We start from the raw sequence: 71,507 nt of genomic DNA, 5'->3' as shown, positions 1-71,507 counted from the left end.
CCACTCTCCATTCCAGATGCCAGCTGTTCCTTATTTCTAAACCTGTTTCCTTTCTACTAATTAATCAGCTCCAAATGTCTCTCTGCATGGCCTGACTGAACACAAGGCCAGAAACATGATGTTGGGACACACTCACCCAGACCCGCTTGTGCTGCAGGTGAGGGGCCAGGAGTGCTGCCAGCAGAGCTGGGATGACCCTGGGTGGCCACCCCTGAGACCACCATGCTGCTTCACATAGCCAGATCCTGCATTGCTCAGGGTCCAGGGCACAGGCAAAGCTGCTTGTTCGGCAGGGGATGGTGGATGGAGCGTACTGATGCTGCTCAGCCCATTGTGCCAACTCCAGACTCCAGCATCCCGCAAAGCGAGGCAAGGATTGGCCCCGTTGTCCCATGCAACTGCAGCTCACCTGCAGGTGGAGTTGGGGGCTGAAGTCCCGGGGGAAAAAAATGGGTTCCCAAGAAAAAAGAAAAGCAAAGAGTGGATGAAGCACTCTGCAGAGCAGGCCACCCCAAGGTCAGCTTGACTTACGCACAGCTGACATATCCTGAGCAGAGCTGCCTGCACACAGAGCCAGCCAACGGCAAACATGAACAGGGACTCATGTCCAGGGTACCAGCGCTGGTGGATGTCCCAGCCCCGAATGGAGGAGTTAGGATGGAGGTGCTGCCAACACGCCTGGGCTCTGCTGCTTCAGCTCGTGGTCAGACGTCCTTCGCCTTGGAAACACTGGAAGGAATCAAATTTTTTCCTTTATTATCTTGGACCTGACTTGCACAGAGAAGGTGCTCCAAGGCCGTCTGTGCCAGGACATTCACAAAGTTTCCCAGCAGAAGAATGAAGCAAAACAAGGGGAAGCTCTTTGATCTTTATTGGCCTGATGCTTTGAGCCAAGGAAGCGGTGAACATGAAGCTGCACTTCCCATCCAGGTTTGCAATCATTGCTCCTGGCCATGGCTTCAGACAGCAGCGCTGAGCCTCTTCCCACCACTGGAGAGGTCCCATTGCAGCAGGGCTGACCACAGAGGGGTGCTGGGGACCAGAGCTCTTACCTCAACTCTGCCTCTTGCCTTGGGCAAGGAGACAAGTCTCAGTGCTTTGTTTTCATGAGACAGAAGGGACATCTCCTGGTAAGCCTCTTCCAGGTCTCAGCATGGAAAGCATATCTAAGTGTGAGGTTCCCCACATGTACAGTGCAGCCGTTACAGACAGCACAGGTTTCTTCACCACTGCAAAGCTCTGCAGATGGGGGATGCCATCTAAACAACAGGCTTTTTGCCATTGAAGTAGAAGGGTCACTTGGGAAATTCAAACTGAAATATTGATTTTGAAGACTTCATACTACCAAGGAGGATTTTGGTGCTGCATCCTTCCAACTCTGTTTCAAAGTCCCCTCTCCCCAACAGTCAGCAGTGGCTAACCTCCAGAAAGGAAACGGTTGCAATATCCTGATTACATGTTCCTGAGGTGGTGAGTCTCCTTGGTACAGGGCTGTAAAATGTCACATGCCCTGGGTTTCTGCAAGTGAAAGGACTGTGGGGAGGTAGGACCATGGTAGCAATTCAGGTCCTTCTGTAGGGTGTCAGATTCCCTGTTGCAGCTGTCTCAAGTCTGCAGCACTGGCCTGGAAGCCAGGAGCTAAATAGACCTGAGTGCGACTTCCAGCAGACCTCAGCTCCAGGTATGACGGGATATGGAGGGGTCTTCCTGGAAAGGGAGAGGCAGCAGCAAGCCAGGGTCAAAATAATAACCAAAGCAACACAAGCAGGTCTGAGTTGGTCAGGCTGGCCAAGTGACGACAGCCAGGTCTCGGTTTTGTTGGGACAGTGGTGATTCCCATCCTGCCTCATGACTGAAGCCATAGGGTTGCACTCCCCTAAGCAAAATGAACCTTGTTATTCGTCTCCCAGAGGTTACGTGGTGCAAGGACAGTTTTCCTTGCACTGCTGAAGGAAGAAGAAACATGGAGTATTCAGAAACCACCATGAAGATCCTGTTAATCACTTGTGCCACCGCATGGGTTAGATGACCCAAAGCAAGCAAGGGCTCCAGTCCAGCAAGCCAGCAGCTCTTTATGCAGTAGACATGTCCAAAGAGCCTGAACCTTGGCAGAGCATAGGACACAAGGACTGCAAGAGCCAGAGCCTCTCTAGAAACTATTCCATGTGCAGAGCAGGGCTCTGCTGAATGAAGAGGACTCAGCAGCTACAGCACCAGGGCAAACAGCTCATCCAACAGAACCTCTGGCTTCTCCTGCCCATGGTATAGCCCTGCTGAAATCCACCTGATCGGCGGCAGGCTGCACTCTCCAGCATCAGACCCTCCAGCCTGGAGCCACCCTGCACTGCGGCCCCACTGCCAGCACTGCTCCAGCACTGGCTGTATGTCAGGTTCCAGGACCTCCTCCTGCAGACAGATGTGTTTGTGCCAGCCAAGTTGCTCAACAGGATATTAGCTGCCTGGGTGGCAGACACCCATCACACAAACCTCCACCGAAGGACTGACAACCTGCTGGCAGCACATAGCTGCCAGTCCCACTCCCCTGGGACTGTGCAAACCCTCCACCAGCCCCACAACCCTTCTTGGTGCATGAAGAGCCCTCATCTTCCCCAAGACATGAAAGGACCAATTCAAAGTTCTACCAAACATGTTTCCACACTGCTACCCAGCAAAAGGTCCAAAAGGCCTGTGCAGCTGAGACCCTCAAACTCATTGTACCAGTGGCAGCTGCAGAGCAGCTTGTGAGGTGGATGGAGGGGGCAGGCAGAGTGTGGCCAGCAGCAGAGCTCCAAAATCCTGCATCTTTTCAGCCCTTACCAGCATACTGAAGGGAATGTGGGAGCCCCGGCCGGAGGTGAAGGGCGGCTGATGAACGAGGTGATAACACCTTGGCAGATGGCTCCAAAGCCTGCACCGCACTTGGGGGTGTAGACAAAACACAGAGGTGAAGCCCAGATGTTTAACTTCAGCATCTGGATGTGATTCCTAAACAGAGACGCTCACATCTGACCATTCTGCCTGAAAATAAATGGTTTGTTTGACCTTCCCTGTAGCCCACCCCGATATTTTCTGGGTCTCTCCTAAACACATGGCAGCTGCTCCCTCCTTGCCAGGACCAGCCGTACATCAGATGAGCGCCACAGGCATCGCTGCGGGCACAGTGGCAGCTGTGGGTGCCTGGGACATCAGGGAATGCAAGGCGGGGTGCAGCTAAGAGCAGTGCCACGAGGCTGGAGGAAGGTCCAGCAGGGAGGAAAACACCTTTTTGCATTGCATCCACCCTGTTTTGTACTCCTGCTCAGCACATTTTGGAGCAGGACACAAACCCTGCGTGCCCATCCTGTCCTGGCTCATGGCCTCTACCTGTCTGCTCCTGCCCAAAAATCCTGTGGGAACGTGGGGTGATGGGACTATGAAGAGGGACCGGTCTGCAACCATGTCCTAACTTCAACTCGTGCAATCCCTCCCTGAGACCCACCAGAGCAACCTGGGTGCCTGAGCACCCCATAGGCTCACCCAGGCACCCTGGGACCCCGCACAACCTGGGTCTCATTTCAGCGCAGCAGCATCCTGTCACCAGCAGCAGGGACAGGCAGCAGGTGGCTTCTAAACCAAGAAGGGACAAACCTGCTCGACACCTTGGGAGCACTGGAAGACCCTGCTTGGGGAGCCAGGTCCCCAGGACATGTTGAAGCCAGACAATCCCTTTCAGAGATGATATCTGATCTTGGATCAGAGACACCATGTGCTGGAGAATCCACCACACTCCTAATAAGTGGAAACTGTAGGCGTTGGGTGGTGTTGAAGCTGACAATGAAGATACAGATTAGTGATGACGGGCAGTACCAATTAAGGCTAATCTGCCTAATGGCCAAGTCTGAGGGTAGTGTGTGTGACTGATGGTGACAAGTGATGGCAGCCGGAGGAGGCCACATTGACCACAGAGATGTAAAACAATGCTGGTGGCAGACAGAGCAAACAAGTGGTGACACAGCAATCTGTTACTCAGGATATTTGTAATCCTGCAGACGCATCTGGCACGGACCGCACTGTGGTCCCGCGCTTCTCCTGAAAGATCTAACGGGCAGCACTGGAGGCAAGACCTGTCTCCACGGCTTCCTGCAGGCAACACAGAGTGGTGGCACAGTCTGGTGTGACATATCAACAGCCAATATCTCAGTCTGCTCCAGCCTGGCTCTGCCAGTGCCCTCCAACCTGGCAAGAGAAGGACAGAGCTGGCAGGGTAGTGCAGGAGGTGTCGGAGGCCCGCAACACAGCAGGACAAGGAGCCCAAGACCCCACTGAGCTCTGGCAAACAGCTGCCCATCACCAGCCACCCGCCCTGCCACAGCCCTCACGCCGGCAGGTCCCTTGCCAGGGGAGCAGCCCCGTGCCAGCAGTACAGAGCCCGATGAGCCGCTAGCTGGGGCAGCTGGCCAACAGCAATAAGCGGGTAAAGCCAGGGTGCTGGGGCAGACAGGCCACAGGGCTACGTGTACACTGGGTTCTCTGTGGCCATTTGTAGCCTAGCTTGGTCCTGGGCATGCTGCTGGCATCCCTGTACCCTCCCATGCTGCCATTAAGCCTCATGCAGCAGAAACACTGGCACGTCCCAGCACTGGGGCAGGCAGTGTGTGAAAGCCAGGCTGGCCCTTGGGGACTGGGGCGGTACTTCACACAAGTGAAAAGAAAAGGGCAAAACTTGTCAGCTTGCTGCGATAAGAGCAGTCACACAAAGCAGGCGCCGTTCACAGAGCAATATGTTAACTGTCATCGAGCCTGGCAGCATGACAAGGGCCAGCACCTCACGCCCATCAGATTTATTCTCTGCCTGAGGTTAAAGCAGGGCTCTAGTCCAAATGACGCTGGTGCAGATCAGCTGCAAGCTGCCTGAGTATGACCACAGGGTTACTAGCACTGGTAGGGTGCAAGCAAGCTCCATGACTGCTGCTAAAGGCTGAAGATCTGCAACCAAGCTCACCAAGCCTGCCAGGGGCATCTCTCTGGGGTGGGTCCTCTCTGACCAGGAGCAGAACCGGAGCTCTGCTCGCACCAGGTCATGCTCTGCAGCACCCAGGGCCTTTACTTGGAGGCCTTCCCAGCCATGGTGGTGATCAAGTTCTGCCCAAATTCCTCCCTAGCAGGGCTGCCCTGCCCACACTGCAGCAGCCCAGTATGTCCCTGCATCCACCAGACACTGTCCTCAGCACTTGCTTGTCCAAGATGATCCAAGCAATGTGGCTGATGGAGCTGGTGGCACCCTGGTGCTCCCATGAGGATGTAGTGGCAGCCCAGATTGTGCTGGCAGACAGGGACTTGGAAAGGAGAGTGGTGGCGGTACAAGCCCAGAGCTGTCCTGGCAGCCCACGCCACAGTCCTGGCAGGAGGCACCAGTAAAGGACACAGGACGCTCTCCACCAGCAATGTTGGGGACAAGCAGTGTGGCACAGCAGCACAGTGCTGCTCCTAACCAGAGCAGGAGTTTTTGGAGGGACGTGTCCCAGCACTAGGGCATGGAAGGGTGCTATACATTCTCACCCCGCCACATGCTGATCTTATCACCAGCCTCAAGACTCAGACTCATTTTTGTCTCGATATTGAATTTGCTCTGGTTTTGATTTGGGGGGATGATGCCGTATCTAGCGCACAGCCCTTGATTAGCACACGCACCGGCACACACGCACACACAACATTGCCAGACTCAATCACACATGTTTGCTCAAGACCTCTTGGAAATCTTTGGATTCAGACCAACTTTTCTTTTCTTACATGCGTGTGTTGTAGTCCGATATTTATAGTTTACTTAAAATAAATGGCTCCTTATGTTTCCTGCTTCCTGCTCCTGAGGCGAGGGTCTCATGGGGTTGCTGTCTGTCTTATTCTCTCTTTCCTCAACCTTTTGCTATTTTTTTCCTCTTCCATAAGCATTTTTTTTACAGATCTTACATTTGCTGGATGCTGCTGAGCCTTGTCCCAGGTTCTTTCAGTGGGAGCCAAGCACAGATCCAGGCCACAATGCAGACTCACAGCACTGGAACGTGAGGATGCAGCACCCAGACTCATGGCTACAGCACAGAAGGGAAGGGGACAAGAGTCTCCCTGCACACTCTTGCTTGCCCCACTTGGGTTGCAAGCATGGGGCTCTCCCCTGCAACCCCCACTCCTGGAGGGATCTTCTCCCCAGACCAGGGTGCAGTGCTGCCCAGTGAAGCCTCATGAAGGTCTCTGCTCCTACCTGGGCCAGCTCTGAGCAGGCTGCTCCAGTCAAGGCCTGAGTATCTCCGAGGCCAGCGATTCCCATCTCCAGGTCCCTATTCCAGTATTTGAGCACCGTCACAGTGGCCTCATGATTTGTCCTTGCATGTACAGGAAATTTCCCTTGTTCCAGCTCCTGCTGCTGTCTCTCACCATCTGTCTGCACACTATTGAAAAGCTCTGGCTGCATCTTCCCTGTGCCCTTCCATTTGGTTCTTGGACAACCAAATGCCCCGTACCCTACAGCAAAGGGAGCACAAGTCCTCGATGGAGGGTGGAAACCTCCTGAGGAACTCAGACGCTCACCAAGGGCAGGTCTGGGGGAGCCAGAGAGAGTGACCCAGGAGACCCCATGGGTGAGGAGCAATCCCCAGGCGGCTGCCTGTGCCTTGCAGTGTCTTGCAGCACAAGATGTGGGGATGTTGCCAGAGCACCTCTGCAGACAGCAGGAGGACAGAGGGATTAAACCAATGTTTGCGTGGCCTTTCCCACCCAGCAGCCTCTTGGCAGCTCTCTCCATTGCTGGGGCCGACAAGCCCCATTTGTTTTGGAAGAGCCGTTTGTTTTCTAACCCTCTGCTGTGAAAGGGAACATTTGCACTGCAAAAACTATCCTCCCTTCTTGTTTCAGACCCTGGGGCTGGCTCCATTTGGCCCTGTCTTCCCATGGGCAGCCCACCTGTACACATGCACGTGCAAGCTCACACCCAGCCCATCTTGTAGTATGCAAGTGGGATCCCATACTCCCTGTTTACACACTGGCCTGCACACTGCACATCCAGATACATATGTGCAGGCTCAAACACTGCCACCCACAAGCAGGCATGTAGGCTCACAAGAGTGCAAGCTCACACACTGCACCTTTGCAGGCAGTTACCATCACTCTGGGACGGCAGCCTGGGGGGGCCCTTGTCCTCACCCTCGAAGCACCACCGTGGTGCACGGATAAGCCCAGGCAAGCTGGAGGAGAGCTGGTTGCACATCAGTCACCCTCTCAGCCTGCTGGGTGGCCCAAGCACGATGCCAGGCAGGACTGACTCTGCAGTGGCTTTGTGGGCAAAGTGGTGCCCAGCACCACTCCAGCCGCAGGCAGCGCTATGCAGGCAGCAGGGCTGAGCATCCCAGGAGAGGCTGAAGCCTGTCTCCAACCCAGGCACAGACAAGACAGCACCCACAGCCCTCCCTCGAGCAGCAGTACCCCACCACCTCCCCAGCTCCCGGGAAACACCTTGCAGAAAAAAAGAGAATCACAGAATTGTAGATTCATAGACTGCTTTGGGTTGGAAAAGACATTTAAAGCTCATCTAGTCCAGCTCCCTGCCATGAGCAGGGACATCTTCACCCAGATCAGGTTGGTCAGAGACCTGTCCAGCCTGGCCTGGGATGTCTCCAGGGATGGGGCATCCACCACCTCTTGGGGCAACCAGGGCCAGGGTCTCACCATCTTCAGTGTAAAGAATTTCTTCCTTGTATCTACTTTGAATTTATCCTCTTTTAGTTTAAAACCATCACCCTTTGTCCTATTGCAACAGGCCCTGCTAAAGAGTCTGTCCCCATCTTTCTTGTAAGTACTGAAAGGCCACAATAAGGTCTCCCAAGAGCCTTTGCTTCTCCAGGCTGAACAACCCCAACTCTCTGCCTTTCCACAGAACAGAGCTGTTCCACTCTCTGATCATTTTTTATCCCAAAGGCTTCATCCAGGAGGAAACCTGGATGTAAAGGCAGGAGTAAAGCCTGGCTTTCTCCTCCAGACAGCCCGGCAGGCACACGGTCCGATCAGGAAACACTTCCAGCTGATGGCACCACACAGGCCAGGGCTGTTTCCCTATGGTATTTTGACCTCATTTACTTTTTTCCTTTTCTTTTGTCTTTCTTTTCTCTCTTGTCATTCCTTATTTTAACTTCTTCTTTGTCCTTTTCTTTTTTAATTAATTATATCTTACCTTTCCTTTTTTTTTCTAATTTTTCCTTTATTTTCTTTTTCCTTTTCATTTTCCATTTCATTTTTTCCTCTCCTTTTCTTTCCTTCCTCTCTCTTCTCTCTGTTCCATCTGCATGCAATCCACGCAAAGAGCATTTCACTTTCACACACCCGTTAATCATTTGCCAGCTTGGCTCATGAGCAGTGCTGTGGCACACGAGCACAGGAGCACCATAGGGCTGGGCTGTGAGTTAGGGTTGGGGCAGCAGGGGGACAGCAGCAAAAGCCTGTGCCCCCAGCACTGGAGGTGATAGCATGGGGGGACTCATGGTGGGGAAATGCTGGTGGATGCCCTCACTGTAATGAGCAAAAACCCCCCACAAAACTGCTCCTGCAGATAGCATGACAATGGGCTGAAATAAACGGCCTCCTCAAAATGCTCCCGCTGGGATCGGGGCCACCAGCAGCCGCTGCCTTGGCAGTGCTGCCTCACCAGCACCCAGCAGGCAGCTCTGTCCATCCTGCTGGGGCCAGCTCCCCACCCCAGCATGGCCACGGCTCGCTGCTGAAAATCTCCAAATTTCTGTGGATAAAATGTCCTCGGAGAAAAGGGGATTAACCTAGGTGAGGGGTGGCCTCAACTCCAGGCTAGAAGATAAATTGGGCTGCTGGGTGCAAAGTGACACAAGAGTGGGGATCCTCCCTGCCCAGCTGATCCTACAGCTGGCCTGGGCCCTGGAGGTGGATGGCCATCTGAGTGTACAAGAGGAGCAATTTCTGACAGCAAACTCTGACGAAGGGAGGAGTACACCAAGGGTCTAGCAATATTTTCTGGTGTGTTTCTGGGCAGTTTCTGGGTTCATGATGGAGGAGGGCAGCCTGGCACTCGGATGACTGCGGAGGACAAATCTCAAGCCTCACAGCAAACCAGCTCCAGGATTTACATCCAGGAGCTCAAACAAACCTTTTTCCAGGTCTTCATCAAGCACTTGGTGTTTGCTCAGCCCCAACCTTGCTGCCATTAGCACAGCCCTCCTCAGCGGGGGACCCTGGGGTGGTATGATGCCATCATCCCACAGAGAGAAACAGGACCCAGAAAGCCAAAATGCCCAGAGCCCCCTGGCTGCTCACAGCAGGCTGAAGACCACATCTACCAGTGAGCACAAATTCCTTGGCCATCCTCCATGTCCTGCACAGCCTGGAGGCACTAAGGGACTTTGCACCCACCAGGGAAACCAAGGTCCAGCCCGGGACAGGATTTGGGAGGCCCATGGGAGCGAAGAGCAGGGCTTTGGGAGCCACCTCACAAATTAACTCCCCAGACCCTCAAAGCACTGTGCAGTGGGAGGTCCCGTGAGAGCACCAGGGCTGGCCATGCTCTCCCCCAGCACACTGACAACTCTCCAGCTGCTGGGACAGAGTTGACGTCAACTGGAGCAAAGCACCACCCCACAGAGCCACGGGGTCAATGTAACCTCTGGCTGTCCTGGGCAGCCTCGCAGAGACACCACTGAGAGTGGCCACAGTCACCTTTGCACCCTGGGAAGTGTCCCCCACCCACAGAGCATGGGACGCCCAGTGTGGCCCCAGCAATGGGCATGATGCTGCCCACTCCCACAGGGCCCAAACCTTCACTGACATCAACAGCTCCCAGCTCTTTTTCTCTTGGTACAAGGAATCCTCAGAAAGGGTCCAGGGCATCCAGCTTGGATGGGAGCTACAGTCAAGCGCCTCAGGCAAGCCACGAGGATGCTGAAGCATTTCAGAGCACAGGGGCAGGCCAGCGGGACCTGGCAGGCGATGAGACGGGAGGACAATACAACGGCCCATTTGTGCTCCCGGCTCCTGGCCCCCCTGTCCTGCCCCATGCCATAGTAAGGCTGGTATTCAGGAATTAATTGATGTAATTAAAGTGTGGCATGACTTTGCCACAGCCTCTGAAGGCGGTGGCAGTGGGCCAGGGTCTCTGGGTGGAGGAGGAGCCCCTCGCGTGCTATTCTCCCTATAGAAAAAGGGCAGATCTTGGGCAGATCCAAGGCATGAAATCAGTATAAAGAGATTGTCAGGGAAGCGTAACGGTGCCGGTCTTGCCGCCATCAGCACCTGCAGGGTGATAATTCACCCCAGCAAGCTGCTGCACCCCATACTACCGCAGCAGCACCTCTGGTAGGAGAAGCCAAACCCAACACTGAGCGGTGCCTGGGGACGTGCCAAGCCGGCTGGGCTCTGTGGTTGCTCCACTCCGGTTCTGCACTGTGGCTCCTGAGAGCAGATAAGACTCAGACGCAGGGCTGGGGCTGTAATGGCAGTTTGGAGTCCCCTCACCTCACCTCACCCCAGAACATGCACTGCAGGACAGGAATGTCCCCAGCCTTCCCCCTTCCCCTGCCCGAGCTCTCAGAGGCGGCATGATTCAAGCAGTGACAGTAACAATATCCTGACACCAAGAGCACACAGGGAGAGTGAACAGAGCCTGTCCCTGATTTCTGACTGCTTGCCCGGGTGGGAATAATTTTCCCGCTGGGGTTCCTGTGTCAGAGAGTTGCCGAGCCTGGGGCTAACCGCAGCACGCCAACTGGAGCCCTCCCAGCTCACTGCTGGCCTGGCAAGGTTGTAAGCAAACTCCCTGGTGCTTTCAGCAGCCGGGGGAGAATGGAGCAGCACAGACCATGGGGAGTGGGATCCCACACAGGGCTCTGTGGCGAGCTGGTGACAGGGGATGCCTTATTGTTAATGAGGTGCAGAAGAGGATGCAGACATCCACTCCCTCGCCTCCCCAAGGGCAGTGGCTCTGCAGCCACCCCAGCAGCTTTCTCCGGGCACTGGAGCAGTGGCAGGCTGACCCTGACGCTCCTCCACATCTCCCCATCTGAGCACCAAGCATGCCTGTGCCCGTTGGAGGGATGCAGGGGGCAGGTCAGGGTGCTGGGCCACAGGCGACCAGTCTGAGCCCGCTAGCACCAGGATCTGGTTACTGCAGGATGGAGGAGTCCATCACCATCCCTACAGCACAGGGACAGCATAAGGACCAACCTCTGTCCCCTCCTAGGACCTCCACAGCCCTTTGCACCACTCCACCACCCATCATCCTGGGCACAGTCCAGGTAACAGTCTGACCTCCCACCAAGGAGGAAGGACAAACCAGGAAGCTGGAGATGAACGGCTCTGGTGTAAGCATCTCTCCAGGGTCTCCATCCCAGCACCACTGCATCACCTGCGGCCTCGGGCAATGGGCTGCACCTTGGTTTCCTTTGGGAAAGGGAGAAACAAGCCATGTGTTGGCTTATTTCAGATGGCCATTTGAGGTGATGGTTGTCCCTGTGCCAGAGTGGTATCTACAGCCAGGCAATCCATCCTGACGGGCCCTGGGATGGCAGAGCAGGATCACAGAGCAGGTAGGGCATCCACATGGCTGCAGCCACTGGGCTCACTGCTCGAGGGATGAGCTGGGAGGGCAGCACCTCCAGGGACCATCCCAGCCCCTCATCCAGCGCAGCAGGAACCACTGGGTTCCCAACACGGCTCCACCAGTGTAGAGTGGGAATGAGAGCAGACATGAGATCAATGTCCACGGCAGCCACTGGAAAACCAAACAGAGCAATCTCGCTGTGCTGCAGATAGTTGGGGCTCTTTCTGTCCATACTTTCCCAACCTGGGGGCCACTTCTACAAGCCACCATCAAAGCTGCGCACCGGCTCCTCTGCCTGCAGAAACCACAGCTCCCATGCCTTGCGCACTCCATCCTCCCACAGTCGCTCGCCAGACACTGCGGCTTGGCCTGTGCGCCACGGACTCGGCACGAGCACGCTTGTGGCTCAGGGTAAACAAACAGCCTTTCCTCTGGGACAGTTGCCTCTTGCCACCGCAGCCACCTTCGGCTGGCCTGTCTGTGCCGGCAGCACGGCTGAGAGGTCCAGCAAGGTCCACCCCTGTGGTCGCTGTGGGCTCAGCTGCCGGTGCTGCCTGCCACCAGGGCTGGCAGAGAGCAGGACTGAAACAACAAACAAACAAGAAACATGCATGGCTTGGCTACGCCTGCACATTGAAAACAGAGATAAGCTGCTCCGAAAGCCGAATCCCAGCAAGGCAGCAGAGCAGGGAGGAGAGGGCGGCAGAGCTGCCATGCACTGGCCAGGGAGCTGACAGTCCCCACAGGTGCCAGCTCCCACCTTTGGGTGCTCAGAGGGGAAGCCTCCCAAGCTGCAAGCAGGAGTGCCCAGCCATGCTGCGGCTGCTGGCTCTGCTGTACAGCACCCAGCTCCAGCCATGGGACACAGGGAGGTTGGGCCAGATTGGAGAGCACAGCTCCATCCCCTCGCACTGCAGCCAGCCTAGCCAGAGGCCATGTGAACAAGCACACACCATGACAGCAGCAAAACGAAGGGCAGTAAATAATTAAGCTGCTGTGGCTGGAAGTCCCTGGGCACTTCAATTTGCCTGCAACCGAACGAGGGCTGGAGTCAGGATCTCTGCACCCAGCTCACCACCCTCTCCACTGTGCAAAGACCCTCATGCTCTATCCTGGCAGGAACCGCAGTCTCCTCCTTGAGGTCATTTTTCAAAATAACCAATCTCACAACTGCAGCTTGGAGCAGAGCATCTGCTGTGGAACTGGGACTGAGTTATTTCTGCAGCCCTGATTCTTTGGAAGCTGCTGAAGCAGGCGAGAGAATAGTTCACAATCCCCTCAAACGCACCCGACCTCCCTGGAGGAGCTGGCTGAGTTAGTGGTTTGAGCAGGAGAAGACTTGTGCTTTATTCCCAGCTCTGCCATTGACTCACTGGGTGGCTTTGAGTGAATCACTTCCCTCCGTGTGTTTTCAGCTGGGAAATGACAGCTGGGGCAGCTGGTGCTCCCCAGGCACCAGGCAGATGTACCTGGCTGTCTGCAGGACAAGCAGCAAAGGCACAACATGGTGAAGAAGGTCAGACGAGGTCATGCCCATTAGCAGGCACAAGGTAAAGCAGGCTGACAGCCCGAGCTGCACCCAGCCTGCCTGAAGTACAGCCCGCTGCAGGCAGAGTGAGGACAACACTGTATGTGCCACTGAGGTGGTTTCCTTCCTCTCTCCTCTGTGCTGCCTTCCTCCATCCCCCCATCCTTGGAGTCTGTCTCTTCTTCAGAGAGCCTAACGTGCTCCACCAGTTCAGGGCAGATGGGGTTCCCACACTCCCTTCCCAGTGCCATGTGCCTAGTTGGAAAGATCCAGGTCAGACCTAGCAGTGGTGTCCCTCAGATCTCGGATGCTTTGGGAAAAAGAGGCTTGTTGCTAGAAATAAAACTTTAAATGCTCTGGACCATCATGATGACGCAGTGCTGTTAATGCTGCGCAAGCTCTACAGTTTCTGGGCTTGCACTAGCACAGATGCACACCAGTTGGGGGCTGTACCCACCAGCTTGTGAGGCGTTGCTCCTGTGCACGTCATGGCACTGGGCTGGGCAATTGCAGCCATCAGGCACTTGGGGTAGGGATTGCCGGGTTCCTGGGAGAGCTTCCAGAAGAAGCCTATGGGACGTTATGAGGGGATGAAGTGAAGGTAAGAAATGCAGAAACTGGTAGGGAATGTGGATGGCTGCTTCAGGTCAGACATCAGGGTGAGATCAGGAGGTGCAATAGGCAGGCAGCATTGTGGTTGTTTGGAGGGTCAGTCCATGAACACAAATACCTGGGATGATATTGGCTCATGGTTTCCTTCCACATGGCATTACCCAGGGACATGATGTTGTCTGCACTTTTCCAAGGAGAAAGTTGTGGCAGCACAAGGCAAGTCAGCAACAAAGGTCAGCAAGAGCGCCTTTCCCAGCGGCTTCACCACACACAGCCTTCCCACAAGGGCACTGCTCCCCTCTGCAGGGCACACGGGTGCCCTGGCTGTGCAGCCAGGCACCAGCCCCTCCACGGTGCAGGATGAACAGCCACAGAAACAGAGAGAGGAAAAACACATGCATTGGAAGAGAGGTATCTTCCACAGATAATGCGGCTACTGGTATCCCAGGGGAGAAACAGAGAGGACAGGGAGGGACCTGCCAAACAAAACACGCAGCAGTCGCCAGCAGCCAGCTTTGTCCCCAGGGCTGGGGAAGTTTGAGATCAGCTCTCCTCTGCCACAGACCATGGTGTGGCCTGGGCACATCAGTCCCAGTCCCCACAGGAGCCCTCCCCAGCGATGCTCCCGCAGACTGTGGCAGCTCTGACCACAGCCAGGTCACAGCAGAGCCAGGTGAAGGCACAGGAGTTCCTCCTAGGGCTCCATGGGCCTCCTCTGCCACCTCCAGCAGATCCACTCCTGAAGCTGGAACTGTTTGCTCCCCTTCACTTCCCAGCTGGCTCCAGCCAAGGTAAAGAGAACTGGCTGTGTTTTGGGCAGGCAGCACTGCCTGCCTGCCTGCGGGCAGGGGAAGAGCACCCCCTGCCGCTGCTCCAGCCAGCGCTGATGCAAATCCAACACCCAGCTCACAGCCTGGAAAATGAGAGAAACTCCAAGGCCCCGGCTTGTCACCAGTTTAATAGGCACAGTAAAAGGAAGTTTATAAATCCGGTTCGCTTCTCTAAATGGATTTGCATTTGGCATCTCTTTCAACAAGGGCAACGAAAACAGACTTAGATATCATATGCTATCATTTTACTAATAAAAACAGACCACAGTTGCCAAATACATCTGAGCATCTTAAAAGTGCTCTTTGAATTAAAGAGACATTGCCAAATTGTATGTGCTTGTTCTTAGTTTAGAAACTAGACTGCATCAATTAGACATGAGTATACCAGCAGAGGCGAAGATGCAGACTGAGTAGCCGCCTACACGCATCTATACATGCACACAGCTGCTTGCACATATACGTGTCTGGCCTCCTCTTTGCTTCTGCAGCAGTAGCATCCCCAGGCGCAGAGTGGATGTCCTGGGCCCGCTCCCTTGCGCACACCTGCCTGGGAGAGCCGAGCTCCCACAGGAACCAACAGAGCAGGGCTGTGGAAAGCCGCAGCACCGGACAGTCTCCCGGCAGCCAGCGTGGGCTGCAGCTGGCCCTGCCTGGAGCAGCGCACCTTGCTGAGAGCCTGTGCCTGGCTGCTGCTCTCCCACCGCTGTGTGGCCTTCCAGACTGCTCCCACCTGCAGAAAAACCTAGTGGGTGAGATCACCTCAGGGACTGGCAGCCTGCTGAGTTGAGTTCACAGCACAGAGCTGAGAGACCTCAGGTTTGAATCAGAGGGGACCTGCCGTCGGGTGGGAGCCAGCAGCTCCCCAGCCCTGTAGCTTCTCCTCCAGCACAGCTGCCTGCAGGAAGACACAGGTGAATGAGAACGGCTGCTCCAGCCTTCACCAGCTGCCTGGCCCAGGGTTCAGAATGCCCATGGGGTTATTGATCAGAGTATAGGGGCCCTGCTTTGGGGAGAGAACGGGGAACTAGCAGGTGTGATGGTTACAAAGCCTGCCCTGCACTTTCCTGTCTCTGAGTCACTGGGTGATGCTGGCCAATAATACAGGGAGTTATCAAAAAAACAGTTCTTGGAAGGGGTATGTCTGATTGTTCTCGTCCCTGTCTGCCTAAACCTGTCTGCATACCTTCATGCCATATTGACACAGTCCCCAAAGTTTGGAAAGTCTCCCAATTCCCAGAAGTCAGCCTTTGAGAGAACAGCTTTGAGGAGTCCCAGCCTCCACTCGGCATACAGGAGGATGCAGGGGAACCAGCCTCACTCCTGCTGGCCATGTCCCCTGGGGAGACAGGACCTCTCTGCTGGCTCCCCTCTGGACATGCCCAACTCTCTTCATCTTAGGGCTCTCAATCTCAGCTCCTCACAAAGCAGCCTAAAATTGGGAGAGGTGAATCACCCCCTTCCTCGTCCCTAGGGCTAAGCTGGTAAAGAATTTTCTGTCACTGTAATTTTCCTCAGGGAAAATCCACTTGTGCCCCGCCACACTTCTCAGCTCAGTGACCTTTAAGACTGACTGCCTGCTGGGAAAGCAGGAAACAAACAGATTTGTTTGGTTCAGTTTGATCCGACTCAAAATATTTTTGGTTGTGGTCCTGATCCAAAGTGTTTCATCTCAGATCAGTTCCACATTAATCTGTAATTCCCTGGCAGCCTGTGCTGCCAGCAGCACTGTGGCTGGGATGCTGCTCCCTCCTGGGCCCCCGTTCCTATGCCAAAGTGGGTCTCTGTGGCTGCCCCAGCCAGGTGTGCCATGAGGGTCGCACGCAGATCAGCAACAGCATTTTCCAGAGGTTGTGGGTCACCAGCTGTGGGTGCAGATCTGTGACAGCCCCCCTCACTGCTGTCCTCAAGCAGTTCAGTGCCCGCATCTGGGCGCTATCTGAGAACTTGGCTGATGAAGCATCAGACAGGCCTTCGTGGCTCAGCAGGAGGCTCCTCTGAAGCAGCTCCTCACTGTCTTCTCTGTAACTTCTATTTGTTTCTCTCTGCTCTGGGACCATACCATTTCTTTCCAGCATTTGTCCCATCACCAGTGATCCTTGTCTTCTTGACACTGTACGCCTGCCCTGCTCATAATGCCATGTGTGAGCACGGTGGGAACCCGAGTACTGTGTGAACAGACAAAAAAAACCCTTTGCTGACTCTTGCTGCTCAGCTGGTCTCATTGGTGTCAGTTAATGCTTCGGGACACAGAGACGTGCAGATGGAGGCCAGTGCTGCTGGTAGCAAAGCCATGGCATCATGTGAGGGACAGCAGTGAACATGGGTTGCAGACATCCAGTGGCTGTGTGTGCTTGTCCCACACCAGCTTCCCTGGGCAAGCGCAGCTCCAGAGAGATGCACTCCCAGTGCAGGAGGTATTGATGGAGCCACAGGCCTGTGTTGGGGCCTACTCACAGGCAATTGTGTTTGAGACAGAGCAGGTTGTTGCAACCAGGGGAGCATCCACATGCAGGCAGAGAAAGAGCTCAGCCAGGAAGGCAGGGTCCTCATCAGGTCCTGACGTAGCATGAACTTGAGGTGCCACATGGCACAACTGTGTTGTCTCTCTATTTCAGTCCTGGTTGTCCCCAGCCCCAAGCAGAAGGGGTTTGCAAAGCATAAAGACACCATCCTTCCCTTTGGTAGGATGCACCCACATGTGTGCATATGCAGAGAGCTGGTCTGCAGCAAGGTCAGCTCCAAGGGTGTCTCTGTTAGACATACATGCAGCTCGCCGTGCTCTGCCCTGAACTCGCAAAGGAGTCATCAAGCGTCACTCACCTCATTTTGCCGATGTTTTTCCAGACACCAAAACATCCCAGACAGCCTCAGTGGCTTTATCTGGAGGGTGGGAAGGAGGATCCTGATGAACCTCTGTCATGTTAGTTACAGTCTCCTTCCTCTATCTCTTACAGAGTAACTGCAGGTGATGTTGGAGCCAGCTAGTGCATGTCGTCAGATGGGAGGGAGCAGAAGGCATGTTGAAGCTGAGGACAGGTCAAGATGGTGGCCTTGGGTGAAGCCACTGAAAAGCAAGGATCCTGATGAACACCATGAACCGCTGTGGTCCAGCACAGCCCAGACCCGGGGCAGTGCTTTCAGAGGGAGAACATTTCCTCCAGCAACACCTGTGAGTTACCTCAACATCTCTATTTCCCATGGTCCTGCAAAATGGTTTTATAAATGGATAGTTCTTGACCATGAGAGGCTGGTGTACATGCAGTCTCAAAGAAAGATTTTCAGGTTGGTTCTGAAGAAAAATCTTACAGTGTCTGGGTGTTTCGGCCTGCCTGGCTGAGATAAGAGACACATACTAGCATCTCAAGCAGCCAAGGCTCCCAGGAGCAGCATTACAAAGGCAAACATTTGGATGCTCAAGATTATGCTCCATGGCCCCTAGGCATATCTCTGTTGTCTTGTTTTTTTCTAAAGCACTCCTGGCCTCTGGGCCAGCTCCTGCACAGGGGCACAACACACAGCACTACACGATCGAAAAATTTATCACTTGATTACCCAGTTCCCTGAGCTCATTTCCTGGTAAAAGCCTCACTTGACTTCTCCTCTTCGACTCACAATACTTAAGGCTGCCAGCCACACCAGAGGAGCATCACACCACAGGTAGAGATCCCACGTGCCATCCCACCTCTTACAGGCACGTCCTCCCCTGTGGAGGGGTGATTCTTCATAGAATCACAGAATGGTTGAGGCTGGGAAGGACCTCTGGAGGTCACTTTGTCCATCCCCCCTCAGGGTGGGCACTTGGGAGGAGGGAGACCCACATGGAAAAGCACATGGCTCTAGGGCAAGGCTGTTCAGACATGTCCACAGGCAGCCACAAGACTATGCTGACAAGAGGCTGTATTACTGTGGACAAGCACGACTGCCAGCTGCCATCCATGACTGAGTGTGTGCTGCACACCATGGCAAATGCACTAAGAGCTGTGACCATAAGCTGGCTCCAGAAACAGCTCCATAACCGCAGTGCATAGAGCTGCCATGCAGGGACTGCGCAAGGAATCAGACAGCTCACAGACAGCATCGGTGGAACAGAAACCTCAATCCCTGGCAGCATATCTACCCTCTTGGCATCACAGTACCAGGAAGGCTATAGGATGGAGCAGAGGGGCAATGGATGGGTACAGAGAGTGGGAAAGGAAGACAGGCAGTGTGACTGGCCATGATAGAAAACAAGCAGCCAGAAAGAGTATCCTTGGTAATCTAAAAATAAAGCCTTTCAGTTCTTTGTCTTTGCCACCTCGAAGGGTTTCGGTGCTGAGGACTGAGCAGTATGGGACAGTTCAGAAAGACAGTAACTGTGCCTGAACTGCAGGACCGAGCAACATCTTTCAGGACTAGTGTTTGGTGGGAATCAAGTCACATGACATATCCACAGAAGAAGGATAACGCAGCCATCCCTCTCGCTATTGATGCCCAAGTAAGTCAAGGCAGCAGGAGCTGAGCAGTCAGCATGCTGTCCTGGATTCACATACAGCCTTAAGCAGCAATACACGCTGCCTTTAGCAAGACCTCGGGGTGCTGGGCAGACATTTGCAGAGCATCAGGAACGTGGAAATTATGTGCTGGAGAGCTCAGCCAACTCTCCTTTCGGGCTCAGTGGAAGTCACAGCCTGCCTAGTTGCTCATGGTTTCGTTATTCTGGCTCCCTTATAAAATCTTTGCAGTTCTTTGTCTAGAAACACCTTTCCTGCTCTCGGCAGTTGTTGTTGTTCTTCCTAACTCAACTGTAACTTGCTTTGTTTTGTTCTGTTTATCTTTCCAAGGACACTTTGCCTGGTTTTCCTTATCTCTTCTGTTCTTCTCAAAGAGCCTTGAATCACACCACAGCAGCTACTCTGTTCACCGTTATTGTGGTTCTTGATACGTTGCTTGTGCTAACCACCACCCACACCAGCTACAGACTGTTTGACCTGCCCTCTTCCTCACTGAGCTTTGTGGGAAGGAAAGCTGGACACACAGCCTGTAAGGGAACTGTGACACGCTCTAAACCCGCAGATGAGGCATAGATTCATTGATACAATGTGAAGAACCAAAGCATAGACTGTGCTGCAGGGGTAGGCTGGCCTCCAACTTTTACTTTACTGCCACAAACAAAAATCCTAGGTAGACAGGAAAGCTGATAAGACCAAAAACTACATGGGTCACTTCTCACAGCATCTTCATCCTCCAGTGGCACCTCTCTCCAGCAAGCCAACCCACAAGGGCCAGCATACATCAGATCACTATGCTTTGCTGTGAAAGACTCCAGCACCTGGGAAAATGAGCGGTCTCACTTCTGCGTCCCCGCTGTGTTCAGGGGGGCTTGCTCTCTGTTGGCAAAAGCCCAAGACCCAAAACCAAACGTTTCTTAACACAGTCTTCTCCTCTGGCTACCTATACATGCCTCATGAAAGTTCTTTGAAACCCCGGTGCAGCAGGATCTGCAGTTTCAAGCCAGCTGCTGCAGATCAGATTCTGTCAGCTGGTTCCAATGGCACAGAACTAGCTTACAACAACAAAAGATCCTGTCCAGGAACTGGGAAGCATAGTTCTCATTACCTCTGCAATGCTTCTGGTTGCATCCCATAGTGAACGGTGAAGCTGGCTGTTTCAGCCTGGTTTCCAACAGAAAGAAAACATAAGCAATCACACCATATGTGTTTGTTTGTCCATCCCCAACAGCTCAGGAACGCCTTGGCGAGTTTCACCCAAATCTGACCAAAAGGTCAAGAAGCTAATGGCACGACTCAATTTCTAACACGAGGTCCCTGTCTTCTACCAATTGTATGGGAGGAACACAAACAGAAAGCTGTTTTGAGGGCTCAACTTGTATCAGACACCAGAAAATAGTACACAGATCTTCCCCAAACATTCTCCTCATGCAGAAGCTTTAGGTGGGAGTCAACACTTTCCAGGACACCAGACGATCCACCAGAGAAGACAGAACCCTGGGAGTGGAGGTTTCCTTGAGCTGGCTGCTCAGACTTGCTGCCTCTGGTTTTGCACTGAGGCTGCCACCACCACAAAACAGAGAGGTTAACGCTGAGAAACAGAATGACCAAGAATGCCAGTACCAGATGGAAAGAAGCAGCCTCCTGCCTTGGGAGACAAACATCCAAAAATGCCAAGCAGCATCAACCATGCCCAGGCCCCAGAAGAGCAGGAAGGGCCAGGATTTTCTCACCCTTCCAGGCAGGTTTTAAAGTTAATGGTGTCTTTTCTCCAGGCTTCACCAAACACTCAGAACAAGATCTAGGGGAAACAATTGATGTCAGTGACTGATGTGCCCACCACAGCACTTGAGCTGTTCATAGGAAGAAGCACAAAAATAATACAAGTTCACTGTTTATCTAACACCGGCCAAGGGCAAAGTCAACAAACAGCCTTGGTATCTCTCAGGAGACACAAAGCTGACAGCCCCAGTCTGCCCTAAACAGACACGTGATGCATTGACTTTGGCAGCACTGACTGCTGCATGCTGTCATGTCAATAAACATCCCCATACAGATATGTGAAGGAGGTGAATGGTCGTGGGATGTGGAGAGGAACAGCATTTGCTATAAAGAGACATGGGAGAGAGAAAAATCACTCTTATAAATAATAACACTTCACTCTATGATATGCCCATGAATAAGGAAAAGTAGGAGCGCTGATGGGGGACTACTGCCCGCAAAACACAGTATTGCTCATACTGGTGTGAGAACCTGGAATGTATAGAAGCTGATTACGGTGATTGTGGAAGCCCTGTCTCTGGGTCAAGATCCAAGTGGCCATCTCCAAGGGGAATCTTACAGTAGGCATCTGCTATCGACCTCCAAACCGAGATGGTAAGGCTGACAAAGCAATACTTGAGTCACGCAAGCTTTGGGGCAACAGAACCTAGTTCTGATGACTGACTTCAACTACCCTGACATTTGCTGGAAGAACAAACAATACAGCAGCTCACATGTCATCCATCAAGTTCTGGAACACACAGAGGACTGCTTCCTCACACAAATGTCAGATGTGCCAACCAGTAAGGAGGCACTGCTGGACTTGCTATTCACAAACCAAGAAAAACTGCTTGGTAATATCTCAGTGACCATAATATTGTGGAGTTTGAGATCGTGCTAAGCACACTGAAGGTTAATACTAAGACAAAGGTTTTAGATTTTAGAAGAGCAAACTTTAGCTCACTCAGGAATCAGTTGGAAGGGATTCATGGGAAGCTTACATGGAGGATAAAGCAGCTAATGAGTGCTGGGAGTTTTTCAAGAACACTCTCCTGGAAGCACAAAAATAGTTCATCCCCTTTAAAGGTAAGGGAAGTAGGCAGAGCAAGAGACCCCCTTGGCTTAACTGTGAGCTTCTGAGTCTGCTCAAAACTAAAACCTTTGGCTTTCTTCACTCCATTCCTGAAAGCTCAGGCAATACCTCAATGTCCACTGCACGTAGCCTGTCCCTGCTTCTGCCGCCTCTTCAGGAGTTCCCTCTTGGACGCCTCCCCACAGCACCGCTCTTACATCAAGGAAGCTGGTCCCTGTCCAAGAGGCTGCTATTTCAGTGGATCCAGGATGAAAAGGAAGGCAAAGTTGCAGCCCAGTCTATCCAGGGGGAATCAAGGATGAAATTCCACCCTTCCCAAAACATCCGAGCTGCACATACAGTACAGAACCATTTCAAGAGCAACAATGCCCCCTGCCTGTCTCCATCCCAGCACTTTCTTCCCATTCCTTTGAATTTTCCAGCTGCAAATCAGTTGATTTAGATCTGTCCCTTCTCTCAGACCACGTCTAGGACATGCAAATCCAGGTTTAGCGGAGATGAGACTTTCAGGACTGGATTCTGCTTCAACATGATGTAAAGTAAGGGCAGCTTCACTGAAGTCTCCGCTGTTCAGCCTGAACCAGGACTTGTTCATTGACAAATCAGGCCACTTTCAGAGGCCCACATCCTCAGGAGCATCCACTAACTCAGCTCCTTCTGTTTTCAGTTTCATAACCCATACTGGTTACTTCATGGTGCTTCTCTTTTCAAGTCCTTCACCTTTTCTAAACTCTCACTGTCCCAGAGAGTGGATATTGCCCAGATCTTCCCACTGACCGCGCTAGGGTGCTCCACATTTTCTTGCTCTCTAAGGGTAGCACCTTGTGTTGACTCACTGCTTTCTCCAAGTGGAGAGAACAAGTAAAGATGGGGAAGAGGCGGTTCATGGTGCCAAAAGAGGCCTGCTAGGCTGGAAAGGGACAAGTATTTGTGGAGTGAGGTGACATGCTCTGAGCTGTGACCTGGGTCCCTGTGGGGAACTGGTTGCCTGAGCACCCTTGCCGTGAAGAGAACTAGGAAAGCCTGTCTCCAGAGGCGATTGTTGTGGCTCCACAGAGCAGAACAGAAGAGCTGCCAAAACCGGGGTAGGACCGCAGACATCCCTGACGCAGAGGAAACCGGGTACTGGGAACCTGGAACAAGGGACTGAGAAACACAGCAACGGAAGAGTTTGGGGCGATGAGTCACAGACTGAACGCAAACACAGGCACAGGCTATCACGCGGTAACCAGTTACTGCATGTCAGCATTACAGTCCATGTGCATTCGCTTAGTCCGTGCAAATAAGGTCATTTCAGCCAGCTTAGTGCGGTTCTGTCACGTTGGCTAACTCAAATTGACTTGCATGTGCCATGGATTAAGGGCGTGCACACAGATGCCCCCCACTGTCAGCTGATGTACAGCAGCATATTCCTCTGTGATAAGTTGTCCAGTCTGTCCGTGCCTCCAGCTTCATAAAACCTTCATCAGTGGGACAAGGAAGCCTGAAGAAAAAGCACCTGGGGTGCAGTGAGGTAGTTAAGGAGGTCACACAAACTAGCTTGCCAGTGGGGTCATGTTCAAGCACAATGAGGACCCATCCCATGCCCTTTGTGCCTTCCATCTTGGGTATGCCTTCTGCAGGACAAGAGCCTCCCATGTTCTTCTCCTAGGCTGGAGCCTATTGGGCTTGGAGATGGCTGCTTGACAGAACTGCCTCGTTAGGAGGTTTCGCAACAAGCTCCCTGTGACTGTATTAAGCGGCCTGCATCATCTGTTTTGACTTTGCTGGATTTGTCTGTGTTCAATATATTTCTCGCAAGGGTCCCAGTTCAGCCCTCATTGACGTCAATGGGAGTCGGTCCATTCCCTTCAGTGAGAGCGAGAGCTGTCCCTTGGTGCTTGTATCTCGGCTGTTCCATTTCAATGCCCAGCTCCACACACCCTCCTACCTTTCCCATCCCTTCGGCATGGCTGCCAGCTCTAGCCCATCCTTTCTGGCTAATGGATCCTGTCCCAAACTCACTCCTTGTTTCCTGATGCTGTATCGCTCTCATTTGTTGTTCACCACATACCTTGATTTTCTGAGCATCTTCAGCATAGTATTTCCTCAGCTGGACCCCTAGCAACGTTTCCATTTCTTAAACAAAGCGTAAGTTTTGTTGGTTAGCTTCTCCACCAGGACAATATCCTCCTTCTACAACTTAGTCATCCATCTTGACTATAAAGAAGGCTTCTACTTCAGTTAGGTTTTTTTCTGCATTAGCTCCTCAATGCTCAGTCCCCATCCTAACTTAGATCTCTGTGTGGGTGATTATCAAAGAGGAAGGCTGGACAGTCATAGGAGTCCAAGAATCTGGTTTCAACACCACACTCTGTTAAGGATTCCCACTGAGATTTTGGATAAGCCATTTAAATTCTTTGCTCTCTCCTATAAAACCGGGAATCATGCTCCCCTCTCTCCAGTGTTTTTTGATGGTGAGATGTCCTCACGGTTCTTTTGAGACCACTACTAAATCCCATGCAGAGAACTTTACATCCCCAAGCCTTTCTGAGTTAGCACCATCGCTGCTTCTAAAGCACTTCAAAAATGGACAAACAAAGACGCAAAATATTAGCTGATCACCCACTAGATAAACCTTTCATCACATCCATGGACTGCCAGAGAAGAGGCAGGACAACACATGCTATGCATGCATTGTTTTAAGGCTTTTCCTAGAGCACTCACTCCAGTGATGCTGGGGAGAGAATCTTGCACTAGACAGCTCCATGGTGTGACCCAGTACAGCCTTGCTTACGTTTGCACATTCATCCTGGAGCCAAACTTCTGTCTGATTTACATTATCCTAAGGAAGATCTTGAGTTAATGGCACTAAAGTTTTTCAGAGAAGACCCATCTCAGAGATGAGGGAAAAAGACAAGGAACAAGGCAACAATGGGAACTCTTCTCCTTCCACATCCCAGCTGGGCTTGGCTGGAGCTGGCTCCAATTACGCTGGTGGAGCTCAGCGCTGCGTGCACTTCTGAGGCTGCCACAATATCTCCCAGTGCCAGAGACGCGCTCTCAGGCAAAGCGGGAAGCAGATGGACTAAACATGGCACCCCCACCTCCTTGCGGCAGGCACAATTTGAGAGAAGCAGACCATTTTTATCAATAACAGATATTCTGCTGGAAGGGGGTATGCTTCCTGTGAGCTTCGGCAGCGAGGAGGGAATGGCAAAGCACTCAAACTGCAGTCAGCCATGGTTTGAGAGAAACGCTTTCAAGATGTGCTCTGTCCCACTGATATGCAATCACAGAGAATTCAGCCTCAAGAGGAACCCTATATCCCACCAGATTTAGAAATGAGAAGACACAGTGCTCCAAAGCTGATGTTGTCCATGGTACTCCTGCACATCATCTCCCTGAAGATCTGCTGAGGCCCATTAAGTCCTCGCCAGGGGAAGCCACTCTGACTAAAGCGCTCACACCCGGCCCCCCATTTCACAAGCAAATAATGGCAGCCAGCATCTCACTCGCTCAGTGCTTCACCCGCACAGCACCAGTACCAGACACAGGCAGGGTATGGGGACATGCAGTGACACTGCTGTTGGACTAAGGAGGAACCAGGGACGTGAGGAAGAGGAAGGAGGAGGGATGGAAAAGGTGAATATGGGCTATCAGAGCTTTGCTCAGGTGGAAGCTGGGCAGAAATGGCAGTGAATGCACTATTTACGAGGAGTAAAGTGTTACAAAGCACAGCTGGGCCTGGACTACCTTCACCGACACCACAGCCTGCCAAGCTCCTAATAAAACCCAACACAGGTTGACTTGGGTTCTCATGGTGCTCCAGAGCAGCAGCTTCCCCTCACCACCTGGGGCCCACATGCATCATGAAGCAAGTGCTACCCCAGCATCTCACCACATCCAGGGCCTCCAGGTCCCCCGCACCCACCTCCACAGCCAAGCAGAGCAGCCCAGGAGTGGGTCCATGCCCTCAATGTTTAACCTGCCCTCCGCAGCCCCACCTCGCCACACATGCTTCCCTGCTCCGCGCAGGGACGGAGTACGCCCACAGTCTGTTGTTGTTGGTTTTGGCTCAGCAGTAGCAGGCTGCTTCCAGCAAGAGTGGTATGAATAATTGCCCAATTAACTGGAGGAACTTCCAGATGTGTGTTTGCTTTCATACCCATCCAGCCCCCCTCAATCCCACGTGCCTAACGCCGTGGAGAGTGGTGGGGGTGGGAGAGCCAAGGCTCTGCTAGTTCTCGAAGCAGCACGGGCAGGGCCAGCCTGCTGCCTGGCTCAGCTCCCCTTTCCATCCCCACCTCCCTCCCACTCTTTAAATGGGGAAATGGTCTTTTTTTAACGACCCTGGGGAGAAGGAAATTTGCCCTGCCTGCCAGAGCTTGGCTATGCATGCCAAAAGCCGAGCAAGCAGAGAAGAAAGCTGATCCCATGTTATGATTTTTATCAGGTGCACATACAGTGAACCCTCTTAATACAGGTATTTTTTGCTATTCCTCCCCCCTTTTCCCATTGAATAATCTCACACTCAGCAGAGGTTTCATTATCAACCAAACTGCTTTCACCATGTGGGACCCACTGAAGCATGTCAAGACTGCAGTTCTTCTCTGTTATCAGTGGGATCCAGCCCTAGCATTGCCACCCATCTGCTTCACATCGTCTGAGAAAGGGGGGCTCTTTCTAGGATCCGGGTGGAGATTTGACCTGGGCACAGGGTGTCTGGAACTCAGTCAACAGAACAAGGTCAAAAGGTGGCTCAGACCGCACAGATGATGTGAGCTTCCCACCATTCCTCACTCACATAAAAACTGCAAGGGATGGCTTTCACCTACTCTGATTTTAGCAAGCAGTTTGGCATCTAAATATGTAAGCTCCAGTGAGGAGAAACAGAAGCAGCTCCAGAGCGACCTGCTCCATCCAACAGTGCTTAAGACAAATGATCCGATTCGCACATGAGAGGCTTCAGTCTCTCCCCACTGCACAGTACAGATGGAGCTTAAAGGACAGAATTACACCAGATGGCAAACTTCTAGACAGCTACTGTTTGGGGAAATTAATGCCATCCAAAACACCCACTCTGCCCAGCCACAGCATGAGTGGAGCAACTCCAGTTCAAGGCATTCTCCCAGACCAAAACCTCGGCCCTGGAACCCATTGGACAGGATGTCCAGAAATAACAGCAGCTAGGGGTGATGACTATGGAAGTGGCATTACCTTGGCATTGTGGGCATCACACGACTTCTTGTGTCATCCAGCTCACAAGGTTTTATCTTGCAAACCTTCAGACAGCAGGTAGCAGAGAGCACCTGGGACTAACACAGCAACACAAGCACAGCCAGAATTCCTTTAGCACCAGCACATGGCACTATTGAAGCAGAAAGCTCATAACACCTGCTCTTCACCCAGCAGTCTGCAAAGACTGAACCCAAAGAAAGAGGACAAACTGCCATGTGGTCCTTCCCCATGGTGTACAGAGAGCCTGGCTCACTGCAGACTAAGCAAATGCCCTAACTAAGCGGGTTCAGGGAAAGTGTGCTCCTGAAGCTGGTGAAATGGTTTGGATAATGCTCTGCTTCCCTATCCTTTGAACCATGACAACTGGACAAGGCAGACAGCCAAGCTCCAAATACCTTTAAAAGATGAACGATGATATTTTCCTGAGAGAAGTTCAACAGTCAACATTAACTTTTCAGTAATCAGCAAACAGCTCAGTGTTAAAAACACTTTTCCATGCCAAATTTCCATACCACACATCGCAAGACTGGGGTATAAAGTCCCATTTCTCAGAAGTCTCTCTTCATTCACTGGAAAAGTGACTGCTGCCAGGAATGACTTTCCCTTGCCCCCTAGATTGCTTCTCAAATTCAGCCCACTGACAGCAATGATGATTCATTTGTACCCTTCTCCCCACAGCACATTTCCAGGTCAAGTACAAAAGTGGCAAAGTAAATGATTGAGTTGTTTGCTTCAGACAGAGCATGAACCTGGTTGGTAAAGAGCAGCTGACCTGCTGTAAGGCCTTCCTTAAGGAGGAGTAATTTACAGCTCCTGCACTTGATCTGCTGTACACAGGGCAGCTTGAGCAGACTGGCATTTCTTCTTCCACAGAAGGACAGGGCCTTGGAGCCTGGGGAAGAAGGAGGAGGTGCTACACTTGTGAGGAACATGAGGAAGGCAGGGTCTGAGATCCTGACCTGAGGAGTGAGACTGTACAGAACCAGAAGCAGTAAAGAGGGGGAATTAAATGCCCAAAGGGAGACAAAACTGTGTGTTTCCTAAGGACAACAAGACCTTATGTCTGTCTTAAGCACTGGTGTCTCAGCCTGGTCTGACATCCATAGGGCAGAGACGCTGAGCCTGCCCGCCCACAGTGTTGCTGTCAGAAGGCAGAGGAAGCTTTTGGGCTGTGCAGTATTTTTCAAGGGTGGAACAACTGGCTTCCCCTCCGCAGCCATCGCCCTCCCCACCACCCTGCAGGATTCTAAGTGGGCCATAAATGTTTTCAGCATGGCACTTTACCAAGCATGTGCCATAAATTACAGTCCCGTGCCGATAATAAGTCAGGTAATAGGGCCACTTTTTTGTCCTGCCAACTGCACAAAAGGTGGCAGAGTGGAGGGAGGAAGGCGGGGGGAGATGCCTATTAGCACCATGCTGGATTTTACACGCGATGGAAAGTGTTTGTTCAGCTGGAAGTGAGAACGGTCCTTAACCCAAGAGCACACGCTAATGAAAACAGAGTGTGCAGAGGGGGTGAGAGGCACCAGCACAGAGTAGCAATTCACGCTTCAGCGCAGGTGCGAGGGCTGTGAAGACCAGGCCTGGGTTGGAGAACCCACCAAGCCTGCTTTTGCTCTGGCTCTGCTTCACACCTTTTGGAAACGCTAATTGCAGGTTATGCTTTGCCCTAGGGGAGAACACAGGTCTGAGAGCACCCAGTCCCATGATTTTGGTGCAAAGCCCACTTGACAGGCTGAGCTAGGGACCTGTCCTGGCCATTTGGCTGGGATGGAGAGAAACCCACTCCAGCCAGGGATCCTCTGGGCATCACACCCTCTTTTCATCCTTCACCCAGGTGGCTTCAGCCTATTCTCAGGTCTCCAGAAAGCAAAACCATGGAATCATGGCCTAGTTTTGCACTAATCTTGTCAAGCCACCTCTGCTGTAAACTTTGCGAGGCCCTTGATGCTTCCACACCATCATGTTATGTGGCAAAAGCACCCAAGATCCAGAGCCAGCTGCCCAAGCAGAGGCACAACACTATGGAGACATCAGAACCCTCAAAAAACAGATCCTGTTTTGCCTACCAGTAAGTGCCCTGAGAAAAGGCAGTGCTGCATTTGGGCTGGTGCAGAGCAGTACAGGGTAAGGAAGGGACCAACAAAAGACAGCACAAGGCATAAATCAAGCAACATTTAGTTATTCTTCCACCCATGTCTGTAGTATGTGACTCACCAACAGTCCCTGGAGCTTATACAATACACCCGCACTTGAGAATAAACCAAACTCCTTCAAAATTGCCTTCTCAAGAAAAGCCCTGGGAAAATAAGCCATTCCCTAAGACCCCACAGGTCATCAGGCAGACACTCCATGGCTGGAGCCAAACTGCCACATGCAAGATCCTTCTGCAATGAACTTTTTTCCTCCAGACTGCCAGGAGCTGGCAAGCATGCCACGAAAGTGTCCAACAGCTGGAGGGATCTCTGCAGACCTGATCATACCAGGTATCTAATGCAACAGCAGGACCTGCAGCCAAAGCCAGATACTAACAGGCAGTCATCACATCACAATACCTGATGCAATATGCTGAGAGCAGACTATACGTGTCACCACACAGCTATGTCCTAGACCCTTCACAGAAGAAAGGGATTAAAGTCATCCAGAAAGAAGGTGCTCCTAACCCTCCTAACGCTTCCCATGGCCTTCACAGTACCACAAGGTGACTGCCTGCCCCTTGAAGGCAGGAGGTACCACAGCTGGGAAGAGGGAAGGGACAAAGGAACAGGAAAAGATGGCTTCAACCCATCCAACCAAACAGAAAACATAGCATCCACAGAGCATTTCAGGGAGTCACAGAGAAATGTGTGGATGCCTTCACAATAGTGTCCCTTTTAGTGGCATTAAAACATCTGCCAGCAGACTCCCAATATTGGCACCTTTGGCTTTAGCCTCACCCTCATTGCCAGGACGAACATCAGCACCACATCTAGAGGGGTGTAACCAGGTCTGGCTGCTGCAGGTGGAAGATAAGGTGATCCACACCACTGGGCAAACCTCCCATTAAGATGCTGACACACGATATGAAAAGGATTTGCTTAATTATCCCATGGTAATTCCCAGTTTTACCCACAGGAGGTCACACTTCGCCAGGCTTATTGGCTTTCCATGCAAGCAGCCCTGGCAAACAGCATTTCTGTGGGACCAGCAAAGCCACAGTTTTACTAGCCCAGATCAGGTTTCGGCCTAAGTCCCTTCTGTGTGTCCTGGCATTCTCTATTGATCCTCTAGCCACTCTCCTGCCTACCCTATGAGTACTAACTTCCTTTCAAAGGCCGCTGGACACCCATATGGACAGCTGTCCTGTGTGATAGCCCATTCCCCCACTCAGCAGTTCCTCACTCTCTTTTCTTGCTTTCATGTCCTTTCCCAGTTCAGCCTTCCAGTCCCTTCATCGCCTCTGCCAAAAAGACTCCATTAGATCCAGTGCTCTAGGCTGGTTTCATAAGAAAACGAGAGATACACAATTGCATGCACTGGAGAAATTTCTTTTCCAATACACTTCAGGAAAATGAATGCTCAGGTGGAATAGCATCCTCAAAGAAATGGTTCAGTATGAGCTCACCCTTTATTAGTCTTAAGAGAATAGAGAAGCTGCCCTCAAGACACAAACTCGTTGGAAAATAGGCTTCACCGAACACTGCATCTGTGGAACTACTATTTCATGCAACGTGAAAGTTCTCCAAAACTCAGGGAAGTTGTTGATTGGCAGCCCTATAAATTAATATCCTTCATTTACCCCTAGAAAGCCCTTTCAGGCTCATTGCCCTCAATGCCCAGGGGTCACTGGGTCTTGCTCTTTATTCGAGCCACTGCAGGGTTCAGCACCTAGAGCCTTGGCATTCCTTGGCTGCCAGCAACCAACACCTTTCTCCAAGAAGAAAAGTAGATACATTCAAACGTGTTTACCATCAGCCATCAACCAGCTAGTAAAGCATGGTTTTCACGCTCTCTCTCACATTGTCATAGGCAGGCCAACAGCCTGAATACAAGCTAATGAAGTTTATTCATATAGCCGTGCAGTCTTTCTGAGCTTTTAAGACAGCACACAGCATCTAGTCTATCCACAAACATTCGGTTATGGACTTGAGATGGCAAATACTGCTCCATCTTGAGACCAACTCTTACAACATCATCTCCCATTTTTTCAGCCTCTACTTGTCCACAAACTGCTGTCTCCTTTTATCCTGCCATCACACAAGCCCCCTTTCTGAAAGATCTCCCCACAATTATCTTCCCTCTGTGCAGGGCTCTGTCTCCTTGAACACTGTCCCACACGGCACCTGGGTCACTGGAATGGTAAAACCATGGGGCAGTGCAGAGACTTTGGTGACGAAAGTTTCCCCATTATATTCCTAAAACATCTTTTGATAGTGTACCACCAAGTTATCAGTGCTAAAGCGTATGTTCAGTTCAAATCACAGTTCATATTTCAGCAAGAAATTCCTGAAGTCAAATCCACCTCCTTGTGCCTGGTCTTGCTTTTCCAAAGCCTGTCAATCCCCAGCATTGTTCACACCATATGAACACCTGCTCTCTGACGTACTTTCCCTGGAGAAACATGGGAATATCAGCACTGCTTTACTTCAGAGGGCATCATGAGCCCAAATATACAGACTACAGAGGACCCACATGCAACAGTGAAAGGTTGCTACAAATACTGAAGACAGGTGGAAGTTTTTCATCCTCCTACAAAATCTTATCAAATACTGCCCACACTTCTCTCTGTTCCCACACATTTCGCATCTACTTTCATCGTCTTCTAAATCTGCTTTCCGTGCTAGCTCAACTTTGTTTAGCATACAGAACATAATTCTTCGCATGTGTCTAAGTGTCCTCTAAGACGCTACAGAACTAAACACAAGTGAATGTAAAATAATGCATTATACTTCCAACTTACATTTGGAGGATCAAATTACTTCTCAGCACAGCTTCTGGAAATGGCTCTGTCATGCACTTCCACGACATGAGTTCACTGCTCTGCCCAGCAGCATCAGCCAGTCACAAGGAATCTCTGAAGGAAGCACATATTCACAGGCCTGCTTAGTTCTCTCAACCAGCTATAAGCTTAGCTCTTCTTTGAAGCAGTGGGACTGCCCTTCCTCCTGAAGCACAAGACACCAGAGGCAAGGTACCCAGCACTGCCTGTCACCGCACTGCCCAAGACCCTACTAACCATTTGTCCCTGGCACAACAGCTGCTGTGCCTGTCTTGCTTCTGATCACTGCCCAGTAGCTTTAAGATAAATATTAAAAACCCTGTTAAGACCCCACTTAAAATCCAACTGCAATGGCTACAACTTCTCTTTATATTTTATGCTTCATTATCATGCCCTGTACTTTCCTTGTGGTCCTTTGTGGTTTCTTTAAGATTGTAAACCTTCTGGGTAAAAGATTTGTTATCTATTTGGCAAAAGCCTGCGTTACCAAACTGTGTACATTTACAACATCATATAAAAGATTAGTACTTTATTGGTTACTTAAGCAATCCTAGTAAATAATCTTTAATGTAGCAGTTATTTATCCAGTCGTAAACAGAGCACTGCTGCCAAGTCAAGTCAAATAAATACTGCGGAAGACCTTCATCTCTAAAATGAACCCGTTTCTGTCCCGGATATTTCAGGCTTTGCAAAAAAGCCTCAGTCACACTGCTCCTGAGCACAGGACTGTTAGGACCTTAATGGGTTCTCAAAACAACAACTGTATCTAATATTTGCGCTGAGCTTTTCACCTGCAGCCTCTGCAAGGCCGGCGAACAGCCCAGTCTCCAGTTCAGAACCACAAGCCCGAGGTCTCCTCACCCTGCACGGCCCCTTCACCCGGCTCAGCCCCCCGGCATCGCCCTCACTGCCCTGACCCCTCACAGCTCCCATCACCTGTCACAGTGCTCTGACCCCCTGCAGTGCCCTGACCCCCTGCAGTGCCCTGACACCTCGAAGCCCCGCCGGTCCCTCGCCGGTCCCTGCCAGCCCTCACCGCCACTCCGACCCTCCACAGCCCTCCCCGGCCTGCCCCGCTCCCCCGCGGCCCCGCCGGCCCCTCTCACCGCCGCCCGCTCGGCCTCAACGCCGCGGACGCCGCTGCACGTGCCGGCGCCGCCCGGCGGAGCGCATGCGCACGCCCGTCCCGCCGCTGCCGTCGCGCACTTTGCGCATGCGCGCGGCGGCCGCTGGGTTCCCCCGGTCCCGCCGGAGGCGGCCTGGCGGAGGTAAGGGCGGCCCCGGCGCCGCCGGGATGCGGCGGACGCGGCTCCTCCGGCACCAGGAGCCGGTTGGGAATGGAGGGGTGCGGAATTCGGTGCCGCGCGCTGGGGCCACGGGGAGGGGGCCTGTCCCGAGCCCGGCCTTCACCGGGCCCCCTTCGGGCGCGCCGCGCCGGGACTCGCTCCCGGTGCCGGGCCGTGGGGCGCTGGCCGTGCCCGGGGAGGAGCTGCCGGGGGAGGGTCGGGCTGCGGCCCGGAGCCGTGGTTTCCCCGAGCTCTGGTGACCGCGGTGTCACTGGGGGCACCTCTGGGAGCTGCCGGTGTCCCCGCTGGCCTGGAGAGGCCGGGGGTTTATTAGAATTAGGCTTTTGGTTGGTTTCAGTGCGCCGAGACTCTCGAAGGCGTTTAAACGGCTTGTGGGCGCCTCTGGGCATGGATGCGCAGGTCAGTGCTCACGGCTGTTACACTTCATTTTTCTGCAAAATGTGTCAAGATCGGGGGATGAGGCAAAGGCGGATCCTCTGGTTGCTGGTGATGCTCACCCAGATGCTCACAGTTTCCACCTATTCTGGCAGCTGATCGCAACGCAAGGGGCAGATTTTATTCACATGGAGAGCCCTCTAAACCAAAAGCCTGTGTTTTGCAGCTTCTTCCTTTAATATTTTAAAGTTTCTATCATGAAAGTAAAATTTTGTTCAGAGTTGATTTTCATGTTGGTCTTTATCTAGGAACTGCTCTCTGAAACATATATGTGTTTATACAGCACATCTTTAAGTGGACAGTTGCTGTTGGGGTATTGAGGCTGCCAGGATGTTACCCGACTGAACACCAGATTTAGGGCACCCACTAGAACTTGCCAAAATGTTCCTTAGCCTTCCTGGGCTTGTAAACAGGAAAGCCAATAACCAAGTGACTGTAGGATGTTTAGTTGCTTCCAGCTCCAGGTGGTGTCTGAGGGCAGCAGGAGGGATGAGATCTTGCAGGTGCTGTGATGAAAGTGAAGCAGGTGGTTCTGTATTGAACTGTATTATCTTAAAACCTTGCATTTTTTATGTGTAGTTCCTATGCGAAGCTGGAGGATCTGAAAGCTTTTCTGTCTTACAGGAAATTCCAGTAGGATTCTCAGAGCATCCAGGAAAACCCAGAGCACAGAAATGACATGGATCACATCTAGGGCTCTGTATTGCCAGAAAAGGAAGTTTCGTATTGTTAGAATTTCCTTCTTTGTGCAATTGCTAGCAATTAGACCATGTTGCAAAAGACTTCTCTCTAAAATAGTTATTTACTTTGCAGAAACAGCATTGATAAATCCAAGGACTCCAGCAACATTTTATGTTAGCTCCTGTTACTGCCAAGCAATACATGATACTTGTCCTTTGTAATTTGCTAAATGGCTGTGGATAGTATTGCACAATAATTAGGTATTGGAAGTCTTTGTACTGGATGTCTTTTCTGTCATTAATATTTGAAAGTTTATGAGTGTTTCTGCAGCTAGAATTTGAACGCAAGGGGAAGCAGCTTTCTGCTTCTCATTTTTGCTGTTAATAATTAAATGCTGCCAAGTAAATGTTTCTAACAGGCTATCTGTGGACCCATCACGTGTTTAAGCACCTCTGCTCATCCCTGCTCTCTCCTTTTATTGCAGCCTTTGTTTTCTTCCCTTGGTTGTCTTTACTTTTTCATTCTGTTAATTTGAAAGCCTGAAAGAGCCTCTTTCCCCCATCAGCCTTGTCATTTGGACTTGAAAGAAAACTGGAGGAAAAAAAAAAAGGTATTCCTGCACTAAAATTACCCTGTCCATAAATTTAAGACAAGCAAGCAAAGCAAACTAGTTCACACTGCACATGTCTCTCACCATTTTCAACACCAAGGTGACTGCAATCTGATAATACTACCCTGGCATTTGTTTAGAACCTAAGTGCCTCTGCTTCAGTGCTGAAGCTGGATAGAGTTAGTGGCAAGCAAATTATTGGCAACAGACCATGAGTTTAGTCCTTGCTGTTCCTCTGTAATAGCTCTTTCAAATACACCCTGCCCTGCCTGTTATGTTGGAGAGGCAATTAGAACGTCTTTTATTAAGCTGCATGGATGCATGTTGGAAAGCAGATATATATATATATATATGTATATATATATATATATATATATGTGAACACTCAAAATAGATAAAGGAAATAGCTATTTGTATTCCATCTATACATAACCTTGAATTGTGACTGAGAACTCAAGAACTAAAATTTCTTTTAAATGTCTGCTCATTTGGAGATGCCTTTGTTGTCAGTTTCAGTTGCAATATTCTAACACATTTGCATGGTGTGCAACTTGAGGGGGAAATGTGCGATAGAGTTTGTCTCAATAATTCTGGACTTTAGCTGTTTACTCATTTTGTACTTGACCAGGCAGTCACACGACCTTTCTGATATAAAAATAGACAGACCTAATTGCACTATATTAATGATTGACTTGCTTGGAGTCCGTGTGTATTGGTGGGAGCACATGCTAGAGATGTTCAGCTATGGAATCAACTGGTTTAAATTCTCTAAGATTAATATATGAAAGTGCTTGTATGTGTAGTGTTCACACTATCGGGCTTTACCGTATCTTATTTGTTCTCCTCTTGCTTAAATTTCTGAAGTTACAGGACAATTACCTGAGCTTTTAGTCAAGTGGCAAAAGACCAGGTGTTTTTGATTCCCACTGTCTCAGTACAGAGACTCAGAAGAAATCTCATGTCTGTATTAATGAGCATGCTTAATTGTGCTTGGAGTGTATGCAGCTACATAACGTTAGCAAATAGGTGTAACTTTGGTGTGGCTATGCCAATGCTGGATTCTTTTGTTATGTTTTTCAGGGGAAAACAGCTTAAGGGAGAAATGGCTCATACATAAGGTTGTAATGACTGTATTTTGCAGTAAGCTAGAACTGGGGTATTTCAAAGTCACAGAAGGTTAGGGATTGGAAGGGACCTCAAGAGATCATCTAGTCCAATCTACTAAGCTGAGTATCATTTGTGCGAAAAGAAAAATAATGTTCATCAGATTAGTTTGAACTTTTCTACCTAATAGGACAAGGGCCTGGGAAATCAACCTTCAGCAGGTCAGCTGGTGTAAACCCATGCTTCATTGCATGTCTTCAGAATATAGTTATTTTTGTTTCAGAACTGGGGATCTAAATACTGTAAACTGCAGAGCTGGTGTTCTAAAAAAAAAATAAATAAAAATTAAAAAAAAAGATTTAAGACTGCAGATTGCATGTTCAGTGTAAGATTTTTATCAGAGCCAGAGTTTGCTGTTAAAGGGAGACCTGTTTCCAGTTACTTCAGCTTTTGAAACAAAGAGAAGAATAACAATTGGCACAATCAGAGGGATTTTTTCATTCTTACAATTTGGAAGAAACCAGAAGGAAAACACGGTCAATATAGTAGGAAAATTGTATTCATTTTTCTCCACTACTTTGACTCATACTTGTATTAAATTGTTCATTTTTAATACATTGTGCAAAAGCGTTTTGGTGCTTAAATGCAGTTTGATTTGGGGGGAAAAAAGAATTCTTGTCTTTTTAATTTTACTAGTTGTTCCTTGGGTTTCTTTTATGACTTAGGCAGGACAGAAAGCTCCTGCTGTACGTCTTTGATTACATTTACCATCCAGTATCCTCTTACAATCTCTGTTCTTTAGGCTTTTTCATCCTTTTTGGAAGCATTAACCATTTATTTTTTCCAGACTTTCATCTTGTTTGGTTTTTTGCTTGTTTATTTGTACCTCCATGATAGGTTAATGATCAGAACAGTTCACAGTATCAACAGTGACTGAGCGTTAGAAGTGCCTGTGTCATCCCAGGGCAGTGGATGGGAAGGAGGGGGTGCTGCTCTCCGTTGTGGTGCTTGTTGATGTAAGCTATACACATTCTCCTAAATACAACTACTGTCGTTTGTCTGGCCAGCAGTGAAGAGCTCATTGTGTATCTGAACTTTTCACCGTAATAGCGTACGACAGATTAATCACAGTAATTTGCAGACCCTGTTTAAGAAGGGAATAGTACTTTCCTAAGAATGAATGCATGGGATTCTAGGACAAACCTTCTGTGATTCTGCTTCATATGCAACGGTGACATCCCCAGAGAAATCCTCTAGACAGCTGCAATGATTTACCCTTTAGTGTACTCTTATATCAGGTCTGTATCAGTTACTCTGGAAAGTGAGACATTTCTAGACTTTGTCCCGAAAGAATACCAAAAACCAGCAAGGAGCAGCTAATCCCCTGTTGTTATTGGTAAACTAGTATTAAAACATTGTATTCGTGGAGCCCAGCTTGTGCTCTACACAGTGCCTGGGGCAAATCATAAAGAGATCGAACACCATTTAACCTCGTTAAAGCATCCATCGAACTCTGTGTGCTCTACCGTAAGGGATCATCACTCCAGAATGCATTAACATGGTCCAAATTGCTCTCCTACACAAGACGAACTAGTTGTGTTCAGCTGGTTTTAGTGCTAAATTGAGTGGTTAATTTTGGCTCTAATGCATCCATCTTCCTCAGTGGTGTCTAGCATAGGAAGTACCTGAAGCTGTAGACGTGACAAAACATGCTCTGCTCAGGTGTTGGGGGAAGTGGGGCTGGCACTCTGGTGGCCGGTCTTGTTTGCAGATCCCCGTAGCAAAGATATCATGGTGCAGTATGCTGCTGGAAGTCTGGGCATGGGGAAAACTGCAGGATGTACTGGAGGAGGACAGCAACGGTCTGCTGGTTGTCTTGTATTCTGGCGCTATTACGGTCTTGCTTTGTCCTCTGTCACATTCTGTGGTGCATGAAGCAAACATCTCAGACCTGACTGAGTATTCCTCAAGGATGGGAAATCATCTCGGAACTGTGGGTTTGATTTTTCCCTTGTTGTGACGAGAACTAATAGCTGGGAGTCTTGCAGAAGCAGTTCTCGTTATCTGCTCATGTGCCTTCTGCACAGGTTAGTTCAACAAGGTTATGAGGGAGAGTAAGTATGGGTCTTTGCCCTGGCAACAGCACTACACAACAGTATGACCAGCAAACAATATGCTTCAGGTCTGGTGCTGTAGCATTAGTCTTGATTTGCAGAGCAGCAGAAGAAAATACTTGATTTCTGTTAGCACGTTATAAAAACACCTGGCAAAGTTTTGGTCGTCAGTATCTAGCTGTACCTGTACAGTATCTAGTAAATAGCTGAATCAAAAGTATTGTAACTGTCCATGGTTAAGATGAAAAACATTATTTTCAAAGTTTGGGGTTCTTGTTATAGAGCAGCTACACTAGATTTGAATGACCTGTCTAAGTAAGCTATTAATCTATAGTCAAACTTTCAGAACACGAAGTTGCAAGAATACTGAAATGGAATAGGGGACAACGTTTAATTATATAGTTCGGATTTTTTTTTTTTTAGGAAACTTTTGTGTTTATTAAAAGCGATATTAAACCACATAATCTTAGGTTTTAACCAAAGTTAGAATTTATTTTTTAAAACTTTAGAATGTAAATATTTCACTACTGTGGAGTACTGCATGTACTCTGGATTTGAAAGAAATTATTGTCCTCTGGGTTAGCTGTACTTCACAAAATTCAATTTGCTAATTCCTGCATTTTGGAAATAAAAAAGAAGTCCCTAGCCATGTTATCCTTAGTAAAATTGTAGCTTTATCTTCTCCTTAATGAAGGTAGGTCATAATTTAATTCTTCTGTTTTCCTGCTGATGTTTTTTAGGCAGTTTCATAGAATTTTTCTGCAGAGGCAGTGTGGGACCTGGCTTCACTGCTGTATATTTTATACAAATGCAGCGCAGTTTTCAGCTGTCTTCTGAAAGTAGCCCAAATGACAACGGGAAGATCTAAGATAATAGCATGGAAAATGTGGCTAGACTAACAAGCTAAATATTTCCTAAAAAATTACTCACTGATTTGAAATGGTGCCAGTTCCAGTTACCACGGTTATTCCATGGTTTTGAATTGTAATGATTACTTGCTTGCCTCATAGTTTAAACTTAACCTTGAAAATTCTTTTGCCTGTTCTGCAGCCATTTTTGGTATAACTTCAATATAGGCTTTTCTAGTTCCATTTCTCACTTGTGTGATTTGGTTGGGGTTTAGTTTTGTGGTTTTGTTTGGGTTTTGTTGCTATTGTTTGGTTTGGGTTTTTTTTAATATATTGCACTTAACTGAAGAGGTACCTTAGAAACTAATAGATCTAATAATCTCAAAATTGTGTGGCAATTACTAAGAAAAAAGCTTTTTCTCCTTGTTCTGTCCTTCTGTGTAATTCCTACTCTTGTGTAAAGCTCAGTCTGGTTAGAAAGGGTAACAACTGCTTCCCCTTAAATAAGGTAAATTATACATAACTTCCAAGCTTTGTCATTGTTATAAGTAGTGTAATTTTTTACTAATTTTTACGACCCACTTAAGTTCTGTTCTAAGAGATGCCTGAATGCATTTCAGTTCTTTGTGGCTCAGGTGCTGACCCACCCCATTGTCCCCACATCCAGTTAGAGGATACTCACCACAACATGATACTCACTTCTCCGAAGTTACCTCAGCAAGAGGCAAAGAGGTTTATTGCAATGAGGAGGTATAAATGGCTGCCTTTAACTGTATCTTTATAAGGACATTTCATTCCAGAATGTTATTTTTCTCTTCTGCCTGTGTCTGACCCCTCCTTTCTATGTTAAAGCTAGTTTAGGTGAACTCAGGCTTAGGTGAAGGTGGGACTTTGATGCAGACACGCACTCTTACGCAGCCATCCTCTGTTTTCACTCCTTAACTGACACCCCAGCCTTCGGTCCGTTCAAGTTCAGCAGCCTGCACTGCCTGCTTGCTCCCTTGTGGAAGGAGAGACAGGCAGGACGCAGTTCCGACCAGCTCAGCCTTTGCTGCTGAACACAGACACTTTGTGCCTCCTGTTCCCACCAGCTCAAGGTTAAACGTTGCTCTTTGCATGGTTGCCAGCAGAAAGACAACTTTCCCAGAGGGAGGGAGGGACGGAGGAAGTTTTGGAAGGAGTGGGAGGAGGAGATGAAGGCTGGCTGGAATGTTCCTGAGATTTCTCGAGCTCTTCTTCTTTGGCAAGTAAATACTCCCCATTCAAGGCCTGCTGGCTTACAGTAGCTGTTGGCACAGTGTCAGGAGCTATGCACCATTACACTGAAGCACGCTAATTCTGTTGGTTTTGCAAGCACAGTTAAGAGCTGGTCATGCTCTGGCAACCTTGGCAATGCCAATTTGATTTGCTGTCATTTTTTTCTTGCATCTAGAGGTTTGAAAAGCACAAGCAGGCAGACCTACCTGCAGACCCAGCAGATTTATCCCAGCCAAAGTATGTATAAGGCTGTAAGCTCAAATCAAAAATTCTGGCGGTCTGACTTTCCATTCTCTAGGTGTGGACATCAGTGAGCTTGCTGAGGAGCACGTACTCATAAATTCATTAGTTTCTGGAATGGGCAGTAACTTCTGGAGGGAAAAAAATGACTGTTTGATGTAACTTCTAAATATGCTGCTGTCTCTGAATGATAGAAAATAAGAAAGGAAAGAGTAAGGAGGAAGGACAAGAAAGTTTACAGGAAAAACAACAGTGGAGGTATAAGTCTGAGTATCTTAGAAGCTGCCTCATATGATGGACATTTACTTAACCCTCTCTAACATAAATGTAAGCAGCTCCCAAGGGATGACAGCAGATGGTGGAAGCTGTTGCACAGTGGAGGCTCCAGCAAGCACAGGGTAGTATTAGTTTCTATGCTGAAGTGACCATGAACAGAATGGTTCATCTCTCCTTGCTTTCATCACTGCTACACAGGATTAAACTTATCTTCTCCACAAGGATCTTGTTCTTGGGTCTGAATTAAAGACGAGTTTCTCTACGATTCCTAGGTAGAGAATGACAGAAAAATGGTATCCTACCTTTACTGTCTTACATGTCCAGAAGACAGGCTCTCAGACCACACCGACAGGGATCTTTTTTGAACACTGCAGGATATCTCACTTTCAGAACAGAAGTCAGGACACTATGTTGCCTCTTTTAGTTACAGTCTGAGAATTAGTTTCAGATGTGGAAGAATACAACAAAAAGAAAAGGTCAGCGTTTCTGTATTGGTATTACATTGTACAAAGATGACTCAAAAAGAATCTGCTTAAAAAAAAGAACTGAAGAAAATATTTGGTAGAGAAGAACCATCCAAGATCTTTCTCCAAAAGACTTCTTTGTGTTGCTCCCAACCTTTTAAAAGAGGAGCTCAATTTTGGAGTTTCAGCATGTGATTCCAAAATACCCACATTAATATTTAGTCGGAATCTAAAACTATCCGAGTTAAAAGTATGGCTGTCCAAGCTAATGCTAATTGTGTGTCTACAAACTTCTGTCTACTTGAGGCAAAATGTTTGCTTTAATTTCCTGTAGTGAAGTAGGGAGGATGAGTTGTCTGTTTTGATGGTGGATCTACAGGGTGTTACAAAAAGGTGGACCCAGTTTGAAATCCCTGTAGCTTTGAAATGGGGTCCATCTTTTTGAAACACCCTGTACTTTGTGAGTTTCAAATCATTTTAGTGTACCTGTTGTAGGAAAGACCAAGACTGTGCTGATAAATGTTAAGTTCCATGCATTCTCCAGTCTGTTAACACAGGAGTGACTAAGGTTCTCTGGAAGCATTTCAGTAACTGTTTTTGTTGATTTAACCTTGCTACATAATATCTTAATTGTACAAAACAGTTTTATAGGCCTGTTGCATTTTATAGGGATTATCAGCCTTTGCAGAATGCACAGCATCAAGGGCTTCCTGACTTTAATCTGGCACTGAGGACACAGTGGCAGAAACGTTTCAACGCTGGGCAAACCTGCTGTCATTAGTGCATTTTATTCTATCTCCCCTTCTGGCTTTGCACTGACTTGATCAAAGCTGATTCAGGTATGGCCATTAGTGGTTGCAGTCATGCTGTCTGCTGGGCCACAGATGTACTTTAGTGCTGGAGTCAACTGGTAGGTCATGTAAACATGTGGTTTGAGGAACTAGAGGCCAGAACCTGATCTTTGAGCTGCTAGTGCTGTTGCGGTGGTCTGTGTGTTTTTAAAATCTCGCAGTGCTGGTGAGAGCGGGCCCTCTAGAGGGTGTTTGATCATAAAAGTGTGTGCACGGTCAGGACTAGAAGTCTGGTGCTGTACTCAAGAGAATCAAGAAGCAGCTTCATGGAGCTGTTTTAAGATGACGTGAGCCTGTAGTGCCATCTGAAAGGATGGTTCTGTCCTGTGCTCATCTTTATTCCGGCACCAATGTTGATCTGACTGACCACATAGCTGTGCATCTTGCTTATCCAATGGAAAAGAAAAACTGTACCAGATTAACAAGCTAATCTCAGGGTTGTGTGGCCACATGAGTGCTAGTACAGCATGAAGAAATGGCTAAGAACTCTGGCCGGGGCTAGCAGGGGGTCGGCATCTCTTGTCACTGGCATCACAATCTTAGAACAGTGTAAGCTGCTTGTGCGACTGCATCCTTCTAGTAAAAGTAACAGTTGCTTCCCCAGAGAATTAGGAAGAGAGACTGCAAATGGAATGCTTTGTAATGGATATTTTTGAAGTGAGAGGCTTCTGTTCTCTAAGTGAGAAGTAAATGTAAAGGCCCATGCTTCAGTTTGGACCTTCAGTTAGGGAGATTAACTCCTGTGAAGATGTCTCCAGAATCAGCCTCTTGGCTGGCCATTGCTAAATGCTATGAATTATTGACAGAATGGAAGTAAAATTTGACTTAAAAATAAAAAGCTGTGTATCTTTAACTTTCTTCACTTTACAAACCAGTTTTGGCATTGCAGGAAAAAGTTGAATGTATGTGTGTTCCTAAAGAAAATGGGAGATTACCTTTTATTCAAACCTCTTTTTTTACTTTTTCTTTTGCAGGAGAAGCTGGAGGTCATTTAATGACCAAATAAGGTCTCAGTTCTCGTGATTTATCTGATATGCTTCTCCTGGAGCCATGGATGAATACAACCGCTTTGTGGATTGGGACAAAATGGATGTTACTGTCCAGAGCCAGGATGCGAAGGAGCTAACCTGCACGGAGTTCCAGGAGCTGAAGCAGCTGGCCCGGCAGGGCTACTGGGCCAAGAACCACTCTCTGAGAGCCAAAGCATACCACAAGCTAATTAGCAATATCCCGTGCCGCACAGTGACCCCAGATGCAAACGTGTACCGGGACATAGTTGTGAAGATCGTTGGAAAACGTAACAGCAGCTCCCTTCCACTGCCGGAGTTTGTGGATGACAGCCTGGTCCCCACGTACTGCTTGAATGCTGAAGGCATCGGCGCAGTCAGGAAGATCATACTGTGCATTGCGAATCAGTTCCCAGACATATCCTTTTGCCCAGCACTGCCTTCCGTCATAGCTTTGCTCCTCCACTACAGCAAAGATGAGGCAGAGTGCTTTGAACAGGTTTGTCGCATGCTGGCTTGCAATGACCCATCTAAGCGGCTCATCGATCAGACATTCTTAGCTTTTGAGTCCTCCTGCATGACCTTTGGTGACCTGGTGAACAAGTACTGTCAGGCAGCACACAAGCTGATGGTGGCAGTGTCCGAGGACGTGTTGGAGGTCTACTCAGACTGGCAGCGGTGGCTCTTCGGAGAGCTGCCATTGGCCTACGTTGCTCGGGTCTTTGATGTGTTTCTGGTGGAGGGCTACAAAGTTCTCTATCGTGTCGCGCTGGCTCTTCTGAAATTTTTTCGCAAAGTCAGAGCTGGGCAGCCCATGGAGTCTGACAGCGTGCAGCAGGACATCCGAGCTTTCGTGAGGGACATTGCCAAGTCAGTGTCTCCGGAGAGGCTTCTAGAAAAAGCCTTTGCTATCCGCCTCCTCTCCCGCAAGGAGATCCACCTTCTGCAGGTAGCCAACGAGAAGGCTTTGCAGCGGAAGGGCATCACGGTCAAACAGAAAAGGTAGGGTCCGAGGGATCTTGTGAGTTTTCCCAGCATGACAAGCACTCAGTGGTGACTGGTGGGGAAGCTCTACTGGTACATACTGGTATCTCTGCTGATTTCTTCTTTTTTCTTCACTGCAGAAAAAAAAAATCAGCAGCCCCAAAATGAAGCATTTCTGGGACTGTAATGAGAAGTGTAACAATGTTATGATAGAAGAGAAACAAAGCAGTTTCTCAAAGCTTTCTCAGTGATTAATTTCTAATTACTTTTTCCAGGTACATATTAATTGCAAGTATTGTCTTTCACAAACTGTTTTTAAACCAAAAGGCATTTTAGCAAAGCTGGAAAAAAACAGTGATAAATTACTTGGAAGAAATTACCCAAAGAAATGTGCAAATTTATTCTTGAATATGAGATAATTTGTATAAAATTCCAATTTAATGCTGCCCAGTACTGTGAATTCAGCAATTTCTTTAGTGTAATTAGGCAAACACTGTCTCAGCTGGGAAGGTTTTGCCTGAATGGGGATTTATTTTAACAGAGCAAGGAAGAAATAAGTCTTATTTACAGGTTACTTTTAAAATTAATTTGACTGCAAGCCTCCTGAAAGTCAAGAGTATAATAATCATAGGTAGGAGTTGACCTATTTTATGATAGGTTCGTGTACTATTAGAAATAATTATTTTTTGAAAGAACCATGAAAGAGTGGGGAAGGATACTGATCCAAAAGTGATTGCATAATCACAATTGCTTTTGAGAAATGGAGGAGGAGTCAGCTGTGAAACTAGTAAATGAAATCCTGTTCCAATGTGATAATAAAAGCCACAATAATAAAAAGCTTGGCTGAAAGATCTCTCCATGTGTATAGGAAAGGCAACAATGTATTAATCTAAACAAAGCTAGCATCTTGCCAAGTGCAAATGTATGTGCAGGTAAATACTGATGTTGTAGACATGTTCTGTTTCTCCTAAGGTGCTCTGTGACTGCAGAAAACTTCTCCCAACTGCTTTTGAAATCTAAATATTGAACAGTTTTATCAGCTGTCCTGACCTCTGGAGGGAGGATGACTTCTAGAAGTCTACTGGGGTCAGTAAGTGTGATATATAGAACTCAGTATTCTAGAGGGGACAGTCTTTCATTTTCTCTAAATCTTTAAAAATCAAAACGTACCAGCTACTGATGTATTAAGATCTTGCAGCCAATTGTGTTGCTGAGTTAGTTACAGTAGTTGCAAACAGGTATCATTCCATGGTACCGAAATATATACTTAGCAAGTTTCAGCCTATAAAATAATCTAAATGTTAGCTGAACCTCTTTCATGTGCCCTAATACATGTAAAGTTCCCTCCAGTCTTTTCCAACCGTTTACTTTTAGACTCACAGTTTGGTTTACAATTAGCTTGTGCTTTATTTTGCACACATCTTGGAAGAGACTGTTCTGTTAGTCTCAGATATTTCAAGGCCTTTAGCCACTGGAATGTCACATCAGGTAGAGTTCAGACCATTGTATCTGGGGCTTGCAACCAGAAGTATTAAGTCTTCTGATGTGTATCTTTTCTTCTTGTTCTGAGGCTCAGAAAAGTTGTAATATCTTTTCTGAGTATATTCTTCAGCAACAGAATGAGAGCTTCAAATTGATATATTAAAAAGTAAAAAGGCTGTAGAGATATTCTTACTCAGAACAACAGTGATGCCTTGAAAGCAAAATACAGTAAATTCATGCCCAAATAATGCCAGTAGTTACAGAGTTGCTAGCGAAAACCTTTCTCCTCTCTTGGCTGCTTCTGTAAGCACATTGGCACTTCTCAGTTTCCCTGGCAGGGCGCTGCTGTGGACTTGGCTCAGTCTGGATCTCCGTGTGGACAGATGTGGGTGCTGGAGACGGGAGCTTTTCTCCAGGCTTTGTTAGGATGTGAGTTCTCTTGTCCATGTGTGTTTGCCCTGTGCAAGGAGATGATGATGAGTTATTTTCAAGTCAGGTAACTACAAGCAGGTAGCAAAAAAAGCAGGGCGGGGGGGGGAAGGACATATTTCAGCCTGTCTGTTTGTTTGCTTTTCTCATGCTTGGTGATTCAAATCAAACTTAACTTCGTTTCTCTCCAGGCTCCTTTCATTCACTTTGTCACAGATGTAGGAAATCACTGATCTCTTCTGTCTTTTTTTTGTCTTCTTGTACGTTCTCCTTTTGTCAATTCCACACCCACTGCTCCCCTCCTGCTTGCAGTGTTGCATCTCCCAAAAGGTAGGTTAAAACACTTGAATCTTTGCTCTTTGCTGGTTTCTCCTGTCTCAAACTGGTTATTTTTCCAAGCAGGGCAGCAATTATAACATCCAACTGCTGTGTAACAGCTCCTGAATACACTCTTGCAAAGTTAGTTCAAAGCACCTGCAAAGAATGGAGAAGCATAATCATGGGATGTAAGTCCTCTCTGTGCTGGAAGAAAAAATGTTTGGTTGTTTTTTTAAAAGCATCTCATGTAACATGTCTTCAGAACTGTTGGGTGTCGTTCCACATCCAAACCTGCTGTATGCCATTGCAGTAGATGTCAGACATACTCAACTTTTCTGCTTTGCAAGCATTCCACAGTTAATTGGAAAGATGTTGGACTGAACCCAACTTGGCACACGCCTAAAAGTGACTTGTCTCTATTCATACCAGATTATATTTATTTTTAAGTAGGTAGGGCTTTTTGAAGGCAAGAAGACAAACTATTTTCCTGTGTCAAGGAGGTCAGAGTTACTCAGCCATATAGCATTAATAGTTAATGAAGTCATTCATCAAGTCTTGGCCTGAAAAGCAAATCTTAAAGAACAAACCCCAGTGGATTGTGATACCTGATAAGCAGAGAACTTGGAAAGGAGAAAGACTGCCCTGTGAGTATTAAGTAGCACAGCTGTATAGGTTTAAATTAATGCCTTTGAGAATCTTCTGGCCTTGTTGCAGGTGCCCTGAGTTAACTTTAGTGAGTGATGCACACTAATATTTGTACTAATTTATAAAATCAAAGTTGGAATTCATTTCCTCGTGTTTTTGTGTCTGAAAGAACACCTGAAGAGACTTATGAAAGCATGTTGCAGATCATATCCTGTGTGGTATTTTACCTCAAATAAATTGGCAGGTTGTTAGTTCCAGCCAAGCAAATCTTCAACATCTGTGTATTATTTTTCTGTAGTTACGATGTTCTGAAAGCAGCAGAAAGCCTTGATTTCTGCTAGGAACCATGTAGTTTGGGTTTGAGGGGACCTAGGTGGATGCAACGGGTCTGTTGACATCTCAACACAGGATTAGGTTTCAGGCTTATACACCTCGTGGCTTATTGCCATTTATGGACCGAGAAACCACATATCACTTCTAGCATGCATTTATACTGTAACTTAAATTATTATGGATTTTAAAGACAATGCATACCAGAGCAGAGTATAGCAGGAAGATATAATTCAGTGAGTCCCAACTCGCAGTGTGATGTTTGTTGTGTCGGAATACGTAGGGAGCGGATCCACTGTGACAGCTGCTGCCACACATCCTCAACATTGGCTTTATCTTTAGGAACTGTGAGGTCTCTGAAGCACATTGTACGAATGATATAACTGTAAAAACAACAGTCCTATGAAAATAGCAAAGATGCTCATTTATTAAACTTTTAAATTGTGCTTTAAATCTATTTTCCTTTGAGATAATAACAGTTGAGCATGTCTTTCCAACATCAGCAACCGATAAAAAGTTGTGATGTCAATCTCAATAAACCAACATGAAGAAGTGAGAAAAACACTAATGCAGGATAGATCTTAATTTGTTCCATTCTAGTGGTAGGCTTGAATTCAGTGCCAGTCCGAATCTAGTGTTCTCTCAAACTGCTGGTTTTTTGCCAGATAACCCTGAAAAACCTCTGGTGTGGTGAAGGCTAAACTTAATTTTCATCAGCCAGTACAAACCAGCTGAAGCAGATGCTGTTCAGTGTCACTAGAAAACACTGTCACAAATGAAAGGTTAGACACCTCCACCTCTCGTTGCAATTTTCCAAACCCCCCTGCAAAAAAGCAGCACTGAGTTGGGTTTGGTGTAGGTGCAGGCTGAGGACTGACCCTGCTCTACATCCAGGATTGGGTTTCAGTCTTAAGGACCTGCAGCTGTGATTTATAATGGGGAAATAGCAGGTCGTTTTCTTTCAAATCCTTCAGCCAAGCTGTGGTCTAGGTTTTACTAAATTAATAGTGACATTAAATATAAAATAATGCACCTTGATATTCAAGGCACCGGAACAAACACACCTGGGATTGTTTTAAATGGCCAATACAATGGTGAATGCTTTCCTGTAAACCAGAAAGATCTGTTTGTAAACTCTGTGGAAAAGTTGTAGGAAGACACAGGATACTGGAAGTGATGTGTTACTGTCAGTACTGCTGGACATTGGTTTGAGTGGCATCTGGGTAGGAAAGTCTTCAGATCAGCATTTCACAGTAGTCAGGAGCAGGAACCAAGGCAGAAGAAAAGGTACACTGAGGTCGAGAGCTTTTTAGGAACAAGTGCTTAAGTTTAGTTGCCTGAACAGATCACGTAAGTGTGAAAAATGTACAGACCAAGCTTACAAATAAGTAAGAGGCTTTCTTGTTTGAGGTTTCACAACTTTAAAACTCTTTTGATATTTACTACTAAATCTAAGCCTATTCGTCATCAGTACCTTTTCTCCAGAAAACCTTTTCTCCAGAAATTCACTGTGATAAACTTGTTGGCTTCCCTGAATATTTTTTAATTCCTTGAATGTGAGAAAAATCTAATTTCTGATTAACTGAAACCAAGGCTTTGTTTCTCAGCTCTGTGCTGTAGTGTCACCACTCTTTAGCTGCAGACCATGGTATGAACTGTGGGGTTATCATATGCGGGGACAGGAGTTGGACTTGATGATCCTTGTGGGTCCGTTCCAACTCAGGACACTGTATGGTATATTTTAAAGTGCCAGGCAGGACACGGGGCGCTGAGACCCAAAGTAAGATTAGGAAGATGTGGGTTCAAGTCTCAGCTCATACTTTGCTTCAGTTGATCTCTCCTGTCTGTCAGCTTGATGTGTTCAAAAGCACAAATTATGTCCTGGTCAGTGATACTGTAAGTGTTAAAACCTATACTTGCAGCTTGCTTAAATAGGTGTCCATACAAGTTTCTTGCTAATTAAATAATGCAGGGTAGTGAAGCAAGCAGTGATTTGGTTTATTTTGCTAAAGGAAGCAGTTTTGTTTATTTTTTCAAGTGACCTAAGGAGTCACTTCATTAGAAGTGCTGGTACTAAGGCAGCTACAAAAATGCTGCTGATTTCTTGATGCTACAAGCAAGAAAAGTATTTATTGAAGTATAATTTGTGTGTTTTAGGGAGCGAGCTAAGCTCAGATATGTGCAGATATGCAGCGTCATGGTACTTTATGTTCCATGAAACTGAGAGGAAATAAATGTGTAATTGTCAAAAAAAAGGGGGGGTGAGGAGGGTGGGGGCAAATACTTGCAAGTGAACCCTTGCATGCAAAGCAAACCGCTTAAAGCTTCATTTAACTAATAGCTACCCAGTAGTTTAGTATATTGTGTAAGTTCATATGTCACTTCCACCATATAGCTGGCTGTCACCCTTGCGTTTTAAGTCTCTAACATCAGCCACAGATGCAGTAATTCTTGTTTGATCTTCCGGCTTCAAGTTTGTGTGCTTATTTAATCTGAGAAATGAAGGTTTGTTAATATTAATATTATTAATAATAATAATATGTTTAAAAGCCGTGAATCCGTTGTCATAATTTTATCAGATCCCTCTGGGGGGTATGAGGGTTTGCTTTCCAATGTAAGTATCTAGTGTTCCTTCATGTTTTCAGGCTCTCTTTGTAACCATGAGCCTAGGAACTTCTTTGCTTTTTAATGAAGTGGAAGCCATTGGTAATTACATGTTTCCAAGGGGTGGAACTTTCCAAAAGCTTCAAATATTTGCCTTGGAGTAAAATTGCTTAGCCTGGTAGTACTGATTCCTCTAAACTTTTGGAAGGTTTTAGGGATCCTCTAATTCCATGCTACAGGCAGGACCTCAGAGCAAGATAAAGTACTACCTGTTACTTTCAGATCCTGGCTGCTTCTTTAGGTATTCTCTTCTCTACACTTAAATGGTTGGACTCGATGATCTTGAGAGTCTCTTCCAACCAAAATGACTTGTTGAAATACTAGCGCCAGTGAGACTGTCTCAAACAGCTAATATAATTTGATCTGTTTAAGGTCATGGTCATCCTAGCTGGCTCACCATTATGTCCTCTATAAATGAAGGTACAGGCTACAGCTGCCATATAGAGGAATTGCTCCAGGTATTTCAGCAAGGTCAGGTCGCTACCTCTCAAGGATTATGTTCAGCTGCAATAGTTTATTATCTTCACTAAGTCATGGCCTTCTAACCCCGTGGGCTAGAGCTTTGGACAATGGCATATTCATGAGGATCTTTTATTGTTCTGCTGTTTTCGCATGTTACTAACCAGTAATTTGAAACTTGTGTTGTTGTTAAATTATTTGTTCTCAATGTTCTGTATTGTATTTCCCAGGCAGAATGTGCACTTAGCAGTTCACGCTGAGAACTTCAAGTCTGAAATTGTCAGTGTGAAAGAGATGCGAGATATCTGGTCATGGATCCCAGAGCGATTTGCACTTTGCCAGCCCCTCTTGCTTTTCACCACCTTGGAACACGGCTGTAGTCTGAGCAGGTAAGGAACACCTTCCCCACTTTACTCTAGGGCAAAAAGGAGCAACTGGTTACCTGTTCACTGGATTGACAGCAAGGCCATGCCTAGTCAGAACTTGATCTGAAAAATACTATTAGTCATGGGATGTAAATGTGACAAATTCCAATTGGCTACAACATTTGACCAGGATACTTCATATGTTAGAACATGGCAAGCTGTTTTAAACTGTCCAAGACCGACTGGAAGACTCCAACCTGCATCATTTCACAGAATATGCTGGTCTGAGACTGGGTGTTTCCACAGTGGGTGTGAATGGTTTACCTCAGGCTGCTCTGCAGCCTCTTTTGGTAGATAACCACATTCAAATTGATCCAAAGAATAAGGGAGCTGGAAATGGGAGATAACAACAATCAGATTCATAGGTAATTTTAAAAGTGGAATAAACAAGACCTGAGCTCTCCTTAAACTTGACACATGAGACTAAAATCTTACAGCTCCTAATAATGACTTTAAGGTCTGCAGTTGAGCTACTGAGGTGGGGAGTGGTCTGCTGTCCCAGCACCATGTGTCTATGAAGAAAAGCAGAAGCAAGCAATGAAAATGCATCGTAACTATTTTCTATGTAAACTGAAAGCTCTTCAGACACAGCCATCAGTCATCAGGACATAAATTCCTTTAGGTTGTCTCAATTCAAAATGCTCTAAAATGCCACTGTTGTGATAGCTAGTCTTCTAGCTATTCTGCAGAGGTCTAAACAACTGTACACAGAACTGAGTAGAGAAGAGCTGCTGGATAATATTTGTTTGCACTCAACTCTGTTATTTACAATGGGCTGTGGAAAGCATTTACAGAATATGCTTAGTCTTCAGATGTCTTTTTCGCTGAGCTGTCAGTTGGAGGAGGTGGTACCTGACGTTAAGGAGGAAGAGCCCTGCAGTTGATGCAGTTGAGTGCTCATTTCTGTGTGCTCTGTACTTCAGGTTCTATTCTCTCAGCGAGGGACATGAACCAACTCTTCTCCTCATCAAAACCACAGCAAAAGAGGTGAGTGAGGTGAAAGGCACTGATGACATTAAGTAGTGAAGTGATGCTCTATTATAACATATGACTGTTTATGATGGAGAATTGAGTGACCTGAAATTGCTTGGGGTTTGCTTCTTTATTTTTGTTTTTAACAATGCATGCTTTAAATGGTTCCATTTGTTGGTTATGGGACTATGCATTTTTGAATAGAGCTTGTAAACTTAGTCTTGGTCAGCTTATTTCTCCTGTAAGTAATGGGGGGTGATGGACTAGAGTAACTCCTTGAGCCCTTGGACAGACCCTCTTGATTGCAGAGTCAAAGGGAAAGGCTGGGGAGCTATGTTAAGAAACTCATGATTCATAGAAGATATTTTCATTTTCTCCAGGATATGAGGAGAGAATGGTATGAATAAAATTAGACTACATAATGTGGAAATAATAAAAGCTTTAGCTTCATCTTTTTCTTGTTTGGCAAAAAAAAAGGTTATAAGAACCTCTGGAGTAGAGCACACAGCTGCCTTATCTAATGAATGTTGGTTCTCTGCTCTACTGTGCCTGACAGTATTGGACAACATTGTGTGAAAACAGAAGCATTAGCTTTATCTCATGCTTGTTTAAAAAAAATAATGCATAAAACAAGAAAGCTTCCCAGAGCCTCCAGAGGAGGACACACACAGGTGCTTCCTGTGAGGAGCGTTGGTTGTCTGCACCACTGTGCATGACTTCTAAATATTCCGTGTACAGTGTTAAGCTGTTATTGCAGCCTGTGTGCTTACATTTCAGCTTATGTTCCTGCAGGATGACTACCCATGAAACAAGCCCCTTTCTACTTACATTTGCATCTACCTAATGCCCACGCTCCTGGCTGTTGCATAGTTCTGGGTATGGTTTCTGCCCACCCCAGGCCTGCATTGACATGCCGATGGCTTATAGAGTGCTCATAATATCTAAAGAGAAGAAAGAAAAGTATTTATTATTTTGCTTGTCTTGGAGCATGCCACAAAGTCCAGCTTCCTAAGTGATGCTGGTTTTTACGGCATGGTTCGTTTCTTACCCTAAAAAAAATATCCAAACAAAGAAATAGGAGAAAAGTGTGGGCTTTCTTGTTTGGTGGCTGTGGACTTTGGTTTTGGTTTTTTGTTTGTTTTGGCTTTTTGCAAAGGATTATATTCATCCTTCATTCATATGTGTACTGTTACATTTTAGAAAGAAGAAAATTTGCTTTCTTATTTTGTGGCTCCCATGCACTTTGGCCATATCAGATCAAACAGAGTTCTGTGCCATATTTTTGTTTATGTGGATAATTTCTATAATAAAACTGCTCTACAGTAATTGTGTCATAGCAGCTCTGCTTGTAACACTAGTGGAGGCTAAACAGCAAATGTACCTTAGAACAATTCTGTTTAAACAAAGTTTCTGGGGAAAAAAAAAAAAGCAGAGTTGCTTTCATTCCATTCTTAGAGCTTCATTGTTTGGTCTGTGTGCACTTGGCAGGGAAGTTTGTTGCTGGTAGTGAGAAATTCTTCTGGTGCAAACAGAAAAGCTCAACCCTCTAAGACTACATTTTCCTTTATTGGAAACTGGTGAACTCCATGCTATTTGAATAGACTGCTTTAAATATCTGAGCTAGCTCAGCATTGGCTTAGCTAAGCTGATTTTAACCTACAGTTTGAAATGGAGAAAGACTCCGAGGCTACTGTTGATGACCAGGAAATGTTCAGGCAGAACTGCTCATACTGTAACTCGTGACAAAGTTGTTGCTTCGGATGCCAAAATGAGGAGGTGAAAGTTGGGCTGCACAAGTTTGGAGTGATTTGTGGTTTAGTACCTGGAGTTATCTTGGAACATTTCTCCTTTAAGGCCTCAGAGATGTGAAATTGGGATTTAAGGGTACCCACCAGTGAATTAAAGCAGTTTAAATCTATCTTTAGATATAAGTACTTGCGCTGCCTTCATTCACTGATATAGATTTTGAAAATCAGACCGAAATAAAACCTTGAGTTCTGGCCGCTGAAATGTTGGTATCAATTATCTTAACACACTTTCTCCTTCAATGGGAAGCCTGACCATGCTTTTTGCACTAGGTCTGTGGTGCTTATCTGTCAACCGACTGGGGCGAGCGCAGGCGAGGCGGGAGCAAGCTGAGTTTCTTTGGAACTGGGGAGTGCTTTGTATTTAGGGTGAGTAAAATTTTACTGTTGCTACGCAATAGTAATGTAGAAGTGCTTTGCTGGCATGAGTAACTCTTTGCTTCTACTTGACGAGGCTGGATTATATGCTATCCTAGTTTATAAAGCCTACTGAACTATTAATGTGGAGAAAATTTAACTCTTCAGTTTTGTGGTAAGCCTTTTTCTCCCCTTGTGCAGAATATTTTCTTAGATGATGTAATAAGGTAACTCAGACAACACTACATCATTTCTTCAATCACCTAAAAAGCAAAGGTATAAAGAAATAAAATGACATCTGCCCTAAAAGACAGTTTGATCCAGTCTTTACTACTGCACGTGCAGGTGGAGTCTGAGAGGTCTGAGTGTTGTTTGCTGTGCGGAGCTCTCTGCGAAGTGCGTGTGCCCTGACTGACGTTTTGCTCTTCTCTGCCCCTGTGCAGCTGCAGCCAGAAGTGGAACGTTACGAGTGGGTGATCATAAAACACCCAGAACTGGCCACAACTGGTTCGGAGCCAGAAAATCACGCCTCACGAGCTTGCAGCAGCCTCTCTTCCAGCAGTGTCACATCAGACACCTCGGCTCGCCTTTCTCCCTTCTTATCAGCTCGGCACTTCAACTTGCCTTCCAAAACAGCCTCCATGTTCATGGCTGGCAGCAGCGAATGCATCATTATAGGTAAGTCAGTGTGAGTATTTGAGCATATATCCTACTAGTTCTTCCTATCCACCTTAGATAAAACAGTCACCTATATTTAATGTGTATGTATTTCAGTATCACTAGAGTTAGAGGTAAAAGTGGCCAAAACCTGATATTATTACCCAACAAAAATTTTCTGTAGGAAAACTTGCATATCAAGGATTTTAGAGTAAGATAGGAACTCATAGCTTTAAGCATAACCATACCTTCATACTGCCTAATTCATTATGAGAAATGGTTCTTGAAGAGGATCATACTTTGCACTGAGGTGTTTGAAACACAGGATAAACTACATGTTAAACTACAGGATTAACAACATGTTAATTCTCCTGGGACTTTATTTGATCCCTCATGCTGCTGATGTTGGCGAAAGCCTGCTTAGAAAAGCTGTCACTTAAGTGGGATTTACAAGGAACAGGTATCAAATTGTAGCCATCCTTTTCCCAAAAAGCTTTACTTGACACTTGTTGGGAGAGCAATTGGTCGTGGTCATTTCCCCTGTAACATCAAGTGCCAGCTGGTTTCCCGCTTAGCAGCATGTGCTTTTGCAGCGGTAAGTTGGGCTGCTCCAGTATCAGCTGGGCTGCTGAGAGCTTCAGTGCGTAACTGAATTAGGAATCATTGTTAATGATGTATCACAGATATTTCAGAGATCTTTACTGTTGAGCATATCTTTCACCAGCTCTTCCTATGTGCTTTAGTGAGGAGAGTCACTTATATGTACCATATGTTACACTATGGATAGTGATAAGAGAAATACAAGCTTGGGTATTATATATATAGAAATGAATGTTGTACACAATTCCAGCTGTAGACCGAATTGCCACCCTTTTGATTTTTCCCATGTTTTTGGTAGCTAGTCTTAAATAGTTGCTCTATAAGCCACTGGAAAATTGTCCTTTTTGTTTTCCTAATGCATTTCTGTCTAAACTTATTTCACTTCACTGCATTCTCTGACTGAGAGCTCGCTGCATCTTGGCATAGATCCACGGGCTTTTAATTCTGATGTGTTTTATATGATTTAGAAGACCAAACCAGTGCTGTAACTTATTGATCTTGTTCTTCTCTCAGCTTTGATTTTTGATTGTGAATAGAATTCTTTGGGGTTGGGTTTTTTTACTACAAGGAAAATATGCGTTTGGTAGCTTCAAAGATCCTCCAGCACTGAAAACCGAATCTGAAATGCAAGCATTGGAGTCAGGCTTCTTGTTCTTGCTGACTTGCATTACTGTTTTTTTTAAATTTAAAAAAAAAAAAAATCATTCTGTTCTGATTGTGTTTTCTAAAAGCTATGCATTCGATCATACACCTGGTGACAGCAAGCCAACATCATTTAGGGCTTCCAGTTGTTCCCATGAGAAAAACACTTAAGTCCTTTTTTAAAAATTAAAAAAAATGTAGATATATAGCAGTTTCCATGCTAAGAAATGCAGAGACACCCTTACACTTGTGTTTGTCTCTTGGCAGGAGGTGGTGATGGCCAGGCTCTTTACCTCGACGCAGATCTGAACCACGGAAGAACCAGCCACTGCAATACTTTCAATAATCAGCCATTGTGCTCTGAAAGCTTCCAAATCTCTGTCTTGGAGGTGTGGGGCTTCAGGGACGCCATGAATGGTTGACATGACTATCATTAATCAACTAGTTTTTCCATTTTCTTAGGATTCCCAAGGGAAATTCTAATGCAGGAGCCAAGTTGGAACGCAATTTCTGCTGGGCTCTGTGTTTTTGATTATAGTATTACTTGAATGCAGGGCCTAGTTGTTTACTTTTATTTAAGAGAGGTCAAGATGAAATAATTTATCTGATTAACTCCTTAGCTCTTTACCTCTTGAGATCTGGATTCAGGTCCTGTAATTAGGTAAAAACGATAGCGTAATGATTTCAAACCATCCTACATGCACACAAGTCTGTATTGCAGGATAGGTTTGCAGTTTGATGCGATTCCTCAGAGGCACAGAGCTGGCTGAGGTGTGCTGGGGAGCTGCGTGCCACTGGCACCGGGATCTGACTTGAGCCATAACATCAAATGTCTGCTCACAGGGAACACTGATGACCTCAGATTTGACGTAGAGCAGTAGTTCATAAAATCATTGCCCTGCTGTAAGCTGACACCATGCAGACAAATTGTGAGTTACTATCAGTACCATTTCATAAGTTATGGATGCCCCTAGTTATCCTTCTCCTTGTACCTGAACTCTTGACACATTCCAGTTGCATCTGTTGGAGGAGTCTGCCTCTGAGGAAGGCATCCAAACTGGACAACAATATCTCAAAGGCTTGATTTTGTTTACATTCCTACTCCATATCAGTATAATGACTTCAAACTGACTCATGTTTCAGGCAGCTGAAAGCCAGAGCGTATATGCAGTGCTCAGAAACTTCCCATTTCTTTGTCTTTCCTGGAAGCCGAAGTTGAGCTTTAAATCTGAGAATAACTGTGCTGATATCACTATGTGTTTGGGGAATTAGCCATTGTGATACAGAAGCTTAATGCTCTTGCAACAAGTAAATGAAGTGGCAGTGAAATGTTCTATGTAATATTATTCTGGGAGTGGAGGAGTTTCCCAGGAGAACTCTAGGTGACACTGTTTCTCCATATCATGAGTCTTCCCAGTGGTGAGATCCTGAAAAAGGCAATGCTCTTTTGCTAGCAGTGTTCTGGGAGGGTTTGGACGATGCAGCGAGGCTTCTGCTTGTTCCCAAGAATTCAAACAGTTCTCGGCAAACTTGCCTTGTGGCAAGTCATATCTGGAGGCAAATGCCCAGTGTCTTTATCTGAAATTTGCAGTATCTGCTGTAGAACTTCTCCCACATGAAGCACAAGTACATAAACATCAGTGGATAGTCCAGAGCATATGATGGGATGCTCTCAAAGCTTCAGAGCTGGTAAGATTTACCACAACAGGTAAAATGGGGGGAAAGACGAATTGCTGGTTTTTTTCACCAGTTCAATCGAAAAAGTTGCTTTGGAGTGGGGGAAATGTTATTGTTACTTAGACTTGAAGTTCATTAAAAGGAAAAATTAAAAATTTCTAGTAATAAAATCTCAGGCTGGACAGGGTCATGTTAATATTCAGAGGTCACAGGTGTGTGTCTTGTTGGTAATGTTGGCTTGTTTTGCTTGCCAGCAATGAAAATACCACGTGTCTTGGTAAAACGTTGCCTCTTGCAAAATACATGAACAAACTTGGTTAAAATGTGATTTGCTTCTGAAGGTGCCATTTTGAATTTTTGTCAAAATAACTCTTTGAAATATTAGACTTCATACATAACAGGTTTGCACCATTTATATTTGCAATTATATTTCAACCTGTTTGAGAGTCAGCACTGGGCCTCTCTTTCTTTCTCACTTCCCACTCAGTGAGTTCTGTCCAGCTGTCTTTTCATAGGTTTACCATAAGCTTGATTGGACGGGAAGGGAAGATATAATTCAATTATACTTATGTATTTTGATGGGGAGGAATTTGAACAGTCATACCTGGCTATTTACAAATGCTGCCTGATGTTGCCTCCTATTATTTTTTTAAAAGCTAGCTGCATCACTTTGCACTTGCCAGTATCCCACAGGCTTCCTCAGACAAAAGAAATCACTAAAATAATGTATCCCATTCAGTAGGTTCTGTTAAATGCAAGTGGGATTTCAGTTTTGTCCATATCTCCTCTCTTTCGAGCTTGTCTAAGGTGCCCTTGAAAAAAATAAAACACAATAGCATTAATTTTCAGCTTGTTAACGTCAGAAATTCCCTCGAGCTGTGTGTTGGCAGCATTTGTGGTACTTCAGTATTACACTCAGAATGAATAGGTTTTATCTGCAAAATCTTTCCCGCAGCTGGCAGTGAAGTGATTTTCTCACTCCCCATCCCTGCCAGACACAACTGTGTCAGTGAAACCTGAGTACTCTACCACGTCTTAAGCCATATCCAAGAAACGCTGATCCTTTCCCTGCTCTGCTCTTGGTGCACAAGGGTTTGCGTGTTTGAAATCAGAAGTAATTCACAGTTGCTCAGAAATTCATCATAGGATATTGGTGTGAGAAGACGAGGAGCGGGACTGAAAGTCAGTGAGGTTTAGGCATCTGAGTCTCAAGTGTCTCTCAGGTGTCAGTCACAGGCCTCAGCTCAGCTTTTCTTGTGCCAGATGAGCACAGATTCTGGCCCTCCCGGCAGCCAAGGTCCACAAAAGACCTGATTTTGGTAGCTTATCTGGGCAGCCAGCCGGTCTGTCGCATGGGACTGAAGGTGAATCTTCACTTTTAAGGTAAGAGGTGATGCTGGGTGGCTGACGGTGTCCCCAGCCGCTCTGTCTGTGCATTCACAGCTGGTGTGGGGGCGTGTGGAGCTCACACTGCACCCAGAGCAATTTGAGTCGTGACCTGGATGGGTCTGCAAATGACGGCAGGAGGTAAAGGGTTAATGGGTGATCTTCCTCCTGCTGACTATTCATATTCATCTCCATCTCCAGGCGCATGTTGCAGGGAGGGGTTTAGTTAGACACGGCAATACCCTGCTGCAGACATCCTGCGGGGACTAGTGTGTGTGCTTTAAATGCGAAAAGCCTGAATAAGCAAGAGGCTGCAATCATCTAGCAAGAGGAACTGGACAATGCTGTGTCAGGTTTACGCAATCCTTTTGTTCGGTAGAAATGAATGTTCCTTTTCATGTGCAAATCCTTATGTGTAATTCTTGTTGTGGTTGTGACACCTTCACTTGGTTTTCTTTGCAGTAGTGAAGAGGCTTTTTTTTAATCTGTAGTTGATGGTTGTTGCTGACCAAGTGTATATCAAAGTTCAGGTAATTAAGTCAACAGTTTGTTTTACATGCGAAACTCTTGAGGTGGAGACCACAGGCTGGTTTTTAAGACAACGACTACAATGGCACCTTATCAGAAAGTTAAAGTTATCTGAAGTACTGCAGCTGTGAAGTGTTTTGGTCACATTGCAACTGAACTGTTGATGTAGTTTGTGGTCCTTGATTGTCATCCCACTGGCAGCAATGACAGCTGGTGCCAGTGTCCTTGGTCCACTGTTTGGTGTGGAGCTGGAGTCCAGGCATCAGCTACTGTGGTTCTTCAAGAGCATGTTTGCTTTCCTGTGAAGCTGTTTTGCTTTGTGATAGCCTCTTGAAGGCAGAAAAGGGTAGAAACTCCTGACATCGGAAATGTGAATTTATTGTAAATGGCATCTAAGCTGTTTCCAGGCCACAGACCTTTTTCCAGCTGGTAACCAGGCTGGCCAGACTTCATTGCTGGACCCAAAAGCTGTCATTCCTACGGATCACGCACTTCCACACACTCCCTTTTCTGATGAAGCACATTAATCGGTCTCTTATTAATAGAGGCCAATTAACAAAGGGAAGGGGAAAAAAAAAACCATTTCCTCTCTGTTGGGATAACTGAAGGCAAATTGGAGGGACAGGCAGTACTGCTCTTTAAAGAGTTAAACTTCATGCCAATACAGATCTATGTTTACCCATGGAGGGCTGACACTTGCAGGCTGATCAACTGCTATTCGTGTGTGTGTGTTGAAATTATGTGCTTTGTCCTTGGAAATCCGTCCTCTGTTTGCTGGGGAGGGAGCTCCTGTGCCCACTGACCACACCAGGGCCACGACCAGCGGGGACCACGAGCTGACCTGCAGCCGCGGTGCTGGGGCAGCTCAGCTCCCGTGACTGACACCCGGTTCTTGGGCAGATTGGAGGTTTGGGTGCCTGGCAGTTAATGCTGGGATGCCTTTCTGCAAGCTCCATGTCGTGAATTTCAGACTATTCATAGTTGAGATGAGTGTGTGTGTGTTATTTGGGGTGATGTTTTTCTTCGGATGACTGTGATGTGCTGCTGAATTGGTTTCCTACCCTACCATCGGAATTGCTGCCCTATATTGATGGCATTTTTGTCATTGTGCAGAATCTTGGATTATATTAAAAGGTGTTTTTGACTGTGGAGACTGCTGACTTTGTCCTTCATTTCTTTATTTCCCGTAGCCCTTGTAGCAAATGGTGTGCTGAAACTGAGAAATCAGCCTCACACAAATTCTTTGCTACAGTGAAGCCATCATGCAGTTCTGACAATTTTGGAGATCTTACAAGGCTTCCAACAAGATCAGGTGCCAAACTGACTGTAAAAAGACCTTTAGATTGGCAAATTCTGAAATAAGCCCTCTTTCCTGTGTGGGAACAGAAGGTGTGTTTTGCCCCAGCCCAGCCCATGACTATCTTGGTGTCTTCTGACCACTGACGCTTTCAAGTCATAGATTGGGCCAGTGGTGCCATTGCATCCTCTGCATGGAAAGGCCGTCATCACTATGGCTGCTGCGAGTCGGTGCTGCGTTTGCTGGCACAAACCCCACCGCTGGCGGCAGCTCGGTCCGTGCCGCTGCTTATTAAAACTGGCGGTTTTGTTCATCTTAGGGGCTTGGGTTTAACCTGGGTCTCTTCCCTGCCCACATCTCTGATAACAGCACAGATGCTTTTTGCCACAGTTGGAAGGAGCGTTTTGAGTTAGCAGCACTGATTTAAACAAACATTCCTGTTGCTTAAGCCTGGTCTTTGCCAATGCCTGAAACTTAAATGTAAGACTTGGGGGAATGACAGGAACTTACTGGTGTAGTTGGAGGATATCAAGAGCCTTTGAGCAAAATGCCTTTGGAAACTGCCCACGGGCAATGACCAGTGAAGTAAAAAAACACCTCCTGTTTCTAGTTTCCAGTGAAATTCCCCTACATTTGTGGGGTTTGAGTGAAATTGCTGGCAGGCCAGAGGGAAAATTTAAAAATAATATTAAAAGAAGAAAACACACCTCATACACAACACAGGAGCCTCCCGTGCTGCTGTACACGGGTGTTTCCAAGAGCAAAGCTGTGGTTGAAGGTGCTACAATGTGGAAAAGAGGAATCGCTGACCTCGCAGAACAAAATCACAGGTTATATTCATGCCAGCTCCGTGCTGCCATGATGAGGGTTTGGTGCAAAGAGATCCTGTAGCCACTAGAGGTTCCTCTTCGGCTGCTCCTCAGCTTCTTTCTCCTTCCCATACAAATAGAGCCGTGCTTGAAGGCCAAAAGTCCCAAATTTTAGTAAACATTATCAGGCTGACTGCTTCTTTTGTAAAAAAAAAAAAGGTATGTGAGTAGGGAAAAGGGGTATGAATAGACTTCTCCGCTTGGTTTCCAAAAGTGAGTTTAGCATTAAATACCATAAATCACAGTTTTACTCACTTAAAGACCTTAATGTAAAAGGTGCTCAGTAGCAGGAAAATGTGACTGAGGGGTCTTGAGGAGCTGAGCAATACAGGCCACTGGTTTTGGACCTTAACAGCTACTTTCAATTATGTGATCGAGGACCTGAAGGGAAAATGGTGTGCTTGATCACATCAAATATTGGGAGCTCTTTGTTCCTGGAGGGCTTGACAATGGGAAGGTTAGGGGTGATGTCACACAGGGCTGGTAGTTCATAGCGAAGCTGGAGGAGCCTTAGCTCCTGGAAGAGGCAGACTCTCTCTCTTGCCATGGTGCTGCAGTATGAGAAGAGCATGATGCTTGCCAGCTGTGTCTTTTGTTCTGGATTTTCTATGCACAGCTTTTTCTATAAATGTGATGCAGATACCTGCTTCCTTGGGAGGTGTTTTGTAACCAGCTGATGGCACAAGACTGCTCCTGGCAGCAAACTTAAGGGTTTTCCAGGGTTTTAAAGGTTTGCCTTTTAAAGCAGCCTGATGGGTGTTTCCAGCCCTGCCTGGCTATCGCTCTGCCAAGCACTGCTTTGGGTTGCAGAGCCTGTGCATGAGCAGCTGGGACGGCTGTGGCTCAACTCCTTGGCCACACTCTGCTGTCACAGGCTGCTTCTGCCTTTGCTTTCAAATCCTATACCCGGCTGCTCGGTGGAACTGGATCCAGACTTCAGCTGGGTGATACCTGAGCGTGTTCGGCTCCTGTTTTGCTAACCTGCCGCTGGCTTTTCTTGCACAAATGTGAATGAGGCACGAGGACTGTCTACAGCAAACCTGGGTGCTCAGCTGACACAGCTTCAGTTCATTGCTTGCTTGGTGAGTCACCACCTTCTTTTTGTGGTTAAGTTGTCCTCCAAAGTGAAGGGCTGTGCCCTCCATCTGCCATTGACTGGCAGGGTTTCTGACCCGCCTTGTTGTCCTCTGGACCTCTAGCAGCTGCAAGGTGAAGGAGGCAGCTTTGGAATCCCGTAGGGAAGGGTCCAACAAGGCAATGATCAGCGCCTCATCCTCCCAGCCTGCGTGATGCCGGATCCTCTGTGCCATAAATGACTGCGAGTCCACGTTTTTGACCCGTGAGTGTTGCAGACAGAGCAACGCCAGCAATGGCTCCACCAGCTCAGCAGCTGGCTGCAGCCAGCGCTCTCCCGCTCGTGGCGGCTGGGGCGCAGTCTGGTTCTCTTCCTCAAACGTTCCTCCTCACGATGTGGAATCCTGCTTCCTTGAAGCCTTGCGGATTCGTGTGAAGGCCCATTTTTGCCTTCTCGTGCTGTGAAGCTCTCTGCTGTGCTGCAGGGGTTGCTTCCCGCAGCCAGTCCCTTTCAAGAACTATTGTGCACGAGTTTCTACATCACTTACTTTCTGCAGGGTCTGCATATGCCACACTTTGGTCAACTTCTCTTGTTGAGGCTCTGAATTCAAGCCCAACAAAGACCACAACTAGAACAAGATTGGTTGCTTGCTATGAATCCTGCAGAGCAACAACTTGTCCACTTTTGTACAAGGGACGTTTAGAACTGGAACTTCAAGAGTTGTCAGTGTTCGCTGAGCTGGGTAGAGGTGTCGTCCAGGCTGGTGTTTGTCCCGTGGCCTCTTCCATGCTGAATCATACATGCTTAATAGAGATGGCCCATAGCAGCAAGAGGGGAACCTCTGCCTCCTCGAGCAGCACAAGGCTGGTGGCTGCAGGGGTCTCACTGCAGCCAGCTGGTGGGTGAGCTGGCAGGATAGGTACATCTGCACGGTCTTTTCTGTCACCTCAGCACCCACAGAATCTTTGCCACATGCCAGACGTGTCTCCACAAGTGACACATCACACCGCAGCCACCTGCCCTCCCTCGCTTGGAGGACAGTATATGGAGATAACCCTTGCGGATGGTGGAACACAGGAGTCGGGGCTTCCCCGCTGCCTCCACAGCCAAAGTGCTGCAGGACCTTCCTTGTGGCCACACTCACACAAATCTAATGAAGGGAAGAGGCAGCAAGGTCTCAGAGATGTTGAGTTTCTCCGTTTGGCTGCCTGTTTCACAGATCTGGGAGGACAGCCTCCAACACTGCGTCCCAGGGCAAGGGCCGGGTGTAACCCTTGTTGGGAACAGACGCCCCACCAGTTACCCACCCTTGAGGCAAAGAGTAAAACTGATTTCAGCACTTCCACAGTTCACAGAAATACTTGTTAGCATTCTATCCCTCTAAGGAGCTGCCTAATTTTTACCAATTGTCGTAACCTATATGCATAAGTTCATTATGCTTTCTCTTACATTACAAGAACCTCAGCCATGGCTCATACATAGCAGTGTGATCTTGTGCTCTTTTTGGGGCAGACAAAGGCAAAGCATTTCTCAAAGTTACGGCTTTGCTTGCAGCCACGCCGTGGGTTGTGCACGTGGGTTTGTTCCCCACTGGTGAACTGTTGACTCTGGAGGGAGCAGTTTAGCTTCAAGGACTGCAGGGCTCTCCTGCACCATAACCCCCAGCATTCCTGAGGGTGATGGGTCTTCTGGGGACTGCTTCCTTCCCTAATGAGCAATAACATAATCACGTACAGATTTCTGAAATTGCAGAAGTGGAAACCATGGAGGGAATAACTGACTGGCAGAGGAAATTGGTTTAACATGTGTTTGACACGGCCTTGGGGTGGAGGTAAGGGCAAGCATAGAGGTTTCCAAAGACGAGTCAAAGCACCTCTCTTTCCAGGACAGCTGCAAACCTTGTGCTCAACCCTCTGGCAGTTTTGGAGCTGCCTCTAGCACGGACTGGCACTGTGGAGAGAATTTCGAGCCTGTATTTGAGAGAGGAGATGTGACCTTTGGTTGGTGGGAGCAGACATTTGCTCAAGCCCATTCCCTGGGTCAAACCAACATCTGGCTGATGCCTGTCCTGGGCTGCCCTACAGAGCTGTTTGCATAGAAAAGGGTCCAAGGCTCCCAAAAGAAAAGGGAAGGGCAGACTCTTGGCCTATAAACCAGCATAAACAAGCTCTAAGCAGAAGCCTTTGGCCTGAATTTTGTCTCATGACCTCTGCCGTGATCCGTCTTTCACACAGCCAGAACCTACTTGCAGGGGCTGGATCTGTGTTTCCTTGTACACACGCCGAGGGTACGCTCTCATGACCATCCGCACTAGCCAGTTCCTGCCCTGCCCTTACACTGTTTTTTTTCAGGCAAAGGATGTTTTTAAGGGCTTAATGTTTAATCCGTACCCTGCTAACCAGAAGAACTTGCAGAGATTAAATGAGACTGGGAGATGGCTGCACAGGGTCCTCTTCCTTTCCAGGGCCCGTGTGCCTCCAACCCAGGAGCTTTTCAGAAGTGCAGGGATGTGAAATCCAGCCGCTTGCTGGGGCTGGTGAAAGGCACATGATGAACAACCACCTCCAGGGCAGAGCAGTTGTGCGAATGCAGACACAAGGGAGAGTTAGCAAGTTTTGAATTTCTGGGCAGTGTTTTGCAGGATCACACCACTCGGCAAAGCAGGAGCAAACGTTTGCCAACAATGCCTTTCCCCCCTGGTGATGCCAAGGCCATCGGATGAGCTCTGTCCCTCCTGCCATTTGGTATGGACTCCCAGATCACCTTGGGGTGGGATTGCACAGTGTCCCCTCTCCAAGGGCTGTGTGACAGAGGATTGTCCAGCAGGTCCCACTCAAAACCCAGAGCCAGATGGTGTCCTCTGCATGACGGCTCTGCCTCAAACTACGCACAGTGTTTTCTCTGCAGGACTGATCTCAAACAAATCTTCCCCACTGCTGGTCACTCACAGTCACTGCGACAACCACGGAAGGGATCTGTCCTGACAGCCCCTGTGGCCCAAAAATGCCTCTGTCCCAATCACAAATATTCCCTGTTGCCATTCCCACCATGGGACACACAGCTGGGATTAGACTGTGCGAACCCCAAGGGCTCCCTGGCGAGGTCCAGGGCATCATGCTGCTGCCCACACCAGCCACCTCGATGGGGAGATCCTCGGCCGCATCTCCTGGCGAGTGAAGGGTGAAGAGCTGAGTGCCGCAGGCTCTGCCCGGGCTGCTCCTGCACATGGCAGCTCTTGTGTCAGCGTGGAAACGGGAGGGATGGGCCATGACGATGAGTAGAATGCTGGGACAGAGCGATAGCTTGGGTGAGCATGGTGCCTGTGCATCAGCAAATATTACTCAGACATATGTAGCCGTACAGGCATTCTTAAATAACAATCTATTCCAGAGCTCAGGCTGCCCCATGTGATCCTGACTGTGTCAGCTGATGGGGAAAAAATTCTCATTGTGGAAGAAACGGCGTGTTCCTCGGAGCAGCCCAGGAACGTGCACATCCCCCTCTCCTCTGTGCTCAGCCCGCTGGGAGCGAGGGACAGGGTGAGGACAGAGTGACGGCGAGTCCTGGAGCGGGGATGCAGAAGGGACCAGAGTCACAATTGGCTTGAGATGCTTGGCTAGTCAGAGATTTACTGCCCTGACCTTAGTTAAGGGGCTGGAATCTAATCGCGGCCCTCGTGTTGCAGGGAGGTGTCCTTCCTATCCCAGTGCATGCCGGGGGTGTCCAGCCACTTCCTCGCTCTGGGGACAGAAGGTGGTCGGGACGGATAGTCCAGTGCAGGGTCAGGCTGCAGGGATGCCAGGGGACCACGCTCATCCCTGGCTGTCCCTGGTTTCCATCAGAGGCTGCAGGCGACAGTGTTTCCCTCTCCCAAAAGACAAGAGAGTCACAAAGCTGGATTTATTCCCACTGTAAAACCCTTTGATAATATACAACCCTCAGAGCGGTGCTGGAAAACATGATGCTACATTAAGTGTTGTCATCTGGGCCTCATGCTGCATCTATCCTTACCTCTGGCTTTCTGAAACATGACAGTATATTTCAAAACCTGACAGTAAGTGTAATAAATAAAATCAGCCTCTTTTAATCTGTTCCAGACATGCTGCCCTCTAATTTCTGCTCTGTACTTACGGGATGCGGTAGAAGGAGGAACTGTTGGTTTTCATGTGCCTCCACATATTTCCACTGAGTCTCTTCTACCTCTTCCCCTTTTCTGAGCCGATATCTCTGTGTGATCTTTTGTCATCCACAAATGCTCTTGCCCTTTTTTTCTGTAACCACTGAACTTTGCCATCTTAGCTGCACCTTTTTCAAAACCCAGTGGTTAATGTGGTCCTGCCTCCCAAGCCCCAGCGAAGAGCCCAGTTTCAAGCTCTCCTGCAGCCCTGAGATGCCTGTTGAGCCCGTGATGGACAGCCAGCCTCAAAAGCGCTAAAAAGCTGTGGCGGATGCACTCGACAACCCCTTTGGAAACCCTGGGGTCACAGTCTAGATCTGCTGCTGAGGTGAGCAGGTCCATGGTACACAGTAATTTCTCATACCAAATATCATCTTTGTCGGGTAATTCGTCTTTGAGGCCAGCACATCTCCCGGCAGCGGTGGCCATGGCTGGGCCCTGCCTTTGGCTGAGGATCAGGTTGCACCTGTAATACAGACATAACAGAACAGTAGAAACCCGCAGGTACCTGACCTGCTCTGCTGAAAAGTTGCACTGAACCCTTTGGAGGTCTCTGTTTTTCCCTTGTGGTCTTTTCTCTTTGCTAGGGTAGCAAAGCAGTCTGATTAAGAGCATCTTTGACCAGACATGACAGAGCTCCCTCCAGCAGAGGTGTTTGGTGGTGCACCCTGCATGGCCGAGGATGACCATGGGCAGAGCAAACCCCAGCACCACCCGCAGCCGCCTCGGGCACCCAGAGCAAGGCTGTGACAGCCCCGGGCTGAGACCGCGGTCCCACCTGCACCTGCCTTCACTTCCCCCAGCTGCAGCAGCTGGAGACACTCGCTGCGCGTTCCCCGTCACAGGCTGCGCTGAGCTGGCCCGGCCACCCTGGTCCTGGGGCTGACAGGGAAATTCTGTGCTTTTCTTCCCTCTTCTGCAAGGTAGCTCTGAAACACAGTCTTCAAGGGCTGGGTACGACCCTGGCTGAAAGAACCAGTGCTTTCTCCCTGGAGGTTTAGAGGAGAAGGCAACAAAAGAAGCCAGGGACAGGGGAAATCCTGAACGCCCAGCCCACCCCATCTCGGGACAGAAATTTCACACTGTGGGTTTTTGTGATTGTTTCCAGCAGCTCAAGAGGAACAGAAACTCTTCCCTCCCACTGCTGAGGCCTTTTCTGCATCACTGTGATCTTTCTCATTCTCAGTGAGATGCTCATTCCAATGAGGCACCCGTGCTTTTGGCAAACAGGCACTGGCCTCCGTGGCCACTGTGTCGGCACAGCCCCGCGGGTACAGCGTGGCCACCCACCCCAGCACAGGTCTCCGGGCAGCTCAGATAAGCAGATGTGTGCTCCATCCCCATGATTAGCTAACCGTCCTCTCACTGTCAGCACAGTGTTTCACATTGGGCATTGTAGGAGAGGAACTGGCTGCAATAGAGATGTGAAACCCAAGAAACAGAAAAATTACTCTTGAAAAGTCCTCATTCCTTGCCCAGCAGCGTCTCTGGAGCCAGCGAAGCTCAGCAGGCAGCTCCCACTCCCCAGCAAACCCAGCGAGGAAATAACGGCTTGTAAGGGAAATAACAAAAGCAAACACATTCCTTCTCCCTTTCAGTTTGTCTTTGGTAAAACAACATGATAACTGAGTGCTGTTTAATTTGGCACTCCCACAGCATTTTGGTTCGGGTGCCCAGCAGAACACGGCTGGGAAAGTGGAGCTGGTGGCCACAGCCTCAGCCTGACAACTGGGCAGGGAAGTGAGACCACAGCGATGCTGTGTCCCATCAGGAGTCAGTGGAGGGTGCACCACAGCGATGTCGTGTCCCATCAGGAGTCAGTGGAGGGTGCACCACAGCGATGTCGTGTCCCATCAGGAGTCAGTGGAGGGTGCACCACAGCGATGTCGTGTCCCATCAGGAGTCAGTGGAGGGTGCACCACAGCGATGTCGTGTCCCATCAGGAGTCAGTGGAGGGTGCACCACAGCGATGTCGTGTCCCATCAGGAGTCAGTGGAGGGTGCACCACAGCGATGCTGTGTCCCATCAGGAGTTGGCGGAGGGCGTAGGGGCTGGAGCGCGGTGCCTGCAAACTCCCCAGGCAGGGAGAGAGAGGTCAGGGTTCCGCCAGCACCCACACCCAGAAATGTGTCTGCGGGAAAACAGGTCACCCCGACTCATGCACAGAACAACTGTTGGGGACAATCTAACCCCGTTTTGGCAAATTTCTTCCCCCAGTCAAAAATAGCCTTTTCTATATGTATCAGCCAAACCTGGCAGAGATATGTGTGCAGGAGGAGGGTGGGAGATGGGGAGATACTGCGACCGATGAGCCCTGGAGGAGAGGAGCTCTGGGGGCTCCCAGCCGGCTGTCATTGAGCTGCTGCTGTTACCGACACCAGCTCAATCTCATCTCCAGCTGTTGAGGGGTCCACAGGCATGAGAAGCTCAGAAGAGAGGTCAGCCCAGCATGGCACAGCCCTGCATGGCACAGCCCTGCGTGGCACAGCCCGGCATGGCAGTCGTCAGGAGGCGGCATGCAGAGGAGATGATGCTCCATCAGAGTGCAGGAGCCGAGGCTGGAGGAGCCAAAAGCAGAGCAGCCATGCAGGAAAACCTGGGAAGTGCCAGAGGGATTTGAATTAATTTGCTAATTTGTAGTTGGGTATTTCAGTGAGACCTGAGCCAGGCAGAAAGGCGGAGGAGAGGAGGCCCTTGCCCTGGCACAGCTTGGAGCAGAAAGACAGTGATTTTCCCGCTGCCTCGCCACACAGCAGCAGCATCTCTGCAGAAAGGCGCTGTGTCCTGCCAGCCAGACGAGGTTTTATTTCCGTCTCCACCTGCCAGCTCTGCAGGCCGAGGGAAAGCTGTCAGCACGGAGCAGGAGCAGGGCTGGGGGTGGCCGAGCAATGGCACTGTCCCAGCCCAGTGACAAAGGGCAAACTCAGGGCAGCCTGGTACATGGCTCTGAAGCAGCTCCCATCCAGGCAGCAGAAAGCATTTGCCATTGCCTTTCCTAGTAGAAACCAACCCACGTTTTCTCCCCGAAACTGAGTGTGGCACCGAGTGATGACCCAAAACCAGGCTTTTTTTCCATGGTGCCCTATGCTGCCTGTCTCAGCATCCGCCAGCAGCTCCATTCCCAAAAAGAGGTGGCCACGCAGCCAGAGCACAGCACCCCGGGCTTTCCCTTGCCCTGCCATGACCTGTCCCCAATGTGCTCCTCACTCCCAGCGCCTGCTGTCCCCTGGGCATCCGCCTGCAGAGCAGCTGGGTCGCCCAGGGCCAGCAAGGGAACGTCCACGGGCAGGTGAGTCCCAGCTGCATCCCGGGCTGGCTCCTGGGTCTGCCATGTGGGCTGGTGCTGCCATCACTGGTAGGATAAAAAATACCTCCTGCTCCCACAAGCGTCTGGCAGGAAAATCTCACAGTTTGGAGGCTCCGGTACTGGACCAACTTGTGCTTTGGGTTTACACCGCTCTGGGTGTCTCTGTGCAGACACATGGTCCCACACGTGGCTCCCAGCCACTGAGCATCCTCCCACTCGCTTTGCCGGAGCTCACTTCTGCCAGGTCCAGCATTGAGGACAAGCTCTATCGCTTGTGCAAAGCAACGTAAACCTGCATGGTGCTTTATTCGCTGAGCTGCTGGTCATGGTTGATTGAGGAGCTGTCACAGCCAGCTTCCAGCCCATGGGAGATCAGCACTCTGCAGTCCTGTCACACCAACCATCATCCTACAAATCTGTCTCTCCAGGACAAATCAGTGGCCCCAGTGCCCCATTTGCAGACTGGCTTCCCAAAAAACAGGCATGGGGTTGTGGGCTGGGCTGGTTTGCCATGGTGGCTCTGAGTGTTTGTCTTCAGGAGCTCCGAGATGCAGCACAAATACAGGCTCAGCACTGGGAAAACCACATCAGTTCCTCTAGCAAAGCAAACCTGGCGATCAAGGCCCACAAATCTGCTATGGCATTGCAGGTACATCCAGCACTTTGAAGAGAGGGTTGGTGAAAGGTGTGAGGGGCAGCTAGGGCACATCATGCAGAGCTCGCCCAGTGCCCAAGAAATTCCTGCCATTTTGATGGGTCCATGTGATGGTAAAATTAGCTGGTTGTGCCGCATCGCAGAGAATCACCCAACCAAGCAGCAGAAGTGGCAACATGTGCCTTCCACAAGTAACTATGGTAACTCAGAGCAAATAAATGTTATTTTCAAACCACGGGCAGAGCCTCCTCCTGGGAAGCCCTGGCTGATCCCAGCTGCTGGCTGAGTGCTGGGGCCCGGGGATGGAAGCTCTGCAGAGGGACGGATGGAGAAGACCAGCCAACGCAGATGTGCATGGTCCTGCAGAGGAGCAGGAGCTCCTCCTGTTCGCCTCCTCGCATGTCAGGAAAGGATGGGGGAGAAAAGAAAAAAAAAAAGAAAGATAAAAAAAGCATTTCACTCTGCACCGTCCCCAGG

At 48.2% G+C, this 71,507-nt stretch overlaps 1 protein-coding gene across 1 annotated transcript; it reads left to right on the top strand.

The window, feature by feature from the left end:
• Nucleotides 1–33,334: 33,334 nt before the first annotated feature.
• On the top strand, nt 33,335–60,726 carry TBC1D24 (TBC1 domain family member 24). The gene is made up of 7 exons (XM_080354057.1): nt 33,335–33,364; nt 43,258–44,292; nt 50,832–50,990; nt 51,950–52,013; nt 54,077–54,172; nt 54,604–54,838; nt 56,327–60,726. The coding sequence occupies exons 2-7, from the start codon at nt 43,334–43,336 to the stop codon at nt 56,479–56,481; spliced, it is 1,668 nt and encodes a 555-aa protein (XP_080210183.1). The 5' UTR covers nt 33,335–33,364; nt 43,258–43,333; the 3' UTR covers nt 56,482–60,726.
• The last annotated feature ends 10,781 nt before the right edge of the window (nt 60,727–71,507 follow it).

Source organism: Nesoenas mayeri (genome assembly GCF_963082525.1).
Source record: "Nesoenas mayeri genome assembly, chromosome: 15".
Taxonomy (NCBI): domain Eukaryota; kingdom Metazoa; phylum Chordata; class Aves; order Columbiformes; family Columbidae; genus Nesoenas; species Nesoenas mayeri.
This window is presented reverse-complemented; position numbering and strand designations above follow the sequence as displayed.

Coding starts and splice junctions, on each gene's coding strand:
- TBC1D24 (XM_080354057.1), top strand. CDS start 43,334: ATGGATGAATACAACCGCTTTGTGGATTGGGACAAAATGGATGTTACT. Junction 44,293..50,831: donor ATCACGGTCAAACAGAAAAG/GTAGGGTCCGAG, acceptor TGTATTTCCCAG/GCAGAATGTGCACTTAGCAG. Junction 50,991..51,949: donor CACGGCTGTAGTCTGAGCAG/GTAAGGAACACC, acceptor TCTGTACTTCAG/GTTCTATTCTCTCAGCGAGG.